Source organism: Xenopus laevis, chromosome 2S, assembly GCF_017654675.1.
Source record: "Xenopus laevis strain J_2021 chromosome 2S, Xenopus_laevis_v10.1, whole genome shotgun sequence".
Lineage (NCBI taxonomy): Eukaryota > Metazoa > Chordata > Amphibia > Anura > Pipidae > Xenopus > Xenopus laevis.
The window spans coordinates 160,380,202-160,452,290 of NC_054374.1; the positions used below are offsets into that span (position 1 = coordinate 160,380,202).

General features: G+C 41.9%; 3 protein-coding genes across 7 annotated transcripts in view; all 3 read right to left on the minus strand.

The window, feature by feature from the left end:
• Positions 1–368: 368 nt before the first annotated feature.
• kctd14.S (potassium channel tetramerization domain containing 14 S homeolog) lies at positions 369–13,298 on the minus strand. 5 transcript variants are annotated; one of them, XM_041583064.1, is made up of 4 exons: positions 11,556–11,843; positions 11,350–11,471; positions 7,059–7,361; positions 369–1,266 (listed from the first exon to the last, which is right to left on the minus strand). In XM_041583064.1, the coding sequence occupies exons 3-4, from the start codon at positions 7,098–7,100 to the stop codon at positions 595–597; spliced, it is 714 nt and encodes a 237-aa protein (XP_041438998.1). In that variant the 5' UTR covers positions 7,101–7,361; positions 11,350–11,471; positions 11,556–11,843; the 3' UTR covers positions 369–594.
• Positions 13,299–15,951: 2,653 nt separating this feature from the next.
• Positions 15,952–30,251, minus strand: alg8.S (ALG8, alpha-1,3-glucosyltransferase S homeolog). Its single transcript, NM_001091339.1, is given in 13 exon segments — positions 15,952–16,305; positions 16,939–17,011; positions 17,979–18,076; positions 18,469–18,608; positions 20,188–20,327; positions 21,458–21,578; positions 21,697–21,800; positions 21,889–22,015; positions 23,103–23,170; positions 23,294–23,403; positions 25,124–25,317; positions 27,449–27,527; positions 30,099–30,251. Coding segments are annotated over 13 exon segments (1,638 nt in total). The 5' UTR covers positions 30,248–30,251; the 3' UTR covers positions 15,952–16,070.
• Positions 30,252–40,845: 10,594 nt separating this feature from the next.
• The window catches only part of gab2.S (GRB2 associated binding protein 2 S homeolog), a 93,828-nt gene continuing 62,584 nt past the window's right edge, over positions 40,846–72,089 (minus strand). Inside the window, exons 3-10 of the mRNA XM_018250375.2 lie at positions 59,978–60,221; positions 58,362–58,930; positions 52,490–52,584; positions 51,770–52,046; positions 48,837–48,927; positions 47,446–47,548; positions 46,213–46,338; positions 40,846–42,429 (exon numbers count right to left, since the gene is read on the minus strand). Coding sequence (XP_018105864.1) covers positions 42,286–42,429; positions 46,213–46,338; positions 47,446–47,548; positions 48,837–48,927; positions 51,770–52,046; positions 52,490–52,584; positions 58,362–58,930; positions 59,978–60,221 — 1,649 coding nt within the window. The 3' untranslated portion in view covers positions 40,846–42,285. The remainder of the gene's footprint in view (positions 42,430–46,212; positions 46,339–47,445; positions 47,549–48,836; positions 48,928–51,769; positions 52,047–52,489; positions 52,585–58,361; positions 58,931–59,977; positions 60,222–72,089) is intronic.

Genomic DNA, 72,089 nt, shown 5'->3' on the forward strand with positions numbered 1-72,089 from the left:
TATTATATATATTATACTTGTTATGGCTGTAATGCTGGGCTTTTTGTGAAATGGCAAAAATTGTCACCACTCAACTTTTCTTTGACTAAACATTAGCGTCTATGGGTGTTTTTTTCTTGGTGAAACTTAGCGAAAAAGAGAAAGATAATGCTAATAGTTCACCGCACATTCTGGTTCTGATTGTGGCCTGAAGCATGTTGGGGGCCTTTAAGCAAACCCTAAAAACACATTATTTGGGATCACTAAATTCTGAATAGAAAGGCAACTAAGTATAAACATAAAAGTATTACAATTAACCTTATATTTTGAGGTATTTCCTACACAAATAACAGCATTAGCAAATTTCAGAAATATAAGAGAGACACAAGGACAGATCTTTGACATTTATTACGATTAACTTTGTGACACCTTCAATTATTCCCCCCCCATGATTTTCTTTTCTTCATTTCTTTCATTGCCTTTGCTTCATGATTTATATATATAAATGGATATCTTCATTTGAATTAAAATGGAGCACAAAGTTTGAATTAAGTTAGTTTTTTGCTCTAAAAGAACTCAGTCTGAGCCAGATCTGTAGATTTGCCCGTATGGTTGTTACCACCATGTGAAAACAAATTTGTAGAAATAGTCATAGGATTTGCTAAGGAATCCTTTGTCTGCTACGTAAGTCATGTATGTGACATTGTATCCCTTCTGCTCAATGTCTGCTTTGATACAGTCCAACAGATCAGAGATCCCCGGTGAGGCTTTCCAGGGCCCAAATTTTACTACGGATTCCTTGTCCATATGCAATGAGTTGAAAGCATCATGGCACTTGCCTACATCATCCTCCGTCCTTGCAACACAAACTATGACATTGGAGTACCGAGATGCCACCACTTCAGCCCTGGCAATACGGATTATCACCTCAATGTTCTCGCTGTAGTTGGGCACACGGGCCAAGAACTGCTTCTTTCCAACAATCTCTCCAAATATCACTGGAGATTCTTCCAATATTTTCACCAGTGGCTCAATGTCATAAAACAGAGCCTCTTTGTACACCTCCTTGACAAACTCAGTGGGAACTTGGTTGGTCCTTAGGTATTCCAGGATGTATCTGAAGTATTTCCCATCTCTGTCAATGAAAAACCTGCCCTCAGAGTCAGTGCGAAGTTTTGGCTGCCCATTGAACAAGTCAAAGAGCTTGGATCCTGAACATCTCTTCAAAGTGCTTAGTGTTGTTGTGTAGATCTCTCCACCAATATTCAACTGCACAATTGGAGACAGCTACAAGGAAAAGAATGTGCATCAGAACAAACCTGTCCATTTAATTACTGTAAAGGCCAACAGATATTCTATTTTTTTTTACTAGGTAAATGAGAAATATATTATCTAGGACATATGAAGGGCAGCAGTTCTGGTTAGAATGGAAATAATATACTGTGCTATGAATGTATCTTTTGCCTGTGCCTGTCAGATAGGGACTGGGGCCTATAGTATCAGCAAGAATAATAGGTATAGTAGGGAGAGATGGTGCTTATAGTAACAGTGGGATAATAGTCTCTGGGAAGGGAGTGTGACTGTGGGATAGCAGGTATAGTAGGGAGAGATGTTGCCTATAGTAACAGTGGATAATAGTCGCTGGGAAGGGAGTGTGACTGGGATAGCAGGTATAGTAGGGAGAGATGGGGTCTATAGTAACAGTGGGATAATAGTCTCTGGGAAGGGAGTGTGACTGTGGGATAGCAGGTATAGTAGGGAGAGATGGTGCCTATAGTAACAGTGGGATAATAGTCTCTGGGAAGGGAGTGTGACTGTGGGATAGCAGGTATAGTAGGGAGAGATGGTGTCTATAGTAACAGTGTGATAATAGTCTCTGGGAAGGGAGTGTGACTGTGGGATAGCAGGTATAGTAGGGAGAGATGGTGTCTATAGTAACAGTGGATAATAGTCTCTGGGAAGGGAGTGTGACTGTGGGATAGCAGGTATAGTAGGGAGAGATGGTGCCTATAGTAACAGTGGAAAATAGTCTCTGGGAAGGGAGTGTGACTGTGGGATAGCAGGTATAGTAGGGAGAGATGGTGCCTATAGTAACAGTGGGATAATAGTCTCTGGGAAGGGAGTGTGACTGTGGGATAGCAGGTATAGTAGGGAGAGATGGTGCCTATAGTAACAGTGGATAATATTCTCTGGGAAGGGAGTGTGACTGTGGGATAGCAGGTATAGTAGGGAGAGATGGTGCCTATAGTAACAGTGGATAATAGTCTCTGGGAAGGGAGTGTGACTGTGGGATAGCAGGTATAGTAGGGAGAGATGGTGCCTATAGTAACAGTGGATAATAGTCTCTGGGAAGGGAGTGTGACTGTGAGATAGCAGGTATAGTAGGGAGAGATGGAGATGTGATAGTAGGTATAGTAGGGTGTAGCAACTGGGTCCAGAGACACCTGGCTCTTTTAAAACTGGTTGAATTTATATCCTGACTGGATAGTTGCTTATGCATGGGGCAGACTGAATGACTATGTGTATGGCCAGATAGTATGAGGCTTATTTTAATTAGCCATCAAGCATACAAATGATCTAGGTGTCTGACTTACATGTGGGTGTATGTAATTCCTCAGGCTGATAATAACTAACAGAAAGGCTGGGAGGATCCATTTGCCTTCCAAGTATTTGCACTAGTGTGTGGGCAGGTGTATCCTGGATCAACCCAGCACAGATCCCTTGGCTCCGTATTTGCTGATAATATTTGCTCTGAGAGAATAAGTGGAGGGGCCTGTGCTGCCGGCACCTATGAGTTCCATCTGCCCAGCGCTGTTACAAAGGCCCTAAACCAAGCGTATCCCTGCAGGCCAGATGGACCCGGCTGTAATGAGAGTCACATCCTGCAGCGACTGCTTTTCCTACCCCTCCTGAGAGCATGCGGCTGCTCAGCAAATAACCTTTCTTGTTTTTAAAATTATGCATAATTGTTTGTTTCTGACGTAGGCGAAAATTCTCTCCAGTGGGAATATTTACCCTTTGCACAGCCAACTGAGTTTGAATAGCTAAGCGCCTCGTTTAAAATGGCATTAAACTTACTCAGTGTGGCAGAGAGATGCAGCAACTGCCAGTTCCATACTAATTGCACCCCACCCTGCCCTTTCACATGGAATGCTCCAGTGCATTTAATGTTATCTTTATGGCTCCAGGACAGAAGCAAAGAATATCAGAGACGATAAGAGAGGCACCTGGCCTACCTGCTCAGAGACATGCTCATGGCACACCTGATTTACAACATTTAGTTGCCCCAATGTTTTATCTCTTTGTGGGCACAAGTGTCAAAGGGCCCTTCTGTTTCCAGCCATTTATTTGAACCCAACTATTTGGCCTTTTAAGCCTTTACCATGGACATTTCTGTACGAGAACAAAGAGTAGGAACAGAGAGACGGATAGATCATTGTATGTAAAGAGAGTAAGAAAAAGAGTAGCGGAATAGAGAAGGGAAGAGTAGAAAAATAATTGGGAAAGTGGGTCTGTGGTCTAAGGTTTTCAGGGGGCCCCTGGCACCCCAGTCGGACACTGGTTTCTTCAGAGTATCCCTATAGTTACAGCCATTGCTGCTAAAGCCGAAAAATGAATATGGCCAAAAATGCCACATTTTATATAGTGAACTTATTGCACAAGGCTAAAGTTTCAGCTTGTCAATAGCAGCAATGATCCAGGACTTCAAACTTGTCACAGGGGGTCACCATCTTGGAAAGTGTCTGTGACACTCACATGCTCAGTGGGCTCTGATTGGCTGTTGAGAAGCTAAGCTTAGGGCTCGTCACTAATTATCCAGCAGAAAATGAGCTTCCCTGGCTGTAATATAAGCTGATGCTACAGGTTTGCTGATTATTAAATTCTGATGCTAATTGCACTGGTTTCTGTGCTGCCATGTAGTAATTATGTGTATTAATTACTAATCAGCCTTATATTGTGACATTTCTATTCTATGTGTACTGTATATTGTGAGTGGGTCCCTAAGCTCAGTAAGTGACAGCAGCACAGAGCATGTGCAGTGAATCAGCAGAAAAGAAGATGGGGAGCTACTGGGGCATCTTTACTGCTAAAGGGCTGTGGTTGCCTTGGGCTGGTACAGAAGCACAAAACAAAATGTACAACATTTCTAGCTCCTTCTTTAGTTAAGCTTTAGTTCTCCTTTAAAGGGGTGGTTTTAGTATGTTATAGAATGGCCAATTATTAGCAACTTTTCAATTGGTTCTTCATTATTTATTTTTAAAAGTTCTTCAAATTATTTGCCTTTTTTCCAGCTTTCAAATAGGGGGTCACTGAGCCCATCTAAAAAACAAATGCTCTGTAAGGCTACAAAAATATTGTTATTAGTAGAAATGTAAAACAGAAGCCATAAATACAGCACTCTGCAGGTTACCTTTGAAAGCTATTTTTTTATTCATAAGGAGCATTTGAATCATAATGTTATGCTTCAATTGATTTTGAGCCTTAGCACCACCCAGATTCGGTTATCCAGGCTATAGATTAATTGGCAGTGCATTTAGCCGCCCTTATTTATTTGATTCTAATACAAATCCTAAAAAATATGGTTATTGCTGCTTTGTATTACATACAGTATTTTTCTATTTAGGCCTCTCCTATTCATATTCCAGTCTTTTTTTTAAATCAGTGCATGGTTGCTAGGGGAATTAGGGCCCTAGCAACCAGGCTGCTGAAATTGCAAACTGGAGAGCTGCTGAATAAAAAGCTAAACAACTCAAATAATAAAAAATGAAAACCAATTGCAAATTGTCTCAGAATATCACTCTCTACAACATACTAAAAGTTAACTCAAACAACCCATTCAGTGTTACCTAAGGCCTATGCATGGAGCATAATCTCCGCTGTTTGTGCACAATTGGGCACTTCTCCACCAGCTGACAGAGTATACTTTTTTAAATGATATGCCTTCCACCAGCTTGCAAATGGGGGGCACTGACCTCGGCAGCCAAAAAAAAAATAATTTTAAAGGCTACAGTTTTATTATTACAGTTACTTTTTATTACTTCTCTTTCTATTCATCTCCTAGTCAAACTACTATCTGTTGCTAGGGTAAATTGGATCCTAGCAATTAGACAGCTGCTAAAAATCCAAGCTGGAGAGCTGCTGAAGAAAATGCAAAATAATTCAAAACATGAAGACCAACTGCAAATGGCTTTAGAATATATTTAATGTTCATTTAACAGTGAACTATACCCTTTAAAAATTATTTTAGAACCGATTTGCAGCCGCAGAGGAAAGCAGCGTGGGCTGGAATGGAAAGAGTGTGGCCTCCCCAGGCAATAAGGAAGAAAAAAATAACAAAGCCTTCCCCATTCAGTCACATCTCCAGTTGCCTTGAAGCACCTGTAATGATGGAGTGGAATTTAAAACCTGGCACTGTCAGAAAGTCTCAATGGACTGGGTATAGCTGCTGATTTATTCTCTGTATCTCATAAATCACAAGCTGAGCAACACATTTAGGGCTGTTACACATGGCCGGTTTTTTTCCTGCGCTCCAGTGCGTTTCGCTTCTTCCGTTCAGCCGTAGGGGTGCGCAGGAGTAGACACACTCAATTATTGTGAATGAGGCTGTACTCATACAGACGTACGCAGGTGAAATGCAACATGCTGCGTCCCGAGCTGCGTTTGGCGCTTACATGCGTCTGTGTGAGAACAGCTCCCTTCACAATAATTGCGTGCGTCTACTCCTGCAGGGGCTCCCCTGTGGCTGAACGGAAGAAAGCGCAACGCACGGAAGCGCAGATAAAAACGGCCGTGTGTAAGAGCCCTAAAGGGGTTAATCACCTTCAAGTAAACTTTTAGGTCAGAGACACACGCTCAGATTTGGGGAGATTTAGTAGCCCGGCGATAAATTGCCTTTTCTTTGGGATGACTAATCTCTCCGAACTGCCTCCCGCCGGCTAGAATGTAAATTGCCGGCGGGATGGCACTCGGAGCGCTTCATTTTCCCAAGTCACCCAAGTTTCCTCGTGAGGTAACTTCAGGCGACTTCGGAAAGCGAATCGCACCAATTGCAATCCCGGCGGTGGGAGGCAGTTTGGGGAGATTAGTCGCCTCGAAGAAGAGGAGATTTGTCGCTGGGCGACTGATCTCCCCGAATCTGAGCGTGTGTCTCTGCCCTTAGTATGATGTAGAGAGGGATATTCTGAGACAATCTGCAATTGGTTTTGATTTTTTATTATTTGTGTTTTTTGAGTTATTCAGCAGCTCTCCAGTTTGCAATGTCAGCCATCTGATTGCCAGGGCCCAATTTACCCTAGCAACCATACACTGATTTGTATAAGAGACTGGAATATGACTCGGAGAGGCCTGAACAAAAAGTATTAAAAAGTAGTAATAATGATACTTTTGCAGCCATACAAAGCCTTTGTTTTTAGATGGGGTCCGTGACTCCCATGTCAAAGCTGGAAAGAGTCAGAAAAAGGAGGAAAATAATTAAAAATATATATAAAAATTTTTGACAGGGTCTGGGCCCCTTGGCTAGAAGTCAGCCCTGAAATACAACTTCCTAGTAGTGACAAACATAGGACTCTAACACACACACACTCCTTTCAGCACTACCTACTGACCTGTGCGTAACAAATGAATATATGTAAACTTAATAGGGCATGTATTACCGCAGCACTAATGACTATAACATGTGATGGTTTATTCTTCTTCTTTCTTCTCTTCTTGCTATCTACTGTTGTTATAATAAAAGCATAAATAAAAACTTTAAAAAAAATAAAAATAAATAAATATTTTAAAAAAGGACCAGTGGAAAAGTTGCTTAGAATTGGCCATTCTATACTATTAGTTAAATTAAAGGTGAATCACCCTTTTAATAAAATGCAACTGCCTGGCTGCACAGAAATCTTTGCAGTCTGCTTGTAAATGATGTGTCAGTTAACCCAGCACATTATATCCGGTTTTACAGAGGTGAATTAGAAACAGTAACAGGCAGATCAGTTAATAACTACCCACCCCAGGCTGTGTGTGTTCCAGTGATCTGATAGGCCCAGGCACAGCAATATATAAGACTACAGAGCGAGACTGATACTTACACCCTGAGGACTGTTGCTCAGCTGTTTCCCAGACACACTCATGTTGGCAGATTCCCCTTTCCGCCGGGCACTGCCGGTAATTACTGCTCTTGGTACAGAAATAAATCCTTCCTTTCAGCTCCAGCAGGATTTTCTATTGAGTATCCCCCTCCCTCCTGATCCTCCCAGTCTAACAGGTGTAGTAAGGGGAGTGTCTGACTCCCAGCGGAAGTGCTCAGCCTTCTTCTTATTTTGCTGCTGTTGTTGTTGTGAGCTTTACACACTTACCCAGGTGATGTGTTCTTGGCCAGGGCACACACACTTCTGTAAACAAAAGAAATCTGATTTTTTTGCAATTTTTTGATAAAAATCAAATCTAAATCTTTCTTAGAATTGAAAAGGAATAAACTGTCATGGAGAGAAAGTAGAATCACATCCACGGGGGATGCTGGGAGCTGTAGTCTGACATCAGCAGAGGTTACAGGCGTATGTTCTAGAAGTGGATGCGAGTACAGCAGAAGAAACAGTAACATCAAAAAATCTAAGTTTTAAAAAGTAAGTAATAAAAATATAAGCTGCTGTGTAGCCATGGGGGCATCCATTCAAGCACAGGATACACAGTAGATAACAGATAAGTACTACTATAGTTTATATAAACAAGCTTCTGTGTAGCCATGGGAGCAGCCATTCAAGCACAGGGTACACAGTAGATAACAGATAAGTACTACTATAGTTTATATAAACAAGCTGCTGTGTAGCCATGGGGGCAGTCATTCAAGCACAGGATACACAGTAGATAACAGATAAGTACTACTATAGTTTATACAAACAAGCTGCTGTGTAGCCATGGGGGCAGCCATTCAAGCACAGGATACACAGTAGATAACACATAAGTACTACTATATTTTATATAAACAAGCTGCTGTGTAACAATGGGGCAGCCATTCAAGCACAAGGATACACAGTAGATAACAGATAAGTACTACTATAGTTTATATAAACAAGCTGCTGTGTAGCCATGGGGGCAGCCATTCAAGCACAGGATACACAGTAGATAACAGATAAGTACTACTATAGTTTATATAAACAAGCTGCTGTGTAGCCATGGGGGCAGCCATTCAAGCACAGGATACACAGTAGATAACAGATAAGTACTACTATAGTTTATATAAACAAGCTGCTGTGTAGCCATGGGGGCAGCCATTCAAGCACAGGATACACAGTAGATAACAGATAAGTACTACTATAGTTTATATAAACAAGCTGCTGTGTAGCCATGGGGGCAGCCATTCAAGCACAGGATACACAGTAGATAACAGATAAGTACTACTATAGTTTATATAAACAAGCTGCTGTGTAGCAAGGGGGGCAGACATTCAAGCACAGGATACACAGTAGATAACAGATAAGTACTACTATAGTTTATATAAACAAGCTGCTGTGTAGCCATGGGGGCAGGCATTCAAGCACAGGATACACAGTAGATAACAGATAAGTACTACTATAGTTTATATAAACAAGCTGCTGTGTAGCAAGGGGGGCAGCCATTCAAAGGAGAAAAGGCTCAGGTTACACAGCCATATAGCCTTTTTTCAGTTTCCACCATTGCTACACAACAGCTTGTTTATATGAGCAATAGTAGTGTTTCTGAAGCAAACAGCTCAGTTTTACCAGTTCAGAGCAACAGTACATGATATTTTAAAACACTTTCATTTTTTTGGTGTTACTGTTCCTTTAACGGATCGTTATATGCTACATGGGGTTAAAATCCCAGTTATATGGAGGAGCAGTTGACTTTCTGCAGGGAATGGTTTAGCTTCCAGCCCCACTGGAGATTTTGATCTAATTAAGGGCTCTTACACACCGGCGGTTTTACCCGTGCTGCGCTTTCTTCCGTTCAGCCGCAGACGAGCGCAGGAGTAGATGCACTCAATTATTTTGAAGAGGGCTGTACTCACACAGACGCATGTAAGCGGTAAATGCAGGTGAAATGCAACATGCTGCGTCCCAACCTGCGTTTGGCGCTTACATGCGCCTGTGTGAGTACAGTCCCATTGACAATAATTGAGTGCGTCTACTCCTGCGCTCCCCTGAGGCTGAACGGAAGAAAGCACAACGCAGGGGAGCGCACAAACGCCCGCGTGTAATCTCACAAATTTGGTGAACAGATAATCATGTTATTCAATTATTCTTATTACAGATAATGCAGCAAAATATATCACGTCCAATCTACTCAATAACTAGTTATCTAAAAAACTATACATTTTTATTAGCACCCAGCCATCACTACAGAGGTGAGTACAGGTTCCCAGCATTGATTATATATATATAGTATATCTTGGGGATGTGCCTATATAGAAAGAGACCTGTCCCTGCCCACCGTGGCTACATTTGGCAGCAGAGCGAGCGGAGATTGGAGCCGGCCCAGGAGGAACTTGCCTTTTCCTTGTTTTCAGAAAAGACAGCAGAGGAATGTGTGTAGGAGGGTCTTGTGCACCCCCTTTCCATTGCACCCCAGGCTTGTGTCTCTGTCGCTTACACATAGTTGTGGCTCAGCAGCTATGACATCACTGGCCGAAACCTGCGTGTCTGACAGATGTACAGGGAATCCCGGTTGGGTGGGAATGAGATAAGACTCTCACGACAATGGAAGGTGCAGTGTTTATTTTCTGGGCCCAGGCACATACCAACCTGAGCTCCTGAGCAGTCACGAGGCAATTACTGATATTGGAACCCACAGACATCTTCCCCTGACCTGAATCCACAAGTAAATACACAAAGTCCCTTAGCAACAGCCAACCATCTTATACACCCACTACCCATTAAATATATAGTGAATAAAGTACCCCCTCTTGTAAAATATATAGTGAATAAAGTACCCTCTCTTGTAAAATATAAGGATATTATAAGTTACCGAGGAGTTTCATGACCATATAAAAACACGAGGCCGAAGGCGGAGTGTTTTTATACAGGTCATGGAACTCCGAGGTAACTTCTAATATCCTCATATTTTGCAACTGGGGGTACTTTATTTATTATAATACACAAGTTTCAGTAAGTCATGTGACAGAAAAGACATCAGAACTCGCCGTTTATAACTGATGACATCAGAACTCACCGTTTATAAGGATATAATTTACAAGATATTCATGGCTTTTGTGTATTATATAGTGAATAAAGTACCCCCTCTTGTAAAATATAAGGATATTATAAGTTACCGAGGAGTTTCATGACCATATAAAAGTACGAGGCCGAAGGCCGAGTGTTTTTATACAGGTCATGGAACTCCGAGGTAACATAATATCCTCATATTTTACAACTGGGGGTACTTTATTTATTATAATACACAAATTTCAATGAGTCATGTGACTGAAATGACATCAGAACTCACCGTTTATAACTGATGACATCAGAACTCACCGTTTATAAGGATATAATTTACAGGATATTCATGGCTTTTGTGTATTATAAGGATATAATACACAAAAGCCATGAATATCTTGTAAATTATATCCTTATAAACGGTGAGTAGTGATGTCATCAGTTATAAACGGTGAGTAGTGATGTAATTTCTGTCACATGACTAACTAAAATTTGTGTATTATAATTAATAAAGTACCCCCAGTTGTAAAATATGAGGACATTATAAGTTACCTCGGAGTTCCATGACCTGTATAAAAACACTCGGCCTTCGGCCTCGTGTTTTTATATGGTCATGAAACTCCTCGGTAACTTATAATATCCTTATATTTTACAAGAGGGGGTACTTTATTCACTATATAATACACAAAAGCCATGAATTTCTTGTCAATTATATCCTTATAAACGGTGAGTTCTGATGTCATCAGTTATAAACGGTGAGTTCTGATGTCATTTCTGTCATATGACTCACTGAAATGTGTGTATTATAATAAAGTACCCCCAGTTGTAAAATATGAGGATATTATAAGTTACTGAGGAGTTCCATGACCTGTATGTTTTTATATGGTCATGAAACGCCTCGGTAACTTATAATATCCTCATATTTTACAACTGGGGGTACTTTATTATAATACACACATTTCAGTGAGTCATATGACAGAAATGACATCAGAACTCACCGTTTATAAGGATATCATTTACAAGATATTCATGGCTTTTGTGTATTATATATTTATATATATATATATTACACAAAAGCCATGAATAGCCTGTAAATTCTATCCTTATAAATGGCTGTTAGTGATGTCATCAGTTAATCATTAGTTATTACAACCTACTAAATGTTCAATAAACACATCTATACAGGAACCAACAAAGTGCTTTTCCTCACAACAGATCGATTTCTTTTTTGGAAAACAGTTCCGTAAAGATCTTTAAATACAGGCAGATGGAAGACAGGTACGTGGTGATTAATTCTCCTGTTTGACACACAGTATCCCCTTCGTGCTCCACCTCAAATAAAAAATAGAGAAAGACAGAGGCCAATGTGCGCTTCCATATACTAAAACACCGGGTCCCTGTTAGATTTATACTTACAGGATCGCCGGTGTTAAGCTTGCATGTAGTTAGAATGGCTTTAAAGTAGATAACGGTCCCGTCCCTCCAACGTTTACAGCGAAACTTGTCTTTAGTCTTGTCAGATTCCTCGTGTTCCCCTCACCCACACGCTCCTGTTATCGCGTCCTCACACTGAGGGCTGCAGCCGAACGTATGGAGACTGGCGCTGCTGGCTTGATCTTATCAGCGTCCTGGTGTTCCACTCACACGTTCCTATTATCACCTCCTCACACTGCAGACTGCAGTTGATCGAATGGAGACTCTCCATTCTCCAGTCTCCATTCGATCAACTGCAGTCTGCAGTGTGAGGAGGTGATAATAGGAACGTGTGAGTGGAACACCAGGACGCTGATAAGATCAAGCCAGCAGCGCCAGTCTCCATACGTTCGGCTGCAGCCCTCAGTGTGAGGACGCGATAACAGGAGCGTGTGGGTGAGGGGAACACGAGGACTCTGACAAGACTAAAGACAAGTTTCGCTGTAAACGTTGGAGGGACGGGACCGTTATCTACTTTAAAGCCATTCTAACTACATGCAAGCTTAACACCGGCGATCCTGTAAGTATAAATCTAACAGGGACCCGGTGTTTTAGTATATGGAAGCGCACATTGGCCTCTGTCTTTCTCTATTTTTTATTTGAGGTGGAGCACGAAGGGGATACTGTGTGTCAAACAGGAGAATTAATCACCACGTACCTGTCTTCCATCTGCCTGTATTTAAAGATCTTTACGGAACTGTTTTCCAAAAAAGAAATCGATCTGTTGTGAGGAAAAGCACTTTGTTGGTGGGAGTTTATTTAATATAGGAAGCGCATACTGTTTTTATTTTTAATTTACCTTTTGGGGCAGAATCCCCATTTTTGTTTTGCGAATCCACTGGTTGCATCTGCGCAAAGTTAAATTTAATTTTTATTGCATCTATACAGGAAACTTCCTTCAAAGTTTTATTGAGATGGTATATGGTGCCTGTCAAGCTCGCTAAATGGTTCCCAGGTCAATCACCAAATTGCTTTAGAGCATGTAATCAACTGGGTACGATGGGTCATATTTGGTGGGGGTGTCCCATAGTAAAACGCTTGTAGTCCCGAATCTATGCCTTGATAGATAATGTTTTTCATATCCCCCTGAGAAAGAATCCATATTAAGCGCTGTTCAATAAGCCAATAGATAACTTCACTAACTCACAAATGAAGCTTATAACGACGATATTTAGTGCCACTAAACAAGTTATAGCTCGGTCATGGCGCACCTCTTCTTTAGATTTTAATATGGTAAAACATAAAGTAGACAATGTTATGGTAATGGAGAAGTTATCCTATATGATTAAGGATAAACAAACATTGTTTCTGAATATTTGGTCACCCTGGCTGAGCTATAGAGATATCAGGGTCAACCTATGATATACACTGAAACATTGAGTCGTTGTGGTGAGGCAAGACCCAGTACAACAACTCTCTGTATATTCATGTATGTGTGAAAGTGCAATTTCTAGACATGAGAAATTAATAACAATTGACTTATGATGGGTCACTATGTCTTTTTCTTTTAAATGGATCCCTCTCTTCACCGAAGTTTGTGTTACAGTAATTTTATATTCTTTTTGTTTCATTTTATTTTTCTGTAATGTGCATATATATTTGCTGACATGTATATTCTGAAGTACTGTATGTGTATGAACATATGTTTGCATGTCAACTTGTAATAGTTGAAATTTCAATAAAGACTATTGGAAAAAAAATGGAGCTTAGTGATGTCATTTTGTGTATTCAAATACAATAAGTTCCCCTTGTTGGAAAATATGAGGATATTAGAAGTCACCTCAGAGTTCCATGACCTGTATAAAAGCACGAGGCTGAAGGGACATGGAACTCCTCGTTGACTTGTAATAGCTTTATATTTTACAATAGGGGGTGATTTAATCAATATATTTTTATATATTAATAAAACATAGATAATATTATAATAGAATATACAAGTCCTACAGTGTTGCCACAGTCCATTTTCCCTAACAGTAGTGGGACCTAATTAAAGGTACGTAAACGTTTAAAATAAGTGAATGTAAGATCGATGAGAGTGCTTTCTAAGACCTTTTGCGATTTATATTCATTATTTATTTTCTTTTTATTCCAAGATATTAAGGGAAACATGTACTGCTAATATTAAAGAATTTTGTTCCAACAGCGCCACCTGCTGGTCAGTTTCCCACCAGTCTGACCACCAAGTAGTCAAGGAAGTTGTCAGGAGAAAGAAAGAGGCTGCTCTGATGTTCTTCTGCTTAGGAAACAAATTAGAAACCTCTCTCAAATCTTTCCTAAGCAGAAGAACATCAGAGCAGCCTCTTTCTTTCTCCTGACAACTTCCTTGACTACTTGGTGGTCAGACTGGTGGGAAACTGACCAGCAGGTGGCGCTGTTGGAACAAAATTCATTCATTCATATTAACAGTACATGTATCCCTTAATATCTTGGAATAAAAAGTAAAATAAAAAATGAATGCCAATTACAAAAGAGCTTACAATAGCCCCCTCGTCAATTTTACAATCACTTATGTTAAAGGTTTACTTATCCTTTAAAGGAAGGTGAGTTGTAGTTGAACATCTTGCATGGCTTGGCTGCCCCTGCAGGAGCGAGTTCCGTTGCTCAGCCGCACTTGCTCATATGTACAGTAACTGGATTAAACATGAGCCGGATCATCTTGGCACCAGCACAGTTTCTATTGATCTGGTTTCTCCCCCGAGAGAGGAATGTGGGCGAGATCACCCAGCGATGAAATGTTTCTGCCCCGCCCATTTAACTGCCCCGCCCCAGGAAGATACCTGCTGCTGCACACCTGGGGCATTACACACTAATATTACAAAGCAGACATGTTGGGCCTGGGGGCAGGCTCTCTATTGTCAGATTGACATTACACAATTAACATGCACTGCATATGGGCACTATAGGGGTTATAGTATCAATTAGCCCCGTTACAGATACTCATAGCAACCAGTCCTAACGAACAGCCTAGACTTTCACATCAGTGTTTCTTAAAGGGGTTGTTCACCTTTGAGTTACCTTTTAGTATGATGTACAGAGGGATATTCTGAGACAATTTGCAATCGATTTTCATTTATTATTATTTGTGTTTTTTGAGTTACTTAGCTTTTTATTCAGCAGTTCTCCAGTTTGTAATTTCAGCCATCTAGTTGCTAGGGTCCAAATAACTCTAGCAACCCTGCAGTGATTTGAATAAGAGACTGGACTATGAATAGGAGAGGCTTGAATAGAAAGAGGAGTAAAAAAAAAAAGTAGCAACCCCTATTTGAAAGCTAGAACGAGTCAGAAGACGAGTCAGAAGACAAATAACTAAAAAAACATAAAAAAAATAAAAAGAGACTATTGAAAAGTTGCTTAGAACTGCCCATTCTACTAAAAGTTGACTTAAAGGAGAACTAAACCCTAAATGAATGTAGCTAAAAATGGCATATTTTATATAGTGAACTTATTGCACGAGGCTAAAGTTTGAGCTTGTCAATAGCAGCAATGATCCAAGACTTCAAACTTGTCACAGGGGGTCACCATCTTGGAAAGTGTCTGTGACACTCACATGCTCAGTGGGCTCTGATTGGCTGTTGAGAAGCTAAGCTTAGGGCTCGTCACTAATTATCCAGCAGAAAATGAGCTTCCCTGGCTGTAATATAAGCTGATGCTACAGGTTTGCTGATTATTCAATTCTGATGCTAATTGCACTGGTTTCTGTGCTGCCATGTAGTAATTATGTGTATTAATTACTAATCAGCCTTATATTGTGACATTTGTATTCTATGTGTACTGTATATTGTGAGTGGGTCCCTAAGCTCAGTAAGTGACAGCAGCACAGAGCATGTGCAGTGAATCAGCAGAAAAGAAGATGGGGAGCTACTGGGGCATCTTTGGAGACACAGATCTTTACTGCTAAAGGGCTGTGGTTGCCTTGGGCTGGTACAGAAGCACAAAACATCATGTACAACATTTCTAGCTACTTTACTTTAGTTAAGCTGTAGTTCTCCTTTAAAGGTTAAAAAACCCCTGTTAACCTTAAGCCAGATGAGATGGAGTAGTCAGTTTTGCAAACCATGAATTATAATAGTTTGTTATGCATCATTTACAGTATAGTGGTGCAGATCATAGCACTGCCGCCTTCCAGCACTGGGGTCCTGAGTTCAATACCAGCCAGGGAACCATGTGCAAAGCGTGTGTATTGTCTCCCCTAATCCATTAACTGTAGTAAAAAAGGAGGCTTAAAAATTATTATTTTTTTTTTTTTACAACAAAAATATTTTATTTAGGAAAAAATATGGAATGTAATATTGTCTCCCCTAATCCATTAACTGTAGTAAAAAAGGAGGCTTAAAAATTATTTTTTTTTTTTACAACAAAAATATTTTATTTAGGAAAAAATATGGAATGTAACAATTCTGAGCGGATATAAAAGGTGCGTATCCCGAGCGGCCCAGCATTCTGAGAATTCAAGTCTTTTTATTGGGTTTTCTTTTGCTTAGCAGGTTGCAAGTCGGCAAGTGCTGAAATGGAAAGTCTGACCCAAGAGTAGGAGACCCCGAGGGAGCAGTACACAGAGGTGAGGAGCAGGGGCACAAACGGGAGGTGCTGGTGCCAGGGGGTCAGAGGATAAACAACTTCACAGAAGGCACCGAGGGGCACCAGCCCCCATAGATATAGTGTCTCAAGCCAGCTCAGCAGCGCCCGCTCTCTCCTGAAACAACAAGTGAGTAGATCAGTCATGTGAAAAGCAAGGGATCAGTGGCAAGTGGTGGCAGTATTGTCTACTCATTATACCACCCACCAATCATTTCCTTCTATTGACATGTTGTAAAAACAAAATTACGGCTTTTTTTTAATTTACATGTGCCCTATTTATTTATTTTTTAAAATTAACTTTTATTACGATGTAGAGAGTGATTCTAAAACACTTAAACTTATTACTTGTGGTTTTTGAGTTATTTTACTTTTTATTCAGCAGCTCTCCCGTTTGCATTCGAAGCAATCTGGTAACTAGGGTCCAAATTACCCTAGCAACCATGCATTGTTATGAATATGAATAGGAGAGACGTGAATAGAAAGAGAAGTAATAAAAAGTAGCAATAACGATACATTTGTAGCCTTACAGAGCATTTGTTTTTTAGATGGGTCAGTGAGGGTGATTTGAAAGCCTGAAAGAGTCAGAAGAAGGCCAATAACTATAAAGATAAAAATGAAGGCCAATTGAAAAGTTGCCACTTTAATACTAATAGTTAACTAAAAGGCGAATCACCCCTTTAAAAGTTTAAATGTCTAATTTGTTTTAATTCAGATACACAGACAAGGGTATTCTGCTCATTGATCTTACCGAAACATGGCTCTCAGGGACGAGATGCTAAATACAGTGTAAATCAACATCAGCAGCACCTTAATTGGCAGTTCTGAGGAAAAAGAAAAAAAGAAAAAAAAGACCACAACAGTCAAGTCATTTCTGTCTTTATCACCCCCTTCCCCCAATTATTGTAGCTGTACTCTCTGTATACAGATTCACCTTACTGGCTGAACAAAGGCACCCCTTAGCTCATAACACGTTTACAGATATATAGTTCTAGGGGTACCCAGGAAACAAATAGGCACTCACCCCAAATCTCCCCCTAACTGGCCTTCAGGCCGGGCCCCCTTAGCTCATAACAAGGTTACATATATATAGAAACATTGGGGTAACAGTCACCCTGCTATAGTTCCAGGGGTACCCAGGGCACAAATAAACACTCACCCCAAATCTCCCCCTAACTGACCTTCAGGCTGGGCCCCCTTAGCTCATAACAAGGTTACAGATATATAGAAACATTGGGGTGTCACCCTGCTATAGTTCCAGGGGTACCCAGGGTACAAATAAGCACTCACCCCAAATCTCCCCCTAACTGACCTTCAGACTGGGCCCCCTTAGCTCATAACAAGGTTACAGATATATAGAAACATTGGGGTAACAGTCACCCTGCTATAGTTCCAGGGGTACCCAGGGCACAAATAAGCACTCACCCAAAATCTCCCCCTAACTGGCCTTCAGACTGGGCCCCCTTAGCTCATAACAAGGTTACAGATATATAGAAACATTGGGGTAACAGTCACCCTGTTATAGTTCCAGGGGTACCCAGGGTACAAATAAACACTCACCCCAAATCTCCCCCTAACTGACCTTCAGACTGGGCCCCCTTAGCTCATAACAAGGTTACAGATATATAGAAACATTGGGGTGTCACCCTGCTACAGTTCCAGGGGTACAAATAAGCACTCACCCTAAATCTCCCCCTAACTGACCTTCAGACTGGGCCCCGTTAGCTCATAACAAGGTTACAGATATATAGAAACATTGGGGTAACATCACCCATTAGGTAAGGGCAATACCTGGAGATGTGAAGAGCAGAGGGAAGAGAGAGAAGTGGCCGGTCGTGGAGAGGACCAAGAATATCCCAGCATCCTTTGCACTGGTCACAGACAAGATGCTGCCAAGTTAAACAAGTATATATTTATATTTATCAGTATTAGCCAAGATCTTCTTTTGAACCATAAATTATTCATAATGGGAAATGGATCATGCGGAAAGCTATGGAAATACACAATTAAAGAGAATTAAATCTGTGCCAGTCAGAATATAGTTAAAGCTGCCGTTCTATTGATTCTCACAATGCCATTTTGGCTTTCGGTACAGTATGAGAGCACAGCTAGAAGCAGATAATTCTCTGTATATTGTACAGTCGGATATTAGAGACAGTGGGAGCTGCCATACTGACACATAGAGAAGTTACATTTTTAAACAGTTTCTGTAGCATTTCGTCCAATCCCTCCCTCAATAACAGAATGAATTTTTACCGACATCAGTGCTGCAATCCCTTACCTTAATGGGAGAATGGCCAGCAGGATGGCTTTCTCATGAACGTGCCAACCGAACATGAAGGAGCCCAGAGCACACAGAATTAGGCAACGAAGGAAACCACTGGGGCCTTGAGGTTTGCGCCATAATTGGAACACAGAGGGCTGGGGGGAAACACAGAACAGAAAACAACTATATTTTGGGAGAGTAAAACTACACTAAGGTCATATAAGAACGAGATGATGGCAGTGCCCAGGAGTGAACATCCAGCTGCTCAATGCAATGTTTCCTATTTTGTAATTCTCATTTGAATGTAACACTTCACCTTAAAGGAACAGTTCAGTGTACAAATAAAACTGGGTAAATAAATAGGCTGTGCCAAATAAAAAATGTATCTAATATAATTAGCCAAAAATGTAATGTATAAAGGCTGGAGTGACTGGATGTGTAACATAATAACCAGAACACTACTTCCTGCTTTTCAGCTCTCTAACTCTGAGTTAGTCAGTGACTATAAGGGGGGCCACATGGTACATTTCTGTTCAGTGAGTTTGTAATTGATCCTCAGCATTCAGCTCAGATTCAAAAGCAACAGATATGACTCATGTCACCTTAAGTCACTGATTGGTTACAAGAGAGCTGAAAAGCAGGAAGTAGTGTTCTGGCTATTATGTTACACATCCAGTCACTCCAGCCTTTATACATTACATTTTTGCCTAACTAACTATATTAGAATCAGTTTTTATTTAGTACAGCCTATTTACCCAGTTTTTATTTATACATTGAACAATTTAAACTTTACAGATGCTTGGAACCTTGCTGCCTCAGGTGAAGGTGGCCATACACAGGCAGATTAAAGCTGGTCCTTTATATAGATTAAGCATTTTATCTGCCAGTGTATTGGGGCTTCCAACGGGTCTCCCCAAACGATATCAGGCCGAAAATCGTCTAGATGATATCGATTGAGCAGGCTTGACATTTCTGGTGATCGAGAACCACTTTGGCTAGTTGATGTGGTCCTACAACCCATCAGCACCCCTTCTCTTCCGCTTATTTGGCGACCTCATCAAATGAGCAAATCTTATCGTGTATGGCCACCTTTACTCTTGGATTATAAAGTTGTGTTGCCTGTTGGTCTCCATTTATGCAGTTGGAAGAGCTATAGATCTAGCAGCAAGTCAACCCCACCTGCCACTGATCCAAGGGGCCCCAGAAGTCCAGCCCCAGTGTGGGAACCATCGTATCATAGTGACCTGCATAAAGCCGGAGTCTGGAACCATCATCCAGTCTAATTGTCTCCTTGCCCTACAGCAGTGATCCCCAACCAGTAGCTCCTGAGCAACATGTTGCCCTCTAACCCCTTTGTTGTTGCTCTCTGTGTTCTCAAAGTGGGTGCTTATTTTTTAATTCCAAGCTTGGAGGCAAGTTTTAATTGCATAAAAACTAAGTATAGTACCAAGTAGAGCCTCCTGTAGGCTGCCAGACAACATAGAGGCTACCAAATAGCCAATCATTTGGCAACTCAAGGGAATTTTTTATGCTTGTGTTGCTCCCCAACTCTTTTTACATTTGAATGTGGCTCATGGGTAAAAAAAGGTTGGGGACCCCTGCCCTACAGGATATTCCCAGATCTGTTCATAATTCAAAGGTGCTCCTACAAAGGCCAACAGGCAGCAATGTCTGTAAAATAACAATACAAGCACATGCCCTATTATCACAGAAGTGCCCCATTCAGTCCATTACCAGTATGGAGATCAGGGTACAGACTAGCGTTGCCATTGGTGTAACTGAAGGAAGGACACTGTGCTCAAACTCCTGGACCAGTCCCCTGGTCATTGTCCCAGTACCGATACTGGCCGGATCCAGCAGCTGCAGCTTCACACCTGTAATGCACAGACGCATGGGATCACACGCACAGCAACTTTACCTGCAGCACCACTTCTATCACACCATGCAAAAATACTCTGCTCATAATGTTCCTCCTGGATGGTACAAAAGTCTCCATTAAAGGGGTGAGTGGTTCCCCTTTATGTTTACATTCACTATGGCCTATTCTAATCAATACTTTTCAACTGTTTCTTTTTCTTTTTCTAGTTTTTGAATGATTTGCCTTCTTCTTCTGACTATTTCCAGCTTTCAAATGGGGGTCACTGACCCAATTTAGAAAACAAATGCTCTGTAAGGCTACAAATGTACTGTAACTTTTTATTACTCATCTATCTATTCAGGTCTCTCCTATTCATATTCCAGTCTCTAATTCAAATCAATGCACGGTTGCTAGGGTAATTGGGACGCTAGCAACCAGATTGCTGAAACTGCAAACTGGAGAGCTGCTGAATAAAAAACCACAAATAATAAAAAATGAAAACCAATTACAAATTGCCTGAGCAGATCACCCGCTACATCATACTAAAAGTTAATTTAGGGTCAGCGCACACATGCAGATTCGGGGAGATTAGAATCTCCTCTTCTTCGGGCAACTAATCTCCCCAAACTGCCTCCTCTGCCTTCCCACTGGCTAAAACGTAAATCGTCGGCGGGATTCGCCGGAGCGATTCGTTTCCGAAGCCACCCGAAGTTGCCTGACAAGGAAACGAAATGCCGGTGATTTACATTTTAGCCAGCGTGAAGGCAGTTCGGGGAGATTCAAGCACATTAGTTGCCCCGAAGAAGAGGAAATTTGTCACCGGGCGACTAATCTCCCTGAATTTGTGCCCTGACCCTTAAAAGAGAATAACCCCAATAGGTACGGTAACTCATGTACTTTCTTCCACAATGTAACTCTGGGTCAGGAGGTCCCCAGTGCAGATGTACAAAACTGTCAGTTATTAAACATTATGATATGTTACTAGTTAAGGGCAGAGACTAGAGCATATTATGCTGCCAATGTATCACCTTTTCTCATTCTCATGGAAGGACCTACTGGGAATGGGATATGCCGGATATATAGCTGGTTTAATGCCATTGGTTCTTTAAAATATTAATGTAGCATGTTATGTTGATAAATTAGTACCAATAATGGACAGTGCTTTATCCGCCGCATTGTACAGTGCCCAGAAATTCGGTGCCCAGTATGCGTGGCAGAGGCCTCTTTTGAAAGGGAAAAGCCGAGACAGCACTTGAGGCAGTTGGCCCTAAAGAACAAAAAAACAATATTTCATTTTAAAGAACAAACAATACAATTGTGTTACATCAGCTGAAATGTTCAACATGTAAAAAGCAAAAGGGATGACAGAAATCTGGGGCAAGTACCAAGTACACAAAGGGTCCAAAGGAGAGCGCAAACACCGAGCAAACTGTCAGCCCCAGAGAGACCAGTCGCAGGCAGCTGAAACTTCTCCAGCGCACGGATCCGTCTGCGGCAAAACACACAAGCAAACAGTTTTATTGCTGCAATGTGAGTTGTGTGTTACGAGACAAAAACCAGCCAACGTTTCCATTTACCTGGATTATTCCCTGTGAAGCAGTAGGAGCGGAGCATATAGATCCCGTATGCCGGAGCAACATAGAGGAAGATGTGCTTGAAATTGAGAAGGACGGCAAAAAGGAAGGCGCTTTCTACGAATCTCTTCTGCAAGAAATAATTGTCATTCGTAAAACAAGAAATCAACCACAGTTATTCCCAACATACTAGTATTATCCAAGCCGGTGCTGAAGTACTCGTGCGTCTGTCTGTCTGCAGGGTGTCCCAAGAATTGGATCCCTAAGAAGTAGGTGTTCTGGTTCAGTGCAATTCAATTGCTTGGGACATAATTAGGGATGTACCGAATCGACTATTTTGGATTACCCTCAAATCCCTTGTGAAAGATTTGGCCGAATACCGAAGCCTAATTTGCATATGCAAATCAGCACGAGGCTAAAAATGTTTTTACTTCCTTGTTTCGTAACAAAAAGTCACATGAATTAAAGGATTTGGATTCGGGTCGGCCAGGCACAAGGATTCGGCTGAATCCTGCTGAAAATGGCCGAATCCTCTAGACATAATAAACCTTAGGGTATCATTGCTCCAGCATGGTCTAGAACCAATTTGTAAGACCTGGACCCGACCCGCAACTGCCTTATCCGCAACCTGACCCGCAACTGCCTTATCCGCAACCCGACGACCACCATCAAAAAGGATGTGATGGTGCTGCAAAACCGTGACATCATCAAAAGAAACAAGTTTTGTAAAACTTTAAAAGGAGTAAAATGTATACAATATTACATAAGATAAGAAATTTAGACGAGACCGGCAACCCGACCCGCATCTATACCTGCACCTGAAAATCCTCCCCTCATTCCGCAGGGTGCCTGCTTTTTTTTTTTGTGGGTAACCCGTGGGTGCCCGACCCGCTGCAGGACTATAGCATGGTCTTCTGTGGTGGCCTTGGGCTAGTGCAGAACCCTGAATTATATGATGTAACCATTCTAGAATAATTATGTGTTACGCTTTAGTTCTTCTTTAATGTGCATGAACTGTGCAGTGTTTCTTCTGGAGTTCAATCACAGCTGCAAGGTGATAGATATATAAATTATACACATTTTACCTTTGTGTATGTAAAAAAACAAATCATCTCCTAGAAATGTCCACACTAAATATGGAGTGGCTTTGTAACTCCAAAACTGGCAGTATATCTCTGAAGCCACTGGCCCCGCATCTATGATTCCCTAACCGTTACCTGATATAAGCGCGCAATGGAGAGCAGCAGCATACCCGAGAGGAACCCATTGTACTGGAAGTGAATATCTGAGGGTCCATCAGGAAAAAAAAAGCCCCTGGTTTGGTACATGTATTAGTCACTGTGACTGAATTCAGCCTCTGGGTACATTTACCCCATGAAAAAGGACTATTTGTCCAAGGAAAGGATACGATCCACAATCAGCAGGCCGAAGTTCCAGAGCAGCAGCACAGCCAGGACAAAGGGCGGCTTCTGTAGGAGATCCCTCCGATCCTTCCTCCCATTCACACACTTACAGCATCTGCCAGAAGATAAGCAGCAAAACTGTCATACAGTGGCCACTCAGGGAAATAGAAACCTCTGCTCATTATAATAATATTTATCTCTATATATCTAGCTATCTATACTCATTTCCCGTATAAAACTCCCATGCACAGGGCAGACACTCAACAGAGGTTGTTCACCTTCACATTAACTATTAGTATGACGCAGAGAGGGATATTCTGCAATTGGTTTTCATTTTTTATTATTTGTGTTTTTTTGCGTTAATTAGCTTTTTATTCAGCAGCTCTCCAGTTTGCAGTGTCAGCAATCTGGTTGCTAGGGTCCATATTACCCAAGCAACCATGCACTGATTTGAATGAGAATATGGAATATTAATAGGAGAGGGTTGGAACAGAAAAAGAGTAATAACAAGTAGCAATAACAATAAATTTGTAGCTTTAAAGAGCATTTGTTTTTAGACAGGGTCAGTGACCCCCTTTTGAAAGCTAGAAAGAGTCAGGAGAAGAAGGCAAATAATTTATAAACTATAAAAAATAAATAATGGAGACCAATTGAAAAGTTGTTTAGAATTGGCCATTCTATAACATACTAAAAGTGAACTTAAAGGTGAACCACCCCTTTAAGCCTGACTTTTGTCAACCTGACTGTCCCTTCTTAACCTGTCAGTTAAGAGATCCGCTTGTTTGGCAATGTCACCAAACGAGCGAATCTCTCCCCGATATGCCCAAGGCAACCACAGCCCTTTAGCAGTAAAGATCTGTATCTCCAAAGATGCCCCAGTAGCTCCCCATCTTCTTTGCATAGAAATGTCACAATATAAGGCTGATTAGTAATTAATACAGATAATTACTAGATGGCAGCACAGAAACCAGTGCAATTCGCATCAGAATTTAATAATCAGCAAACCTGTAGCATCAGCTTATATTACAGCCAGGGAAGCTCATTTTCTGCTGGATAATTAGTGACGAGCCCTAAGCTTAGCTTCTCAACAGCCAATCAGAGCCCACTGAGCATGTGAGTGTCACAGACACTTTCCAAGATGGTGACCCCCTGTGACAAGTTTGAAGTCTTGGATCATTGCTGCTATTGACAAGCTCAAACTTTAGCCTCGTGCAATAAGTTCACTATAGAAAATATGCCATTTTTAGCCATATTTATTTTTAGGGTTTAGTTTTCCTTTAACCCTGCCCAATTGAAATCTGGCTGACTTTCGGCAAGTTATAGATTGGGGAAGCCCGTCGGAGGGCCCCACACATGGGCCAATAAGCTGCCGACTGTCTGTCGGCAGCTTTTAGCGGCCTGTGTACGGGGGCCTTTAGAGTTTCTAATGCTAACAGACTGCTAAAGCTTAAATATGGCTGCCCCCTCATAGAAGAACATGGGGGATCAGGTGGGTAATGTAAAATAATCTGCAAATACTTTTATGGCAAAATTATAGATAACATGCAAAGCCAATATTATAATAAAAAATGGTTTAATTTCTGGTGTCAGTATCTCTTTAATGTCCATGTTTATTAAAGTAGCAAAAGTCCAGCCGGCTTCCGCTTCATTGTTTCACAGAACCAGCAGAGCAGAGACTATAAACGGACACTGAAAATGTGGAATGAGAGGATATTGGGAATCGGTTTTCAATTATAATTTCTTTCATGTTTCAAAACGCTGTCTCTAGGATGGAGCTCCCCCTTTACTGTTCCTATTGCTGATGAAATAAGAAACGAGGGAGGGAGGGCACTTACTGGCGGGCAGCAAAGATGAAGAGGAGATCAGTGATGATAACAGAAAACCTCTGGAAGAGGACGGTCTCCTGGCTGGCATAGTTTAAATTCTCCACTTTCAGCATCTCCGGGTCAACGTAGTGAGCCACTTTGGCAAGAACATGTTCAAACCATGCGAAGAACGGCGGGTAATCCAACGTCCACTCCGATGTTGTCTGCGGGCAGCAAAAATACCGTATTTGATGCATTAGAAGTCACCCGTTGATGTGACAGTACTGATTTAATGGGTTTGTTCACCTTAAAAAGGGAAGTAGAGTCTAAAATAGAATAAAGCTAGAAAGTCTATATTTTGTATACTAAATATAAACATGAACTTACTGCACCACAAGCCTAATCAAACAAATAATTTATACTTTCAAAGTTGGTCACAGGGGGCTGTCATTTTTGTTATACATATTTGCAAGACCAAGACTGTGCACATGCTCAGTGTGATCTGGGCTGCTTAGGGATCGTCATAAATTATCAAAACTGCACAAGTCAAAGAATATCTGCCAGAAGCCGATACAGCAAGACTGATTAATAATCAGAATATACAGACTGCACTGGGTCGTGTGTTGTCATGTAATCTAATGTGGATTTTATAGTTTTTGTATTGTTTAATACAAACTTTCTCCAAATCTGCAGAATCAGTTGCTGCAGCAAAATAATTCTCCAAATAGAATCCCGGTTTATCTGTTTAAATCTGGCTCCATGATCTTTGTCCCTGCAGCTGGAGTTGGAAACAGTAAAGGGGATGTAAAGGCAAAAATAAAATCCAAAACAAATCTCTACACCGTCGCCGACTGCTCTACAGGGAAACAAACAAAGCTGCTTGCGTTCTGCAGAGCTGGGAAGTAAGGCGGGGGCTCCCCCTGCTGTACATAAGTATGATTGTTTCCCTGCTCAGCAGTTAGGGACCGTCTGACAATTCCTATCCACAGCAGTAAATGAAGGGAGAATTCACTGTATACAGTCAGGTTTCTTATAAAAACGGTACACATTTTTTAATTAAAGTATATTGGAGATAGGTTTCTTTTTCATTAAAGAAAGTAAAAATGGGATTTTATTTTTTTGCCTTTACATGCCCTTTAAATTAACTTTTACTATGATGTAGAGAGTGATATTCTGAGTCAATTTGGAATTGGTATTCATTTTTTTATTATTTGTAGTTTTTGAGTTATTTAGCTTTTTATTCAGCAGCTCTCCAGTTTGCAGTTTCAGCCATCTGGTTGCCAACCAAAATTGAACCAAATTCCCCTAGCAACCATGCATTGATTTGAGTAGGAGACTGGAATATGAATAAGAGAGGCCTGAATAGAAAGATAAGTAATAACAATAAATGTATATCCTTCCAAAGCATGTTTTTTTGGATGGAATCAGAAACCCTCCCATTTGAAAGATGGAAAGAAGAAACGTAAAAATAAATAAATGAATAAATAGTGAAGGCCAATTGAAAAGCTGCTTAGAATTAGCCATTGTATAACATATAAAAGTTTACTTAAAAATTAATCTGAACAAAATTGTTATTCATGTAGTTTACTGTTTTTATTAGGCATTCTGCCTTTTTCAGCCTGGCCTGAACAGAATCCTAATTTGCATCCGGTGACTTTTCATCACAAAACAAGAAAGTTTCTTTGGTTCAGTATTCGGCCAAATCGTTCACGAAGGATTCAGCCGAATCTGAAATGGTGGGTTCAGTGCATCCCTAGTTTTTATACTATACAAATAAACGTATTAAATTGCAGAAGGAATGTCTGGGTTCCCTCTCTGGAAGAACAATATATAAGGGATATGCAGAGACTGCAGTGCTGGGGTGTCGGAGCCTCTGCCCTATCATACGTACCCCTCGCAATGCTCAAGTCCCAGGTTCAATCCTAGTCAGGGAACTAACTGCAAGGAATGTGTATGTTCCAGGTCTGGACTGAGAATGAAAATAGGCCCTGGCATTTCAGGTACACAGGGGCCCAATCAGCCCCAACCAGCCCACTAAATACTGACTTTCTATGGCACCTTATAGCAGCCCCTCTGGCATTTGCCAGAACCCACAGATTGTCAGTCCGGGCCTGGTATGTTCTGCCCAGTGTGGGTTCCTCCATGTATTCGGCTTTCCTCCCACCCTCCAAATACATACAGGCAGGTTAATGGAGCCCTGATAAAACTGACCCTAGTGTATGTGACTGTTATAGGGACCTTAGATTGTAAGCTCCACTTGGGCAGGGACTGATGGCAATGTATAGAATATTTGTCTCTGTACAGCACTAGGGAATAGGTTGGCACTTTATAAAGTAGTGTTAATCATGGACTCACCTCATAGTACCACTTGGATACAGGCAGGCTGTGGGTGATGGCCAACCAGTTTCTGTGCACCTCGAAATCTGTAGAATGGCTGTAAGAAAGGAAGGACACTGTCACTTTAACTAACACATATTTTAGCTGAAGGAGCCTTTATGCAGCCTGCTTCCCACCAAAACAGATTTCTCTACAATCCAGAGAGATCTTGTTTGGGCAGGCCATGCATTTGACCTTATACACAGGCCAATAAGCTTCCAGCACGCTCTGGATTGGCCACCTCAGCCATCTTTTAAAGGAGAACTAAAGCCTAACTAAAGAAGCAGCTAGAAATTATGTACATGATGTTTTGTGCTTCTGTACCAGCCCAAGGCAACCACAGCCCTTTAGCAGTAAAGATCTGTGTCTCCAAAGATGCCCCAGTAGCTCCCCATCTTCTTTTCTGCTGATTCACTGCACATGCTCTGTGCTGCTGTCACTTACTGAGCTTAGGGACCCACTCACAATATACAGTACACATAGAATAGAAATGTCACAATATAAGGCTGATTAGTAATTAATACACATAATTACTACATGGCAGCACAGAAACCAGTGCAATTAGCATCAGAATTTAATAATCAGCAAACCTGTAGCATTAGCTTATATTACAGCCAGGGAAGCTCATTTTCTGCTGGATAATTAGTGACGAGCCCTAAGCTTAGCTTCTCAACAGCCAATCAGAGCCCACTGAGCATGTGAGTGTCACAGACACTTTCCAAGATGGTGACCCCCTGTGACAAGTTTGAAGTCCTGGATCATTGCTGCTATTGACAAGCTCAAACTTTAGCCTCGTGCAATAAGTTCACTATATAAAATATGACATTTTTAGCCATATCCATTTTTAATTAGTTTAGTTCTCCTTTAAAAATATATACAATCAATCATCCAACAGCCTTAATGTTTAACACTGTTTAACCGAGAAATGAAATGTCGGAAAGATCTGAGAAAGCTCATGAGAAGCAGAACAACCAAAACCACTGTGAATAAGCCATAGTAATAATATTGCCAATAATCAGATCATGATAATATGACTGCATGCCATGTATCTGATGGGAAAGATACTGAACATAGTGGGAGGTGTTTAACCTTTGATGCCATAGGGCTCACAGATGTGGGCACATCCCAGAGAGACACTGGGGCTCATTTATCAACACTGGGCAAATTTGCCCATGGGCAGTTACCTATAGCAACCTATGAATGAATGCAATACTTTGATTGGTTGCCATGGGTTACTGCCCATGGTCAAATTTGCCCAGTGTTGATAAATGAGCCCCACTGACTTATAGCACAATCAGTCACGATTTGTGAGCTATATATTATCAGGGTCAGGAGTAGCTGTAGCCAGAACCAGCAGTTGCTGCATACGAATGCTGTGATACAACTCCAACCTTTCAGCTGCTGTCAAACTACAACTCCCAGAATCCCTCCGACATGAAAAGTCTGGGATGTGAGGACAGGGCCACCTTCAAACAGGGGGACTGCTGCCAGGGACAGGGATTTGGCAATAACAGGACATGACTAGGGTTGGCTCAGGGGAGGAGTTTCTTGGGCACAAGCAAATTATTTTTCCATTTGAGCCTCTTTCAACCTGGTGGCCTATAGGTTAATAATTGCCCCTCCCCCTCCTGTAATATGGGCCATTTAAATGCTAGTGACAGCCCTATGTGAGAGGAGTTGCTGGAGGTCTGAAAGTTGGAGAATATAAACCAACAGTTTCCTCTCAATGTGGCCCCTCCAGTATGATCCCTCGCTGCTGCCAGATAATGTTGGCAGTTCTAACTGAACACACAGGAATAGGAAACTGTTTCCGCACTGAACATTAAAGGGGTTGTTCACCTTTGAGTTAACCGTTAGTAGGATGTAGAGAGAGATATTCTGAGACAATTTTCAATTGGTTTTCATTTTTTATCACTTGTGGTTTTTGAGTTATTTAGCTTTTTATTCAGCAGCTTTCTCTTTTTTTCATAGTTTTTTATAGTTTTTGATTTGCCTTTTTATTTGCCTTTTTCTTCTGGCTCTTTCCAGCTTTCAAAAGGGGGTCACTGACCCCCATCTAAAAAACAAATGCTCTGTAAGGCTACAAATGTATTGTTATTGTTACTTTTTATTCCTCATCTTTCTATTCAGCCTCTCCTATTCATATTCCAGTCTCTTATTCAAATCAATGAATGGTTGCTAGGGAGATTTGGACCCTAGTTACCAGATTGCTTAAGATGCAAATTTAAGAGTTGCTGAATAGAAATCTAAATAACTCAAAAACCACAAATAATAAAAAATGAAAACTAATTACAAATTATCTCAGAATATCCCTCTCTACATCATACTGACTTTTAACTCAAAGGTGAACAACCCCTTTAGGTTCTGTCCTTAGGAATCACTGAGAGAGGCACCTGCTCATTGGGCCAATACATTATACTGGTCAGATATGCTGAACTCCATTTCCCAGCATGCTCTCTCGATCTAGCAAAGCTGAGACGAGTCAACAGGACGCCGGGAGTAATAGAGCAGGTTTGCTTGCGGATCCCAATCCCACGCACATCTACACAGGGCGGGACGTGAGTGTATTTGGCAGGGAGGGAGGCTATGGAAATACAGGTTCATGTCGGGGTGCGAGGCCGGTGCTTACTAGGTCGGTATGAGCAGACATTTCAGCAGGGACACGGCGATCGCCAGGGTTACAAACCAGCTCCCATCCCCGCTCTCTTTGCTCTTGGAGACAGAGTTGCCGCCGCTGCTATTGCCGGTGCCCACGTTCCCACCTTTGGAAGGCGACATCTTGCTCCTCCCGGAAGTCGGCGCTGCCTGCAGGAGCTGCCCTAGCCAGGAAAGGTGCACGGGGCGGGGCTTTAAAGATAATCAGGAAGTGTTGGCTGCAGACTATCTATGTGCTGCACTCACTCACTATATTTAGTGTTAGCTTTTGCTGTTAAAGGACTGGTTCACGTTTAAAGTTTTAAACTCATTGTATGATGTAGCCATCGATATGCTAAGACAATTTGCAGCTGCTCTTCCCATGGCTTTTCAGTTCTTTAGCTTTTTTGCTCAGCTGCTCTCCAGCTTGATATTTCAGCAGCTAGCTGGTTGCTAGGGTTTTATTTACCCTAGCAACCAGGCAGTGATTTCAGCCATAGACTGGAATATGAATAGGAGAGGCCTGAACAGAAAGAAGAGTAATACAAAGTAGCCTTAAAGAGCATTTGTTTTTTAGTTGATTCATTGACCCACATTTTAAAGCTGGAAAGAGTCAGAAGAAGAAGAAGGCACATCGAACTATAAAAATAAATGAAGACCAATTGCAAAGTTAATAGGAAAAGACCATTCTGTGATCTAAAAGTTAATTTAAAAGTAAACCACCTCTTTAAGACACAGTGAGTAAGTGAGTAGCACCAGTAAAAAAGTCAGGGAATAATGGGGCACATGACACTGTATGGGGCCTGCCTTGTATCCCCACTCCCTGCTGCACTAGACCTCCCAACATTTTGGAAACAGAAAGAGGGACAAAAAGAATTGCCATGCGGAGCGTGGGGAAATTTTTTTTTGCCCACGCACATTTTTTGTGGCCACATCCCATAATTACCATGTCCAAATTTGGTAGGTTAGTTTCAACACATTTCTATGGTTTTTATGTGTTATTACAGTTTTGCTAATGAAGGTGAATTGCCCTTTAAAGGAGAACTAAACTCTAAAAATGAATGTGGCTAAAAATGCCATATTTTATATAGTGAACTTATTGCACGAGGCTAAAGTTTCAGCTTGTCAATAGCAGCAATGATCCAGGACTTCAAACTTGTCACAGGGGCAGGGCCGGACTGGGAGAAAAAAGCAGCCCTGGCAAAATAAATCAAAGCAGCCCACCTCGGGTTTGGGATTGGTTATCTGGAAACCCATTATCCAGAAAGCACCAAATTATGGAAATGCCATCTCCCATAGACTCTTATAATCAAACAATCCAAATATTTAAAATTGATTTCATTTTCTCTGTAATAATAAAACAGAACCTTATACTTGAGCCAAACAAAGATATAATTAGTCTTTATTGGGGCAAAATCAGATTATGGGGTTTATTTAATGTTTACATGATTTTCTAGAAACTATGATGATCCAAATTTTGGAAAGATCCGTTTTCCATAAAACCCCAGGTCTCGAGAATTCTGAATAACAGGCACCAAACGAGCAAATTTAGGGGCTGTTCCTGCTGAATTGTGCTTAGTACAGAGGAATACCTATGCTGCCATAGTTTTATGGGATCTCTCTGTACAGACTATGAGCAAATTTAGAGGACTGTTCCTGCTGAATTGTGCTTAGTACAGGGAATACCTATGCTGCCATAGTTTTATGGGATCTCTCTTTACAGACTATGAGCAAACTTAGGGGACTGTTCCTGCTGAATTGTGCTTAGTACAGAGGAATACCTATGCTGCCATAGTTTTATGGGATATCTCTGTACAGACTATGAGCAAAGTTAGGGGCTGTTCCTGCTGAAATGTGAGGTGACCATCTGACCATGCCCATTATGGGAGGAATATTGAATATAGACAGCTAAACATTTCTTTTTAAAAAAAGACACTGATGCAATTTAACTTATTAAAACCCAAAAGACACAGTTGCAATTCCATGCATAATACCCCAGAACTAAAAGCAGGATGAACACAGTGAGAATTCCATGAATTCCCCCAGAAATGGCACAAGGAAAGGGTTAAAAATCACAAGGCAGTGTAATAAAAATGATTTGTATCCTTACTTGGCCAGCATTCTTTCTGCACTGATAGTAGGGGGTGAAGAGGATGAATCTGCAGCACCAGCGTCTGCCATCCATCCTGCCTGTTCAGTACTGGACAAAGCAATCGTATACAGGTGCCTTTTTCCCTGCCTGCAATTGCCTGTCATTTGTCCCATAGCTGAGGGCACACAGGGGACGTAAGTTACGTTAGTTCTCCCACTCGCTCCTCCCCACTGCACACTTAAACCCCACCCCCTGCTAAAGATGAGCAGTCCAGACAGAAAAAAGAAAACAAGCACGGCCCTTGGGACGGCTCTTCAGACAGAAGAAAGTGATCTTCCTCGATCACTGTTACTACGCGCACAGGGGATCGTTTGGTGAGGGAGAAGATTTTGGTATGGTGCAGCCCATTTACTTTGCGCAGGCAGCGGCCCAACGGGCAATTGCCCGAATTAACTGATGGCCAGTCCGGGCCTGCACAGGGGGTCACCATCTTGGAAAGTGTCTGTGACACTAACATGCTCAGTGGGCTCTGATTGGCTGTTGAGAAGCTAAGCTTAGGGCTCGTCACTAATTATCCAGCAGAAAATGAGCTTCCCTGGCTGTAATATAAGCTGATGCTACAGGTTTGCTGATTATTAAATTCTGATGCTAATTGCACTGGTTTCTGTGCTGCCATGTAATAATTATCTGTATTAATTACTAATCAGCCTTATATTGTGACATTTCTATTCTATGTGTACAGTATATTGTGAGTGGGTCCCTAAGCTCAGTAAGTGACAGCAGCACAGAGCATGTGCAGTGAATCAGCAGAAAAGAAGATGGGGAGCTACTGGGGCATCTTTGGAGACACAGATCTTTATGTTAAAGGGTTATAGTTGTCTTGGGCTGGTACAGAAGCCCAAAACATAATGTACAACATTTCTACCTACTCTTTAGTGAGGTTTTACTTCTTCTTTAAGCTGTGAGTCTTCGTTCTTATCTTATCTAAAAACGGTTACAAAAGTATCTTAAGTATGTGTTCTGGGCGCTCTGCCAGGAGCCACTTAAGTTAGAAAAGTATTATCTTTTTTGGGCTGTTTAGTGCAGCAGATAAAATTGAAACTTGGGAAATATCAGTACAAATCCAGGACTGCGGCTATCAAAAGTGCTCAAAACGGGACAGTGGGAGGTATGCACTAGATGGGGGTGTCAGAAGAGCAAGACCACCAGCAGTGATCATGGGGCCTCATACTATCCCAGTTATTAGCCCACTGGCCACCTACATCCCATGAATGGTGCACCCTGCCAATAAGTACAATGATGCCCAGCAAATCACAAACATATGTTCCTCCCCAAACCCCGCCTACTCCCTCTACAAGCCCTGCCCCTTTCACAACCCACAAATTGCTCTTTTCCATCTTAGCCCCCCTCCATTGCCTTGGGGCCCCTGACTGCAGTTTCCCATGTACCTCCCTAATGGTGGCATTTTTTTAAAAATACAAGTGTAACCCGCCATAAATGGTCCAACACAAGGCCAGCATGTAGGGGTTTAACATTCAATTGAGATCTCTATTTCCAGTTGGCAATTTCAGCAATCTTGTTTCTAGGGTCCAAATTCCCCTAGCAACCATGCATTGATTTGAATAAGAGACTGGAATATGAATAGGAGAGGCCTGAATAGAAAGATGAGCAATAAACAACAACAATAACAATACTTGTGGACACTTAAAGAGCATTTGTTTTTAGATGGGGTCAGTGACCCTCATTTGATAACGGGAAAGAGTCAGAAGAAGAAGGCAAATAATTCAAAAGCTATCAAAAAAAAAAGTAATGAAGGTCAATTGAAAAGTTGCTTAGAACTGGCCGTTCTATAACATACTAAAAGTTACCATGATGGTGAACCATCCTTTTAATTAAAAATCTGTATTTTGCTGATACACATGTATTTGCCCCAGGAAATTTGAAGGCAGAAGAAGACGGAAGAGGATCGCTCTGTGGTGCTCACTGGTATAACCCCGGGCTGGTGCAGTTTTCTGCTAATAGGAGCACCGGCCCAGGGTTTCAGGTAAGTCAATACAATCATTTGGGGGTGCCTAACATTTGGCACCCCAAGTGCAAAAAGACTTTCCTTCTCCTTTAATCTCACTCTCTACTAAATCAAAGGCCACTACTTTCTCTTAACTTTTGTCTTTCTTGCTCCATGTTCTCTCCTCACTGGGTTTTCAAGAAACTTCTCTATCTTGGACCGCCTCTTGTTTTCTAATCAATCCTTCAGTGTCCCCCATACAGCCTCCACCTCCTTTCCGCACCCTCAGTTGGAGGTACCTCACTTGTCTTGGTAAGTTAATCAAATTATTGTTTCAATATCATTTATATGCAGATGTTACTTATATCTACCTATCTGCTCCAGACCAGACTGTCTCACAGCAAGTTCTTCTTTATCACATGAACAATTCATCCTTCCACCTTCCAATTTGGTTTCTCTTTCTGACATCACAGTCAGTGTGGAAAATAACAATATAACCCGTTACAGCAAGTCAGTTGCCTAGTAGTCACATTTGGCTCTGATCTCTCATTCATTGTCTCATTGACCCTTCAGCACACAACACACCATCAGAATTCTCATCCATGCCCTTGTCATGTCTCATTTAGACTGTTGTAACTCTCTCTGTTCTGTGGCCTCACCTGTCTAATCTGACCCCAACCCATCATGAACGCTGCCGACCAACTAATACACCTCTCCTCCTGGTCCACAAGCAGGGCCGCCATCAGAAATCGCAGGGCCCCATACGAAAAAATTTCATGGGCCCCCTGGGCTGCGCCCACCACAAGCCCCACCTACAGGTCCACCTCTCACCACACACTAAAAACAAAAAAAACATTGGTGGCTATGGTTCCCATATGTTAATAAAAAAATATTGGTGGTCAGGGCCCCCCCCATTGAAAAAAACATTTGTGGACAGGGCCCCCCCATGTTATAAGAAAATTGGTGGCTTGGGCCCCCCTTAAACGTCCATGTAAAAAAAACTTGCCCCCCCCAGAAGTTTAAAAAAAAAAATTAGTGCCTAGGGCCCCACCACACAACAGGGACCACAAAGAGTTACCTTTGGGGGGCCCTGCCATGTTACACTTACTTCATTAGTGTGGCCCACCCAGGGCCGGATTTACATAGTGGGTGCCCCTTGGCCCACTGCCATTTGTCGACCCTCTTCCCTCCCCTTTATTGTGCAAATTTTGATCATCAATGGGGATTGGCGCATGGGAAATTTAAAAAATGATTGTATCTCCAGCACATCCCCAGTGTTTTTGAACCAATGTGGGTGTGGTTGGGCATCATGCCGCCCCCCTAAAATCCTGCCGCCCTAGGCCCGGGCCTAGGTGGCCTTTCCACAAATCCGGGCCTGGGCCCACCTGCTGTCAGTGAGTTGCCAACGACATAAAGGAGGAGGGGAGCACAGGTGGCTGCATCTTCTTCCAGTGACAGCATTTTCGTCTCTTATTGTTCACAGAATTTAAAGTCCTGGTAAAGCTACATGGTGATTGGATGAGCTGGAGGAGAAGTTCAAACCTCAGCTATCCAATCCCTGAGCAGCTCAACCAGGACTTAAACTCAGTGACCAATAAGGGGAAGTAATGGACAGAAGATACCTTCCCTTGTGCTCCCGGCGTGGTTTCCCGAAGTCAGCAGCTCTCAGAAAACAGGGGGGCACGGCTAATCAAGAAAGTGTGGTGTGGCCATTCCCCCCATACCCTCGGGCCCCCTACAACTCTCCCCCCTGACGGCTGCCCTGTCCACAAGTGCCACCCCTCTCTGCACTGGCTGACTGTCATGTACAGGATTCAATTCAAGATTTTCAAACTCACCAAAGAATACTCCCCAATGCTGCACCACTATATATAACCACCCTTAAAACCTAGTGCATCCCCAATGTATATGGACTCTGCATCCAAGACACTTCTGCACCATCACTGTACCAGGGATGCACCGAATCCACTATTTTGGCTTCGGCCGAACCCCCGAATCCTTTGTGAAAGACTCGGCTGAATACCGAACCAAATCATAATTTGCATATGCAAATTAGGTGTGGAAAGGGGAAAACATTTTTACTTCCTTGTTTTATGACAAAGTCATGCAATTTCCCTCCCCACCCCTAAATAGCATATGCAAATTAGGATTCGGATTCCGTTCGGCCGTGCAGAAGGATTAGGCCGAATCTGAATCCTGCTGAAAAGGGCCGAATCCCGAATTTGGTGCATCCCTACACTGTACTAACCAACAGGATCTCTACAGGCAACCTGGCTATCCTCACCGTATTTCTCACTTCCTCTCCCTCTTAGAATGTGAGCTCTTTTAAACAGGTCCCTCCCCCTACAGTCCCCTGACAAGATCCAATTGTTACGGTCAATCATTTTTGGAGAAATGTTTGTAAATGTTAATCGTTTGGTTAATATTTGTACAAATACACCAAGATTTGTATCCCTTTCCTCTATAAAGCCCAGTGTGAAATGATTGCCCTATAAATAATAATAATAAATAATAATAGACCATAAGCATTATGGGAAGTCAGTAACTTAACACAGGGCCCACACATGCAGAAGAAGAGGAGGCAGAAGACAAGAAAGATGAATGTACCATATTTATTGATGGCAGAAAAAATATGACTTATGCCTAACTCGTCTCTTCTACAGGTTTTTATTTTATTTGAAAAATGAGGCCCTACTTACAGCATAAATAATAACCGACAAGAGACCAGGACTCTGATTAATAATACAGGAATAAATTAATAACTTATGTGGTTCCACACGTGACGTGTGAATTAGAGACACGCAGCTGTTAATATTACAAGATATACATTCCAGTCTTTAACATTGTAGGGGGGGCAGGAAGAAAAAGACATGAGATTAAAATCCAAAGGGCGAGTGTGAGCAGCTCTTTCACCACTAGGAGGCGCTGCAAGCAAAGGGTCGCTCGTTAGCTACATCATTAGTGCAGTCACTAGCATACTGGAGAGCAGGAGTTCTTCCCAAAAAAAAATCTCAAAATATTTACAGAGCAACGAGTCACACAAAGAAAATAAACAAGGAGCAATGAAAGTGGAATCTGCAGGTTGCTGCCCTTTAGTCAGTGCCGCTATAAAATGATAAAACATTATATACATATTTGGCTAATGTAAACCGCAGTGCTGAGTGTGTGACCAGAACCAATCAAAACGTTACAATCGTAAGTGAACAGGGCAGCAGTACAATTAAGGCTCATACCCATGTGCAATAGAGGGGTCACCCACCCACCCAGTGAGACCTCAGCAGTTATATATCTGTGCCCAATCCAGCCACCCATAAAGTCAACATAGGGGATAGTATATAAATACCGACTGCCTCGGTATTTGCAATGATGTTGTTTGGGCTGAACCAACGTCCTGCAATGGCCCAAATGCGCCCCCAACCCGCACATCACTATATTATATATATTTATATGGTATAGAAACACCAATTGAGTAATTAAAGGGCTACTGGCAATTTAGTAATTTCTGCAGGACCCAGCTTGCCATATCTGTGGGTCTTTAGCTCCCAAAAAACTAAGGAATCTGGGAGTCAATTTGCTGCACCATAAATCCCTGGGAGCCGACCTTACTGTTTGAAGTAGCCATTAGAGTATTGAACTTGTTGGACAGTTGGCTTGGGGGTAGGGTTGCCACCTGTCCAGATTTCACCCAGACAGCCCTTCCAAAAACCACTCTGTCCGGTTGAAAAGTGCCTGTCCGGATTTCCAAATTAGGAAATCCAGAGAGCACATTGAAGTTAATGACATCAGCCAATCGGCACATCATCAGTTTTGCCCTTGAGCTCATTGGCCCCTCCCCCAATGGCAACAGTCCATCCCTTGACACTAGTGGCCCACCCCTGAGGTCACGGGACCGCCCCCCAACATCCACCCCGTCCCCCAGCCCGGTTTCTGCAAAAAGAAAAGGTGGAAACCCTACTAGGGGGCCCCCCATAGTTCACAGCAAGGGTACAGACGTATAAATATTTGGATTGCTACACATCTAGTTTTTAAATCAGACAGAGCAGTTTCGGTTATAATCGGGTAGAGATCCACCTGATTGCATCTGAGTGACCCAATAACCAGGCCCCCCTAAATCACTACTTAGCCCAGAAATGCCATTGTAACCACCCCTGACATCATAGACACGCCCCAACCCCCCCACCCCCAGGTCATCGACCCTCCCTCTTTGCCTAGTTTTAACTAGGAATGCACCGAATCCACTATTTTGGGATTCAGCCAAATCCCCGAATCCTTTGTGAAATACTGAACTAAATCCTAATTTGCATATGCAAATTATTGGCAGGAAAGGAAAATTAATGTTTTACTTCCTTGTTTTAAGATGAAAATCCACTTGATTTCCTTTTCCACACCTAATTAACATATGAAAATTCAGGATTCAGATTCAAGTCAGCCACACACAAGGAATCAGCCGAATCCTGCTGGAAAAGGCCGAATCCTGAACCAAATCCTGGATTCAGTGCTTCCCTAGTTTTAACCACCAGTAAAGGTGGCAACTCTATAATTAGGGTTGCCACCTTTATGTCTGGCTGAGACCGGGCAGGGGGCGGGTCTGTGACATCAGTGGGCGTGTCTGTGATGTCAGTGGGCGGACCCGTGATGTCAGTGGGCAGGACTATGATGTGTCAATCAAGGGAATCCCGCCTGCTTTTCCAAATAAGGATTTGGAAGAAGTATAGACCTGGGCAGCCCCTCAAAATACCGGGCCAAAACCGGACAGGTGGCAACCCTACCTATAATACAATGAGAAAACAAATAGTCACCCCCAAACTTCTCACTGTTTTTTGGCCACCCCATGTAACTTCTAGTCTGCTGCCGCCTGTGGAGAGTTTTTCAACTCCCCTCACGGCAGCATCACCCCTTGAGGAGTATCTAAGGGCAATCTACCCACGACTCTCCTAACTGGCCTTTAGTCTGGCCTGACTTTGCCAAGGCTCTGGGACCCGCAAGGGGTGGACATTTCAGTCAGCAACAGTGACATTAAGGACACACAGTAACCCAAGACCCTTTTATTCCCCACACCACAAAAATGGAACCAATGCCAAACAACACACAGGAAGTGACAAAATAGGAAGTGACAAAACATTACCGAAACAAAAGCAAAGAATAGAGGTCAGGCCTAAAATATCTGTGACACCCCTTAATGAATAAAATAGAATATTAAAATGAAAGGCAAGTTCGGAGTATATAGTGAGTATCAGATCAGTAGCCATTGGCAGATGTATACACAGGAAGAAACAAACACACAGTATGGATAAGAGTCGACTCCATCTCCATGTCTGCCCCCTGGACTTCACAATGAGTCCCTGCAGAGCCAAGGATGATCCCCTTATTCAGAGTAACCCCAATCTGTTTGTGTCTTTTCATCACATGAAAATCTGTCAATGAGGAAGGTCAATGTCATTGACTGAAACACTGGACCCATTTAAATACAATACACACTTTTTTAAGGCCCTGTGAGTGCAGCACTTTGTTCAGCATATGCTAATATTCTCTACTGGTACCCAGGCATTTGACTTTGGCAGGAGTACTCCATATATATTATTATATATAAATATAAGCCCAACAACAAGGGTCTGTAGGTTTGGGTGGTCCTCTGAATGAGATAATACAGCCAGGGCCAGGCCAAGCCAACTGGGTGCCCAAGGCCAACGCTCATCAGTTGTGCAAGCATGTGCACCCGCCTGCAAACCCGGAGAGTGACAGAGGGGGGGGAGTGACACAGGGGAGGGGGGAGAGTGACAGAGGGAGGGAGGAGGGAGAGTGACAGAGGGGAGTGACAGGGGGCAGTGACAGAGGGGAGGGCGAGTGGCAGAGGGGAGAGTGACAGAGGAGGGACGGAAGAGAGACAGAGGTGAGGGGGGAGAGTGACAGAGGGGAGGAGAGAGTGACAGAGGGGAGAGTGGCAGAGGACAGGGGAGGGACAGAGGGGAGAATGACAGAGGGGAGGGCGAGTGGCAGATGGGAGAGTGACAGAGGACAGGGGAGGGACGGAAGAGTGACAGAGGTGAGGGGGGAGAGTGACAGAGGGGAGGAGAGAGTGACAGAGGGGAGGGCGAGTGGCAGAGGGGAGAGTGACAGAGGACAGGGGAGGGACAGAGGGGAGGGGAGAATGACAGAGGGGAGAGTGACAGAGGACAGGGGAGGGACGGAAGAGTGACAGAGGTGAGGGGGAGAGTGACAGAGGGGAGGAGAGAGTGACAGAGGGGAGGGCGAGTGGCAGAGGGGAGAGTTACAGAGGACAGGGGAGGGACGGAAGAGTGACAGAGGTGAGAGAGTGACAGAGGGGAGGAGAGAGTGACAGAGGGGAGGGCTAAGTGACAGAGGGGAGGTGAGAGTGACAGAGGGGAGGGCGAGTGGCAGAAGAGAGAGTGACAGAGGACAGGGAAGGGACGGAAGAGTGACAGAAGTGAGGGGGGGAGAGTGACAGAGGGGAGGAGAGCGTGACAGACGGGAGGGAGGGCTGAGTGACAGAGGTGAGGGGGGGAGTGACAGAGGGGAGGAGAGCGTGACAGACGGGAGGGAGGGCTGAGTGACAGAGGGGTGGGAGGGGAGAGTGACAAAGGGGAGGGTGAGTGGTGGCTTACCAATTTTGTGATCATAACTTTGTAATTAAAAACCCCTGATTTTATACACACACATGCACTTGCATATATATACTAAATTACTTGGACCTAGATCCCCCAACGAGTTCTGAGAAACAAGGTTACTGTCTTTTTAATACCCTAATTGCCACAGGCAGCAACGAGGCCCCATTGTTCAGAAAAGTGACAGCTGACAATTAAAGCAAAGGAAAAGCATCTCATGTTGTTTGTTTATCATCAGGTCCAACCCACATACATGGAAACACTTGGTACCTGCCAGACCAGCTCTCCCAGCTCCAGTAGCTGCCTCCCATTAAACTGCCGCTTATTTCACTGCCTGTAACTATAAAATTGTGCGGGGGAGGAGCTGACACCACTTTACTAACTATGGCTTAACAACAGGTGTTTCACCCATGGTGGCAAACTGTCATCCGATAAAAAATATATCTTAAAAATTGCATTTATTGCTGCCCACTTACTTTCAAGGGAATGTAAACCCCCAAATTTTTTCCCAGTTTAAATTAAAACTTGAGTAAAGAGACTAAGACAAACTCACTTTTCATGCGATTATAAAGGGTTACAGGGCAAATGTTTTATTCTGTCAAACGCAACTGCCTGTATAACGGACATGACTTTCTTGAATGTGGAAACCATACAATGTGCTTAGAACCACATCTCATGATGCCCATGTTACTCACTTATAATACTAGTTTCCTGCCCTTGGAATGGGAGCCTTAAAAACTGACCTTAAATACTGTATAGGACTAAAACGGGGACGGTAGAATTCGCTGCATCTAAAACAGCAACGGCAAATGTATGACACGTGATTAAACTTGGCATAGATGAGATCTGATGCACCAGCTTTGGTCTAGCTACAACTCCCAGCATGCCCTCCCAACAGAGGTGATAGTGGGGGACAGGAATGGTGGTTGTAGCCCAACAATCTTTAATCCAAGGGAATCCTTTGGCTACTTTGTGCCAATGTACAACATTATCATTGAACAGGCAACAAGACCAGAACACGGATGCACTTTATAAGGGGTAGATCCATTAGGAGCCAGTTGGATAGATATAGGCATTCACCAAATCACAGCTGAGCTCCCCTTGGAAAACACAACATGATCGAATGTCAAACCATCTAATTTACCTGTTACCATAAGACTTTTTTTTCTAGTTCTATCAATATATTTATGTGCCACTAGGTTACAGAGGAATCTAATTCTATTTTTTGGCCTCCAACTGGAGGCTCAGGTCCCGTACGCCATTCTACAGCAACCACGCTCCCTACATATTCAGTGCCAAAAGCTCACAGTTGCAATCAGCAACGTAAGGCAGAGCCCTAAAATGCACTCTAATGTTGTCCAACAGTCATGCAAGAAAGAGTCAGAGCAGCATTCCATTGAACGATTGGTAAGAGAGGAGGCCATCGCTTGGTATGGTCCAGATGGTTGGCGTGTATGGTCCACTACTGCTTTGTGCTCTTGGCTGGTTCTGAAGACTGGCGCACATCAGTCCACTCCTGCATGGTGTTCTGTAAGGCTTGAGTCTTCTCCTTGTCCACTTGGACGTAGTCCACCTTTTCATCAGATGCTGCAGATGAAGTAGAAGGCTGAAGAAGAAAAGTTAAAGCCTTAGAAGAGGTTATAACAATGTTAATAAGGTCTTCTTAACTCCTCACGTTTCACATTACATCAGTTGAAGCAGGCAGGGTGACTGTTCACCAGCAAATACTCTACACTTCTGATTCAACCATATTGTACAGAAAGGAAGTAAGGAGTTGTCATGTTGGTAGTCTTGCAGATAAAAAGAACACAGAGGAACCATATTCCAGGAAGTGGATCACCTCCAATATTTGACCCCCGAGAACATGCCTAGAGCTATAACTAAAAGACATTGAGCCTCACGGCAAAATTATTTTACTTCTCCGAAAAGACATTTTCCATAAACTGACTAGACAGTGCTCTACTGGTCCCCATATAAATCCTAGGACTACTATGCATCCAGGCCCCCCAGAAGTTGCTGGATCGGATTCCTCTACAGTCATACCCCTAAAAGGATAAGTAAACCTTAAAAATAAGTCAGTGGAAAATTGATGGGGGGTGTTATTCTAAGCACTTTTGTAATTAACATTCATTATTTATTTTTCTTTAATTCCAAGATATTAAGGGATACATGTACTGTTAATATGAATGAATTTTGTTACAACAGCGCCACCTGCTGGTCAGTTTCCCACCAGTCTGACCACCAAGTAGTCAAGGAAGTTGTCGGGAGAAAGAAAGAAGCTGCTTTGATGTTCTTCTGCTTAGGAAAAAAAATAGAAACCTTTCTCACATCTTTCCTAAGCAGAAGAACATCAGAGCAGCCTCTTTCTTTCTCTTGACAACTTCCTTGACTACTTGGTGGTCAGACTGGTGGGAAACTGACCAGGAGGTGGAGCTGTTGTAACAAAATTCCTTCATATTAACAGTACATGTATCCCATAATATCTTGGAATGAAAAAATAATAAATAATGAATGTTCATTGCAAAAGTGCTTAGAATAGCACACTCATTAATTTTACATTCACTTATTTTAAAGGTTTACTTATCCTTTTTAATGTGTCCTCAGACAGACTTAAAGGCAAACTGCTTTTGGTATCCCCCATCACATAACCTTAAAAAACATTCATAAACAACTTGCTGGAGCTTTTAGCTTGACTCTGATTAAAGCGCTTTCACCCATGGGTGAGCTCCAGGATCGTATAAGGTGGAACTTTACCCAGAGCCTCACCCTTGTGGCGATGTAATTATAATGCCCCCATTCTCTCTAGATGCTAATCCCGCCCATCCATGACATCATCAGAGGGAAGTTGGGCTGGGTGTGGTTCAAATGGAAGAGGAATTTTAATTGGAAAGTGTGTTGTTTATACAAATGGCCTGTAGATGTCACTGTGCTCAAGACTTATATTGTGCATACTTTCTATACAGCTTGTGGTGTTAGAGTTGCTTACTTTTGTGTAATGGCTGCATGAACCTGCTAATAAAGCACTGTTATACTCTACTCATCCTCGGCTACCAAAACATAACATAAAGCAGAAGTTTACAATTAGACCCAGGATGAAAAATCTCCAAAATGCTCATCATTAATTCTCTCTCTTTGAATGTCAGTCTGGGGTACCTGGGGCCTGGACCTCTACTGCCACCAGCTGACGCCTCCCATCAGATCCCTGCAGGTATCAGGCCATCAGCAGGAGGGCAGGGGTATCCCAGTGGGTCCAACCTAGTTCTCTTTGCAAGGATATACAAGAGTGGGTGCCGCCATATTACTTGCTTTGGCTGCAGCTGTAATTCTACACCAGCACCATCAATTTACAGGTATGGGATCTGTTATCTAGAAACCCGTTATCCAGAAAGCTCAGAATTATGGAAAGGCTGTCTCCCATAGACTCCATTTTATCCAAATAATCCACATTTTTAAAAATGATTTCCTATTTCTGTGTAATAATAAAATAGTAGATTGTACTTGATCCCAACTAAGATATAATTAATCCTTATAAACCAGCCTATTGGGTTTATTTAATGTTTACATGATTTTCTAGTAGACTTGAAGGTATCAAGATCTGAATTACGGAAAGATCCGTTATCCGGAAAACCCCAGGTCCCGAGCATTCTAGATAACGGGTCCCATACCTGTATAATGATTGGTATTGCGGTAGAAAGGTGGCTAAAGCTAGGATAGAAATGTAAATGTAGGCAGAGTCTTCCAACGATATAAATGAGCATTGGCCGCTGCATGTGTGACAGCAGTGCAGCTCGTATATATTACAGGCATGAGCTGCGCTTAAGCCTCCCCCAGACGCATTTACAGTAAGAGTCTGCAGTTCCTTTCAGTTAGATGAATTGCTGCTGGTTATCAAGGCGACCTTGATGAAGGTCACTCAACCCAGCAGCATCAATTCTATTTACAGCCAAACATATGGGACTCTGTCCTGAAATGATTCTGCTCTCCCAATCAATAAAGGCTGCTAATGTTCTTGGATGAAGCCCCCCCCCCCTACATGAACTGAACGATCCCAGGACCCCTGGTGCTCAGAGTCACACACTTCCTGGAAAAAGAATTCAATTAAAGGATAAGTAAACCTTTAAAATATATCAGTGTAAAATTGATGAGGGGGCTATTCTAAGCACTTTTGCAATGAACATTCATTATTTATTTTTTTCATTCCAAGATATTAAAGGGCACCTATCACAGCCAAAATCAAACACATTTTAACAATCTGTCTAGCACAAGCTAAACACGTTTAATCAAACTACATATATAGTTTTTTGAAAAAACTGCAGGTTATAAAAAAATCCCTTACTTTGTTAAATGGGTTCTTTCACTGAGGGAGGCCATACTGTGACTATAATAGAGACTCTAATATGCAAATTTCAGGAGCATGCTCAGATTGTAACACTGCTTTGAGTATTCTACCCAGAATGCCTTGTTTTAGTAAACTCCTCCACTAGAAGTATCAGGAGATTTCCCTATCTTGTCCCCTGCTGGTAAAGTCATTATGCAAATGAAGGACACACAGTAACTTCCAGCAGGTGGCAGCACTACTGAACAGCAGCTAACACACAGGTTTGGCTGATTTGAAAATAGCTTAGAAGGGTTGATAAGCAACAAGGAATTTCAACTGAGCATGTGCGAGATTTCAGAGCTGCAGTTGGCTGGGAAGATATAGGTAGGAGGAGCCAGTGAAATCCAAGATGGCTGCCTCAGCTAGACCTGCAGGGGAGATAGGGGAGATCTTGCAGAAGGAATAGTGAGCTGATCATTTACATTATACAAACAATTCTAACTGTTTTAAAAATCGGATTTCTTGAACTTTCACATAGTGTATTTACTTAGTAAATTATTTTGGTCATTGGTGCCCTTTAAGGGAAATCTGTACCGTTAATAGGAATGCATTTTGTTCCAACAGCGCCACCTGCTGGTCAGTTTCCCACTAGTCTGACCATCAAGTAGTCAAGGAAGTTGTCAGGAGAAAGAAAGAGCCTGCTCTGATGTTCTTCTGCTTAGGAAACAAATTAGAAGCCTTTCTCAAATCTTTCCTAAGCAGAAGAACATCAGAGCAGCCTCTTTCTTTCTCCTGACAACTTCCTTGAAGTGGCTCACAGGTAAAAAAGGTTGGGGACCCCTGAAGTAGAATATATGTGAAATCTATGTGTAGTAGAATATAAGTGAAGTTACACTGATAAACCACCCAACCAAGACCCATTATGCCAAAACTCCATCTAAGATCACCCAAACCACATTCATTCCCAGCACAATCCATCCATTTAACAACCCAGAAGGCACATTGTTGCATCTTTCAGGATCCTCAAATAGTGTACCCCCCCAGCAGCCATTGCAAAGATTGCTTAGTTACCTTCCTGTGGGGACTGGGAGAAGCAGGGTGGAAATCGAGGGCCAGGTAATCCACACTTCCCGTGCTCTTCTTCTGAGCTGGACTGTTGGATCCGCTGGTTCCAGGAGATGCAGATACTGGGTTTTGCTGAAACAACAAAAATAAGGTTGAAGAATTAAAAATGTGATTTTGTTTGCAAAGGAAAGTTAGATAAAAATGAAAAACAAAAATACAAATTCTATATCTCTCTGTCTGGGCAAGCCTGTATTGTAACTGCACATTCAGTCATGTAATACAATGACATCACTAAGCAACTGATGACATCAAAACACATTGAATAGGGGATAATATACCACTTACTGTTGTTTATATTGACATATGCCATTTCTTTATGATGACACACATAGAAAGGCCCATTCTGATTGGTCAGACTGCTCACACAACATACAGCCAAATCCCTAGGGGTGGGGTAGAGGGGTGCGCAGGATTCATTCTCAAGGCTGGTTTCTTGTGCACCCCAGATATTTTCAGTATATACTGCAGGAGGGCTGCGGATTTGGCCCAATATGGGGACCAACATGAGGACGTGGGAAGGGAAAATGACTCTCATGGGACGATTGCATGTGAATCCCATTTATTTAGAAGAAATGATCAGCCTTGCATGACCCTACCCCAGCTATGTAATAGTAATGATCTGGGAGAGCAACATGAGCTGGGGGGATATAAAGACAAGGATTTAAACAATTGGGTTCAGCTACAAAAGGGAAAGTTCAGGGGCACAAGAAACTAGTCAACTATTCTAAAGATTCCAATAATGTGATTGGCTACAGGCTGGTCTCTTTATGGGACAATTCTAATGTACCGATTGGCCCTGACAACATTCTCATGTGAAAATTAAAATGGGCTGAGAGGCAATGAGCCAAGGTTGGCTACCTACAGACAAACAAAGCTAAAGAAGCCAAACCATTAGGTTCTCATACCTATAGCATGACTGTAAGATGTTTCCATTATAAAACAATATTACATTATAAAACACAATGAATATAAAAAGTCTGTTGAAGCTATAAAACAAGGAGTCTCAGCATTGTTCATTTATGAGGCATCGCTAAGGCTATATATGGTCCCAGCTGTCAATCATAATCACCTGTCTGTACACAGGGCTTTATGGGCAACTGTATTTATAGCCCATGCATATTTATATGTACCTTTAAAATGCCCCCTCCCCCATGTCCATAAAAGTAAAGGGTAACTCACCATGGCTACGTAATTCTCCTCGCTGTCTCCTGAGCTGGTGCTTGTAATACTCTGAGCGGACACTGGGCGGCAGTACTGGGACGAGCTGGACTTCATAGAATGCCTAAAAAAACGTACGTCTTGCATTATATCTGCTAAACAAAGGTTTGATAACAATAATATATATATATATGTGTGTGATTTTCTGGTTGACAATTTTTTTTTTATTTTTAGGAGTGGGGGGCTAGAGAAGGTGGTGAAAGTTTACAAACCTAATTGTAGGTCATTTTTATATATATATATATATATATATATAAAATAATATATATAAATAATATATATATATATATATATACACATAATATATATATATATATAGATATATATAAAAATAATATATATATATATATATATATAAATAATATATATATATATAAATAATATATATATATAAAAATAATATATATATAAAAAATAATATATATATATAAAATAATATATATAAATATATATATATATAAAATATATATATAAATATATATATAAATATATATATATATATATAAAATATATATATATAAATATATATATATAAAATATATATATATAAAATATATATATATATATATAAAATATATATATAAAATATATATATAAAATATATATATATATATAAAATAATATATATAAAAATAATATATATATATATTAAAAAAAATATATATATATATATTAAAAAAAAAAAATGCACAAGTTGAAATAAAAACCTTTTTTTCACGAAACATTGGAGTGCGGGTCCTTATCCAATGATTGTATGCTAAAGCTTTGACCCAGCACCCACAGTATCTCCAAGACTGGATCAGAGTGCGAGTGTTTGTGTATATATATATATATATACATACAATATCAAAACAGGAGGGATGTGGGAGCACTCTAAAGGCTTTAAAGTATATATATAAGCATAATAAATGCTCCCAAAACAGGGAATGCAATAGCATTTATTATACTTATATATATACTTTAAAGCCTTTAGAGTGCTCCCACAACCCCCTGTTTTGATATTGTATATATATATATATATATATATATATATATATATATATATAATGACCTACAATTAGGATTGTAAACTTTCACCAGCTTCCCTAGCCCCGCCACCCCCGAAATTAAAAAAAAATTGCCAACCAGAAAATCACACACAGTCACACAAACCCCCCCCCCCCCAGTTCTTTCCAGAATTATAGTCGGAAAACCCCACAGTTGCACCCTCACAAACTCTCGTGGCACCAGCAGGAAAGAGTGGACAGGGGAGTTAGTGGTGCAATGTAATACTGCCCCTACTGGCAGCAAAGAGAAATGCACACGGGCAGTCCCATCAATCCTTGTGAAGTTAATGAGCAAAAGGAACTCACGGCTGTCGGCTCCAGGACCGGGTGACTGGGGACTTGAAAGGAAGCTCATCGATTATTGTGGAACCCCTCAGGTCCAGTGGCGTGGGCTTGGCTGCAAATGAGAGGAACAGAATATTCAGTTCAGTAGTCAGTATTCATGTTGCGCTGGAAATCATACAGAACAAGGCTTCATCAAGAAAAGAGAGGGGTGTGATGGGGGTATAGTACAGTATAAAAAAGCACCTCTACTATGTGCTCTGCCCCCCTACAATAAAGAATTTTGGAGGACTCGGTACAAACTTGCACTCTGCCCATCTTTGTACCACCAGCATGGCAGTTGCACCCCCTACCACCTCAATAGTTCTGCCACTATTCATAACGGAGATAATTAAGAGTATATAATATTGTACGGATCCATAGGGTTAATGTGCCCCTATGGCTTTAAATCCCTACATTTCCTGATCTCCCTAGCTGCTGTACTAGCTTGCATATACAAATTAGGATTTGGTTTGGCTGAATCCTGGCTGAATCCTGGATTCAGTGCATCCTTAGTTTTCCGGAAGCCTGGGTACAACAAGGCCCAGTAAATCCATGTGCCCTAGAGGTACCTGAACCTCTAGTGTGGAGGTCGGGGAACAGGGACTGCATGAATGAGGCTAGTGAGTGGCAGGAATATAATTGTTATAGACTCTCTAGGAGAGTAAAGGTGGCCATACACGGGCAGATAAAAGCTGCCAACAGGCCGAATCGGCAGCTTAATGGCCTGTGTATGGGGCCCTCTAACGGCTTCCGCGATCGATATCTGGCCGAAAGTCGGCCAGATGTCAATTGGACAGGACTAAAAATCCTGTCGGATCGCGGCCACATCTGTTTGTTGATGTGGTCCCATGATCCAACCGCCCGTTACCCATTGTTAGGATTTGATCATTGGGCCCTAGAGCCCACGATCGGATCAGCCCTATATTGCCCACCTCAAGTTGGGCATATCGGGGAGAGATTCGCTTGTTTGGCGACATCGCCAAATGAGTGGATCTCTCCTTGTATGGCCACCTTAAGACAGTGAGGGAAGATAGAAAGAGCAACTTTGTGCTCCATCAAGGAGGTGTAGCAGAGAGTAGCTTCCCAGGCTGTAAGATTTGCCTACAGTGAAGGGACACAGTGGATCGGGTGAGATCCAGACCACGTGTGAGGTATTTCTGCCTGGAGGTGCTGTACTGCCTTGACTACATCCTCAGGGAATGCACCTACATCTGCCTCTGATATACTGTCTGAGCCGTGTGCCTATATATTCTGCAAATGCCTCTTTACTGATGTAAGTAACCTGTGGATCATTTGTCTGTTTGTTCTGTTTGACTGCAAGAACCTCCTGGCGCCCATTTCTTTATTGGTTAAAGCACAGAAGCCTGTGGGAGTTGTAGTAATACTACACTGCACCTTCATTTCTTCCATTTTGCAAAGGCCCTGCCTTAAATGTAACCCATGCTCTAGTATACTAGCCGGTGATTAACCCCATTGGCCTCGATAGTCCAAAAACGTGTTCCAATATGTTGCTGCATATTTATGAATTCCAGGTATTTAATCATACATTTATAATAGTGAATTTCAATTGTCTTCAGGCCTTCAAGTGACTTCCCCACTACAGATGTCAGACTTACAGGCCTTTAATTGCCAGGCTGTGATTGGTAAACCTTTTGAAATATTGGAAATACATTAGCTCTGCTCTTATTGGTACTATATCTGCCAAAAATTAGTCTGAGAAAATCAGCAATAAGGGCCCAGTTAAACTGGACTAAGCTTTGCAAATACAGTACTAGTGCTAGTGGGTGTACTCCAACCATCCTGGATTCTAGGAACATTAACTTAAACACTTGAATATTGCCAAGTCCTTTGTAAGCCACTGGCAATTTGTTTAAAGTAAAGCTTCTCTACAGAAGAGTGAGTCACATTGTTAATGAGCCGATAACCTAAAGATTAACTTTTAGTACATTGTAAACAATAGTTACAAGGAGATAGTAGGGCTTATTTATCAACAGTGGGCAGTAACCCGTCACAACCAGTAAGTGATTGGCTTTTTTTCAGATAAAACAATGCAACAATAGCACAGAAAAGTAGGATGAGCAGGTAGACATGTTTTTGACACCTGTCTAAACAAAGCTTATTGATCACATCAGTGACTTCTAATATCCTTATCATTTACAGTAGGGGTACATTATCCCTTATAATACATGAGTGATACTCAGAGTTCCCTGTATAACTTAGCCTGCAGCTTGTGCCTTTATATGGACACAGAACCCCTCAGTGACTTCTAATATCCTTATCATTTATAGTAGGGGGTACATTATCCCTTATAATACACAAGTGATACTCAGAGTTCCCTGTATAACTCAGCCTGCAGCCTTGTGCCTTTATATGGTCACAGAACCCCTCAGTGACTTCTAATATCCTTATCATTTACAGTAGGGGGTACATTATCCCTTATAATACATGAGTGATACTCAGAGTTCCCTGTATAACTCAGCCTGCAGCCTTGTGCCTTTATATGGTCACAGAACAACCCCTCAGTGACTTCTAATATCCTTATCATTTACAGTAGGGGGTACATTATCCCTTATAATACATGAGTGATACTCAGAGTTCCCTGTATAACTCAGCCTGCAGCCTTGTGCCTTTATATGGTCACAGAACAACCCCCCAGTGACTTCTAATATCCTTATCATTTACAGTAGGGGGTACATTATCCCTTATAATACATGAGTGATACTCAGAGTTCCATGTATAACTCAGTCTGCAGCCTTGTGCCTTTATATGGTCACAGAACAACCCCTCAGTGACTTCTAATATCCTTATCATTTACAGTAGGGGGTTCATTATCCCTTATAATACACAGCCTGCAGCCTTGTGCCTTTATATGGTCAGTGAGTATATACCAGGCCTGTAATTATTCTAGGACTTACATTTTCTATCTGGCTTCAGGTTCCGGTTCACAGGCGGGGGTTGGATATCGCTCACTCGGGTTGGCCTGGGACACAATGAGGTGGTACTTCCTTTGCGGGCAGGAAGTGAGTTAGAGGAAAAAGCCAGGTGGGGGCCGGGGCTCATAGGGAGGTAGGCGCTCTGAGCATTGTCATTCAGTTTCTCCACATTAAACTGAGACGAGGAGCCGGGGTTCATGGGAACATAGTTATCCTCAGAATCAGCACTGTCTGACCGCACAAGCGAGGATTTAGTTTGCTGAAAAGATGAGTTTTTCTCATTAATAATGTAGAGCAAATAATATTTCAAGCAAAAAGTCAAGTAGATAACGGCTAATTTACCCCCCCCCCATTGATTAAATACAGTAGAAGCCTCACCTTAATTGTGCAAAATCCAGGAAAATGTAAAAACAGGGAAATACATTAGGCTTTATATATTGGTGGGACAAAAAAATGTTGTAAAATGCGGGAAAACATAAATATCAGTGGCTGTAAAACGGAGGTTTCACTGTATAAAGAAACTGGAGGGGATCCACGGCCGGGGGTTGGTAATGTGTCAGAGTAAATCCAGTTGCCTTATACTATGTAGAGAGGGGGTTCATAATCCTTTATAAATAATAGGAGTATAATAAGGGAGAGAGAATAAAGAACTAGGATTGTTATGGAGCTTCTCTTTGGGACCTTGTTGCCCAACTGACTCACCAGATACGAGTTGAAACCATCGTGTACCGACTCCACAGACTGCTCCGCGCTGAGGTCCCCAAGCTGAGGGAAGTCGTAGGCTTCACAGGAAGAAGCTGCCGTACAAACAAGGGAATTCGATTAAATTGCGACACAATTAGGGATACACAGAATTCAGGATTTAATTCAGGAGTCTGCCTTTTTTCAGCAGGTTTTGGATTTGGCCGAACCCAAGTGCCTGGCCGGATCCAAACCCAAAAAAAATCATGTGACTTTTCGTCACAAAACAAATTTTTTATATTTTCTTTCCTCTTTTCCCTTCATTTCCCTAATTTACGCAAATTAGGGTTTGGATTGGAACTTACCAAATCTACTAAAAATAAAGGATTTGGTGCAACACTAAACAGAATACAATGTGTGTGTGTGTGTGTGTGCTGAGGGGGGCAAAAAATCAAAGATATCATTTGCCCATGATATATGTTAATGTCTCCACTTTATAATGGCTCATTGTAGAATGTGGGTGGCCACTTGCACTGATGAGACACATACACCAATGAGAGACACATACACACCGATGAGACACATACACACCAATGAGACACACACACAACAATGAGACACACACACACACACAACGATGAGACACATACACACCAATGAGACACACACACCAATGAGACACACACACACACCGATAAGACACACACAATGAGACACACATACCAATGAGATACACACATATGAGACAGACACACACACCAATGAGACACACACACACCAATGAGACACACACACACAATGATGAGACACACACAGATGAGACACACACATACACCCCACACACTAATGAGACACACACACACCAATGAGACACACACACAATGATGAGACACACACAGATGAGACACACACATACACCCCACACACTGATGAGACACACACACACCAATGAGACACACATAATCATGAGACACACACACAACGAGACACACACATCGATAAGACACACACAACGATGAAACACACGCACACCGGTGAGACACACAAACATGAGACACACACATAAGACACACACACCAATGAGACACACACACACGAGACACACACACACCAATGAGACACACACACACGAGACACACACACACCAATGAGACACACACACCAGTGAGACACACACACATAACAAAACTCACACACACACCAATGAGACACACACACATAAGACACACACAGATGAGACACACACACAAATGACACACACCCCACACACTGATGAGACACAAAACTCAAACACACACACTGGGGCTGATTTGAGGTGCTAAACTTTATTGATGCCTTTACCGACGGGCACTGCTGGGCCAAATTATATTGGTGCTGAAGGCCTTGTGTCTGGCCATCCAACCTCCTCGCTTTCTGGCACCTCCCTGTCTCTGCCCATTGCTTGGTTAACTCTGCAAGTGCCTTGCTCTCTTACCCAACCCCACCAGTCGCTAAATTGCGGTCCCCTCCCCACCAGGATGCGCCACTCTGTTGCCTGACACTGGCTCTAGCCCTGCCAGCAGCCAATCATATATCTTTGCTCTCAGTATCCCAAAAAGTGTTATTGATGTTGACACGAAAGTAACAGCAGTGCAGTCAAATCACTGTAATTTCTGGGTTCTACTGGATCCTGTGCAGGAAAATCTGCCACTGTAAATGCCACCTCCCTGCCCAACTCATGGACCATCTGAATCCCCCGACTGAGGGAAGTGCACAGAAACTTCCATGCCATTATACAGTCTAGTAATAAAAATATGTTTTCTATATTCAGTTATAGGACCGGTTATCCAGAATACTCGGGACCTGGGGGGGGGACCGGAGAAGGGACGGGATCTTTCCGTAATTTGGATCTTCATACCTTAAGTCTATTAGAAAATCATATAAACATTAAATAAACCCAATAGGCTGGTTTTGCCTCCAATAAGGATTAATTATATCTTATTTGGGATCAAGTACAAGTTACTGTTTTATTATTACAGAAAAAAAGGAAATCATTTTTTAAAATTTGAATTATTTGATTATAATGGAGTCTATGGGAGGCAGCCTTTCCATAATTTGAAGCTTTGTGGATAGGAGGTTTCCGGAAAATGGATCCCCATGCCTGTTGAAGAGATTCTGACATCTTTTCACTCCCTTGCAGTAAGTCAGGAACTGTATCAGCGCATACATGTCGTTTTTGTTAACAACGGGCCACAATGATGCCAATAGACTGTGCATCTGTCTGGGTGAGGCTGTTTCTCGTGTCTCTCTTATTGCAATTACTTAGTCAGCGGGGCCACATTTAGTGCAATTTATGAGCCACATGGGCACAGCTCTTATGACGGCGTCTTTATTACTATTCTATAAAGCCTTTTTGTCCCCAAGGGGTTGTTTATGTCTTTCCCTTCCTTCTTGTGTCAATTTCATCTCACAATTTATCTTGGACTAAGGACCCCAGCCCTGTTTCTTCCATCTAATCATCGCAGCACTTATTTCACTGCTTGAATTAAAGGAGAACTAAAGCCTAACTAAAGAAGTAGCTAAAAATTGTTATCCATTATGTTTTGTGCTTCTGTACCAGCTAGGGTTGCCACCTGGCCGTTATTTTACCGGCCTGGCCAGTAAAAATGTTGCTTGATGCCAATGTTATTTATAGGAAAAAAAACACAAAAATATAGAAAGGCCACTATTTTTTTCCAGAAAAGGTGGCAACCCTAGTACCAGCCCAAGGCAACCACAGCCCTTTAGCAGTAAAGATCTGTGTCTCCAAAGATGCCCCAGTAGCTCCCCATCTTCTTTTCTGCTGATTCACTGCACATGCTCTGTGCTGCTGTCACTTACTGAGCTTAGGGACCCACTCACAATATACAGAACACATAGAATAGAAATGTCACAATATAAGGCTGATTAGTAATTAATACACATAATTACTACATGGCAGCACAGAAACCAGTGCAATTAGCATCAGAATTTAATAATCAGCAAACCTGTAGCATCAGCTTATATTACAGGGGAAGCTCATTTTCTGCTGGATAATTAGTGACGAGCCCTAAGCTTAGCTTCTCAACAGCCAATCAGAGCCCACTGAGCATGTGAGTGTCACAGACACTTTCCAAGATGGTGACCCCCTGTGACAAGTTTGAAGTCCTGGATCATTGCTGCTATTGACAAGCTGAAACTTTAGCCTCGTGCAATAAGTTCACTATATAAAATATGCCATTTTTAGCCACATTCATTTTTAGGGTTTAGTTCTCCTTTAAAGACCTCGTGGCCTGGTAACCTACTAGGCTGTAGGTAGACTCCAACCAAGCCAAATGCTCCCCCAAATCCCTGCTCCATGTAAGCTTCCATTAGTAATAATATTCTAGCCCCACCCACATTGTTTGAATAAAGGGTCACTCTACCATCATTTCATTTTGCCTTTGGGTGCATCTTATGGAAATAACTGACCCAATTGTATCTTTCCCTAAACTGCCATTGCCTCTCAGTCTAGCTGCCCACAACCTTCCTTATCACTTTCCATAACTTTCCCATATTTGGGGACCAGGAATCTTTGTTTAAAAAAAAAGGACATTTCTAGAAGTCTATTTTTGACTCATTAATATAAATGAATGAATCAACATTCTTGTTACTCTTGTGGTTATCCATTGCCTGTTGAAGTCTCAGAATAAAACACGACCAAAGCCACATGGCTGCAATGTAGGGACAATTTCATATTTTTACAGAATAAAAAGCATTTTTTTCTCAAGAGAAAGGGAACATCCACGTATGTAAAGCAGATGTATCTAATTAATCCTGTTTTTAAGCTCTCTCTAAGCGGGGGCATTAAAAACGGCAAGAATTTTCTCACTAAGCAAAATTTACAGGAGGGGCATCTGGGCAAGAGCTGGAGTCAAGCAACTGCAACATGTAACACAGACGGGCAATTTTAAAACTTTTTTAAAACAAATTCCGGAATTGTCAGATCTGTCGGTGTATAGATACCTGCAACTGCAACATTTATACCACACGCAATTTCACATCACCCCACCCAAAATACAACAAATAACTGTAGAAACTATAATAAGCCCACCAGGGAAACAGAAACTAGTATCCAAAACATAAACACACATTGCATCTCAAAAATATGACCCCAGACCCAGGGTCAAACTTAAAGGGATACTGTCATGGGAAAAAAACAACATTTTCTCAAAGGAGCAAACAGATTTTTTTATATTCAATTTTGAAATCTGGCATGGTTCTAGACATTTTGTCAATTTCCCAGCTGCCCCAAGTCATGTGACTTGTGCTCTTATAAACTTCAATCACTCTTTACTGCTCTACTGCAAGTTGGAGTGATATCACCCCCCTCCCTTTCCCCCCCAGCAGCCAAACAAAAGAACAATGGGAAGGTAACCAGATAGCAGCTCCCTAACACAAGATAACAGCTGCCTGGTAGATCTAAGAACAACACTCAATAGTAAAAACCCATGTCTCACTGAGACACATTCAGTTACATTGAGAAGGAAAAACAACAGTCTGCCAAAAAGCATTTCTCTCCTAAAGTGCAGGCACAAGTCACATGACCAGGGGCAGCTGGGAAATTGACAATATGTCTAGCCCCATGTCAGATTTCAAAATTGAATATAAAAAAATCTGTTTGCTCTTTTGAGAAATGGATTTCAGTGCAGAATTCTGCTGGAGCAGCACTATTAACTGATTCATTTTGAAAAATTTTTTTTTTTCCCATGAGAGTATCCCTTTAAGTGGGAAAGTAGTGGAGTTTACTTAGATCCCGATGATTGGGAAGAATTAGAAGACAGCCTCTATCTTCCTCTTATCAGTACAAGAGACAGGCTCATTCAATTTAAAATTATACATCAAACATACTTGACACCAAAAAAACTACAACTTATGGGTCGCCTAGAGCATTCCAGATGTCCCCGGTGCAATTCACCGGATGCAGATTTCATACACCTCATATGGTATTGTCCAGTTATACAGAAATTTTAGAAAAACGTAATGCAGTTTTTAGCCGACGAATTTACTCTACCACAAGTATTGAACCCAGCGACCTGCCTACTGGGCGCAACGGATGCTCTGGTACCAAGAATCCACTTGAGATTATTGATGAGAGCTCTTTTGTTCTATGCCAGGAAAACAGCAGCCCTACACTGGATGGGACCAACACCTCCTACACTTAAAAAATTGATTAATCTTATTAATTCCCAGCTGGAACTTTATAAGTTAACGTATATTGCCAGAGGTTGTCCACAGAAATTCGATAAAATATGGTCTCCTTGGTTGGATTCACCCGCAACAACGACTAAATAAGTCTACTGAGAAATGTCCTTTATATCCTTTCATGTCTACCTTCTTCTTCCTTCCTTCCTTCCTCCTTGTTGTTAATGAAACCTCAATAAAAAGTTACTATAAAAAAAAAAAAACAGCAAGAATTTAACGAGCATCAGTCACTGTAAATTCTGCCTCTATCTGTTACTGAATTATTACTCCCAGGCCACTAACCCAGGCCCAGAGCAGTAATGGTCTTGGTGAAGGAGAAGCCAGTTCAGAAAAGGTAAGATTTGAAGAGAATATACTTTCCCTCTCCTAGATACACCTGGAAACCCAGCTTTTTAGGATTTGGAGCGGTCCTAGATATTCTTCAAACCATCGCCAAAATGTTTCTATGTCTAGAACTGATTTGCGCTGGACCTCAAAGGGTCCTTCTGCCAATAAGTCCTAAAACCACTAGTCTACAGAGAATGAATATTAAGAGTTATCAGTTATGGATACCACTGACTAAAATGATTTATGATGTGTATTTGCCAGTTTGGGATGGAGCAATTGCGTTGCATGGATAAGTATTATCAAAGATTGCAAAACCCAGTCGTACCTCGATGACGCTTATTCTCCATGGCTGGTAAAGTGTTCCTCCTAGGAAGATTGACCACTGACATATTATCACCATTATGATGATGCTGTGGGCTGCCCCATAGTGTCTCTGCCTGTCCTGGCTTAGGGGGACGGGGAGGAGGTGTGGAATGGAAATCATTGGAGGCAAGACCCAGAGCATTGTGGTTCTTGTCTAGAGTGAATGTTCTTGGGATCTGATACACCGAGAAAGGAGTCCCAGGGAGATCAATGGAATCCGTTGACAGTTCCCTAAACTCTTTACACAGAGCATTGCTGGGAGTTTTGTAGCAGTAAACATCCTCGTTTTCCGATTCCAGTCCTGTAAGGCTTGACTTAGTGGCGGTGTCTGAGCCAAAGCTTCTTGGCAGGTCGTAGGCACTGTCCCTAAACTCAGAACTAAGCCTGCTCGGCTTGGGTAAACTATAAAAGCCATGCACTTGTCCGCTGATCCCATTCAAGCAATGTCCGTAGCCCTGGACCAACTTCTGGACAGCTGAGTCGCTTCTCATAAAAAAGGAGGACCTCGTGGCTTGAGAAAAACTGGCGCTTCTAGAAAAACAAACAAACTTTAATGTCAAGGCTGCCCAAGATGGGGTTGCTTACAACAGAGGAGCTCGGGGGAAGGGGGAATAAAATAATTAGGTATAAGGGAATCATAGTATAATCTGCTTTATTTAGCTGTAGGACCTTCTACTGGACAGAAGAAGGAGATTAGGAGCAAACTTTTTAATTTTATTTTACAGTGAGAGCTGTCAAGTTCTCTCCCTAAAGTGGTTGGGCTAGCAAACACATTTGAAAGCTTCAAGATACGGTCGGATCAGTATAAAGTTAATCCATGGTCTGGTCTGATTGTCTTTTTAAAGCCTTTTTTGAGGTAAGGCAGGTGCACATGGGCAAAAACCTCAACTACTATGTAGTATAATGTGATGAACACTTGTCTTCATACATTGCTCATTTATGGATCTCAAATCCATGGTTCTCAACAGCAATTCCATAATCACAGAAGAAATATTTTGTTTACCGCACATTCTCAGTATTGACCTAGATATTTTATACTATGGTTTATGGTCAGTTCTTCCTTCATTGCTCCCTGCGCATCCATTTGTGCTCTGTGCCTATATAGTCTTTATGGTTGCTTATCTCCCTTATCTGTATATTGTCTCTGATCTTTATCTGTGCTCTAATTTATATAGTGTTTTACTGTCTCCTACCAAGATTTTTATGGTTCTCTCACTTCCTCTCTTATCATCAGATGTCTCTGATCAGTATCTCCACATTTGTGTCTTCTCTAAGGGCAATATCACACTGGCTTCTGCCACTCTAAAGTTCCCCTGTTAATTTGTAAACCTTTGCAACATTTTTTTTACTTTAAATATATATTTATTTATTTGGCAGTAGAAGAACACTTCCTTGTCAACAAGCTGTAAACTGGAGAACAAGACAGGGAGTGACCAACAGTTTTCCAGAACAATGTTGTCCTTCGTTTTCACTGAAGGAGGCCACATGCAGAAGATCACTGGTCAAGACAATGGTTAAATGGTCTATAGACCACCCACTTCCAGATAATGGCCTCTCAGTTACTGTGGTGCTTCTTACCGCATGGTCTCGGATTTTTGGCTCATGCATTGGTGCAGGAACAGGTAGTCCTGAGGTGCACTGGTGGATAATGCTGTTTGGTGAGCATGGTTGGAAGGAGACTCGAATGTAAACAGTGTTGGCTGACTGGAATGGGAAGGTGCCGAAGACTTTCTCTCCCTGAGAAGGTGGTGAGTGGAGTTGTTGAACTCTGCCGGAGAAGACCTGGAGCTGTGTCTCAGAGACTGGATATTCCTTAACGAATCTGCAATGGAATCAAGTAAAGAGCAGTAAATTTACCGAATATTGTACATCATAAATAAGCAACCTAACCATAAACAAACTATGCTGTGTGTGCCGACACATAGTCTGCTCCTTTTAGAAATCCTTCAGCCTTGTTTATGAACATCCACCATTGATCCCCATATCATGTGACGCTTGGCATCTGCCAAGTTTAGGACTTAAAATTTGTGGTTAACAGAAAGGGTCTCAAAAGTCACAAATATCCTTCTATCTGAAACTTACTGAAGGCAAGATTAGTAATACATAGGCCTCATTTATGGGAGAAAGTGCAATTGGGGTTGTGATAGTATTGCTGCAGTCGTTGCATGAATTGACGCCATTCTTAATGGTACATGGGTCCAAAACGACACCTTGCACATCAGTATTTGGTTGCCCGGTGCCAATGAGGCCTGTTAATCTTTACACTGCCAATGTTGGAAGTCTCAGTGCAGTAAACATGCACATAAAGAATCAGGCACACGCGTCATTTGGACTTTATAGTGTGTTTTTGAAGGATAGAATTCAATTGCACCAAAGCAACTGCCATGTTGGTCCCAATACAGCTGGAATTATGGGAGAAAAGGCTGCAGTGAGTAAAAAAATTTGGTCAACTAAACTGAAGTTTGCACACCGCACTTGCAGTGTAAATTAGGCCATCAAATCTGAAACTACTCTTGGCATACTCTGTTGGCTAAAATGGGGCTAAACCCTCTTCCCTTTTCATTTGCCCTTATAAATGAGAACTAAAGCCTATCTAAAGAAGTAGGTAGAAATGTTGTACATGATGTTTTGTGCTTCTGTACCAGCCCAAGGCAACCACAGCCCTTTAGCAATAAAGATCTGTGTCTCCAAAGATGCCCCAGTAGCTCCCCATCTTCTTTTCTGCTGATTCACTGCACATGCTCTGTGCTCCTGTCACTTACTGAGCTTAGGGACCCACTCACAATATACAGTACACATAGAATAGAAATGTAACAATATAAGGCTGATTAGTTATTAATACAGATAATTACTACATGGCAGCACAGAAACCAGTGCAATTAGCATCAGAATTTAATAATCAGCAAACCTGTAGCATCAGCTTATATTACAGCCAGGGAAGCTCATTTTCTGCTGGATAATTAGTGACGAGCCCTAAGCTTAGCTTCTCAACAGCCAATCAGAGCCCACTGAGCATGTGAGTGTCACAGACACTTTCCAAGATGGTGACCCCCTGTGACAAGTTTGAAGTCCTGGATCATTGCTGCTATTGACAAGCTGAAACTTTAGCCTCGTGCAAATAAGTTCACTATATAAAATATGCCATTTTTATCCACATTTACTTTTAGGGTTTAGTTCTCCTTTAAGAGGCAATTACAGTGAACAGTTTGTATTGCATTTTACAAAAAACAGTTACACAATTAGACACTTTTATTCAATGCACCCCAGGTTCCTACTATGGGCACCGCTGCTTCTAGTCGGGATTTTACTGGAATAAAGCAGAAGAGTGGGAAAGACAAGAGCAGAAACAAAGCCCAGATGCAACGGCTCTTTAAACAAATCTGAATCACTTTAACGAAAAGAAAACAGCTTTGGCTTTATACCACGACAGTGTCCCTACTGCACAAATAAACCAATCTTCCACAACAAAAGAGAGCTCCCCGAGAAGCAAGGCGTTTACTGCCGACGTATTCATTAAAATGACTCACAGTCATCTTGCGCGTATATGTAGGTTCTATTGAAGCTTTACTGGCATTCAGATAGAAATAATCTTGTTTTATTTAATATATACAGCTGCTGTGCAACGAAGGGAAAGTAGGATAAAATATACATGAAGCCATAAAACAGGAACAGGTATGGGACCTGTAATCCAGAATGCTCTGGACCTGGGGTTTTCTGGATAAGGGTTTTTTCCCATAAATTGGATCTATATGCCTTAAGTTTATTAAATAATTATTTGAAAATGAAATAAACCCAATAAACTGCTTTTGCTTCCAATAAGGATTAATTATATCTTAGTTGGGATCAAGTACAAGCTCCTGTTTTATTATTACACAGAAAAAGGAAATCGTTTTTAAAAAATTTGAATTATTCGATAAAAATGGAGTCTATGGGATATGGCCTTTCCGTAATTCGGTGCTTTCTGAATAACGGGTTTCTGGATAACGGATCCCATACCTGTACCCCTACGGAACGGATCTACTCCATGGCCTGCAAGCTGGATACACTATAATGCACAAACTATATTTTGGATGATTTATACATCAGTGTGGATGTGAATCAGCCTCCGGATGTAATTTGGAATTGAATGAACAATTCTCTCTCTATAGTAGAATATTTTCTCCATGGTGTCTGAAGACGGAATTGCAAGTGGCTGTCTGTTGAGCAGAAATAATGCACGTGACGTCTCCTTTATACGGGCAGAAGCTGATACACCATATATGCTAGGGAGGGTGCAGTACAGCCCCCAGTTTTTAAAACATTTATTAATTAGTCTGAAACCAAATATGAAATTGTGCATGAAGAAAGCAAATGATTGTAAGCAACTGTCCAGTACAGGTTATCCAGAAAACCTCAGAAAGGCTGTCGTCCACAGACTCCATTTAATACAAATAATCCAAATTTTTAAAACCAATTTACTTTCTCTCTGTAATAATAAAACAGTAGCTTGTACTTGATCCCAACTAAGATATAATTAATCCTTATTGGAGACAAAACCAGCCTATTGGATGTATTTACTGTTTACATGATTTTCTAGTAGACTTAGGGTAGGACTACATGGGCAACAAATCCCATGCGGCGGAAATAAGGTAAGTGAATGCATTGTCGGATGGTGTTGCAGCGTTGATCCAATGCGACACGACTGTTGGTGTCGTGTTGCGTCGGATCAACGCTGCGACTTCATCCAACATTTCCATTACTTACCTTATTTCCGTTGCATGCAATACGATGCCTGCCTTTTATGTTGCAGCGTGTCGGATCCCTGAAAAGGTCCATATAGTCCTACGCTTAGGGTATGAAGAATCTAATTAAGGAAAGATCCATTACTTGGACAAATCCAGGTCCCGAACATTCTGGATAACAGGTACCATACCTTCATGCGTTCAGCCGCAGGGGAGCGCAGGAGTAGACGGACTGTATTCTTTTCAATGAGGCTGTACTCGAGGAAAGATCCATTATCCAGACAAATCCAGGTCCAGAACATTCTGGATAACAGGTCCCATACCTTTAGGGCTCTTACAGACAAGCTTTTTTACCTGTGCTCCCCTGCGTTCCGGTTTTATGCGTTCAGCTGCAGGGGAGCGCAGTAGTAGACGTACTGAATACTGAGTACAGCCCCATTGAAAAGAATTCAGTGCGTCTACTACTGCGCTCCCCTGCGCAGTAGCAAAAACACTTGTCTGTAAGAGCCCTTATATGTTTAACATTTTCAATGGCTACTGAACGCATGCCCTTTGCTATTGTGTGCACTGCTGCTTCTGACTATATGCACCAGTGAAACATGTAGCAGTTGCCGGTGCTCCTCCAGCCAACACTCCCACAACATGTTCTGCATTTAAGAGACCTGTAGTTAAGCACTAAGCTTTAGTGAAAATTGCATTTTGTTGACTCCTGCTACAATGGTACATGCAGTCAGAAGCAGGTACAGGATCCGTTTTCTGGAAAACAGTTTTCCAGAAACTTCCAGAAAGGCCATCTCCCTTAGACGCCATTTTATCCAAATTTTTGAAAATGATTTCCTTTTTCTGTAAAATAATAAAACAGTAGTTTGTACTTGATCCCAACTAAGATATAATTAATCCTTATTGGAAGCAAAACCAGCCTATTGGGTTTATTTAATGTTTACTTGATTTTCTAGTGACTTAAAGGATAAGTAAACCTTTAAAACACGTCAGTGTAAAATTGATGAGGGTGCCATTCTAAACCCTTTTGCAATGTACATTCATTATTTATTATTTTTTCATTCCAAGATATTAAAGGATACATGTATTGTTAATATGATTGAATTTTGTTACAACAGCACCACCTGCTGGTCAGTTTCCCACCAGTCTGACCACCAAGTAGTCAAGGAAGTTGTCCGGAGAAAGAAAGAGGCTGCTCTGATGTTCTTCTGCTTAGGAATAAAATTAGAAACTTTTCTCAAATCTTTCCTAATCAGAATAACATCAGAGCAGCCTCTCTCTTTCTTTCTCCTGACAACTTCCTTGACTACTTGGTGGTCAGACTGGTGGGAAACTGACCAGCAGGTGGCGCTGTTGTAACACAATTCATTCATATTAACAGCACATGTATCCCTTAATATATTGGAATGAAAAAAAGAATAAACAATGAATGTTAATTGCAAAAGGGCTTAGAATGGCACCCTCGTCAATTTTACATTAACTTAATTTAAAGCTTTACTAATCCTTTAAGGTATGAAGATCCAAATTACAGAAAGATCCATTATCTGGAAATCCCCAGGTCCCGAGCATTCTGTATAACAGGTCCCATACCTGTACTACTTTCAATAGCAATTATGTACACAAATAAAAAGGAAAAAGTCTCAAAGCCTACAGGAATTTAGAGGGAAAATTACTCTGCAGCCTCCTTTAAATTGGATTTTGGGACAGTTGATGGCGGTGGCCTTTATAGTAATCTCCCAGCACTTGGCGTATAGTAATGGGTTTGTTTGATTCACCCATAACCACTCCATAACTACTCCATAACTACTCCATAACTACTCCATAACTACTCCATAAATACTCACTTCTCCCTACACATATTTCTTATGTTGACATTGCTTCCAGAAACTCAGCACTGAGTGTTTCAATTAATAGTGTCCAGATTGTTTTGGCTGTAATAATTTAAGCTGTAAAGTGTATGTAGCTACATGTATAATATTAGCACCCAAACATGAGAAGGACCAGTGACACACCTAAATACACATCTCCTAGAGCTGCACAGTCAAATAATATTCCCTTTTACTGCAATGAAAATGGATTTTTATCCTTCCAGCAGGAACAGAATTCTCAGATCTCCAAGTGCAGCGTCTCATTCCGTAGGAAGAGAATAACAGGCTTCAGCTCAGAAGAACTTTAATACAAAACAATACTGAGGAGGAAGATGGGAAATTGAAGGGTCACAGAGGGGTGTGGTAGGAAAACACACAGAACAGGAATGGAGCCAAAAAGCAGTTCATTGTGATCTAAACGCATTAAGTGTCTTGGCTATTTTTAGCAAAATCAATGCTTTGAAGGGCAACGAAGTCAACGAGAATGTGCAAAATACTCCGCTCCTGTCCTGCACATACCTCTGCTTTCTGCCTTTATTCATTCCTAACTGCCTCCCCACTCATAAGTGCCCAAGCAGGACCAACTTTCCTGGGCCTTGTGGATACTGTGGTCTCATAGGGCAGTCGCTATAGATCACAAGAGTCTTGGGAAGGTTGGTGTAGTACCATTAATAATTTACATTTATACCAGGCATGTACAATATTGGCACCACAGTACTAGAGAATAATAATTGCTGGGAAGGGAGTGAGACTGTGGGATAGCAGGTATAGTAGGGAGAGTTGGTGCCTATAGTAACAGTGGATAATAGTCTCTGGGAAGGGAGTGTGACTGTGGGATAGCAGGTATAGTAGGGAGAGATGGTGTCTATAGTAACAGTGGATAATAGTCTCTGGGAAGGGAGTGTGACTGTGGGATAGCAGGTATAGTAGGGAGATATGGTGCCTATAGTAACAGTGGGATAATAGTCTCTGGGAAGGGAGTGTGACTGTGGGATAGCAGGTATAGTAAGGAGAGATGGTGCCTATAGTAACAGTGGATAATAATCTCTGGGAAGGGAGTGTGACTGTGGGATAGCAGGTATAGTAAGGAGAGATGGTGCCTATAGTAACAGTGGATAATAGTCTCTGGGAAGGGAGTGTGACTGTGGGATAGCAGGTATAGTAGGGAGAGATGGTGTCTATAGTAACAGTGGATAATAGTCTCTGGGAAGGGAGTGTGACTGTGGGATAGCAGGTATAGTAGGGAGAGATGGTGTCTATAGTAACAGTGGATAATAGTCTCTGGGAAGGGAGTGTGACTGTGGGATAGCAGGTATAGTAGGGAGAGATGGTGTCTATAGTAACAGTGGATAATAGACTCTGGGAAGGGAGTGTGACTGTGGGATAGCAGGTATAGTAGGGAGAGATGGTGCCTATAGTAACAGTGGATAATAGTCTCTGGGAAGGGAGTGTGACTATGGGATAGCAGGTATAGTAGGGAGAGATGGTGTCTATAGTAACAGTGGATAATAGTCTCTGGGAAGGGAGTGTGACTATGGGATAGCAGGTATAGTAGGGAGAGATGGTGTCTATAGTAACAGTGGGATAATAGTCTCTGGGAAGGGAGTGTGACTATGGGATAGCAGGTATAGTAGGGAGAGATGGTGTCTATAGTAACAGTGGATAATAGTCTCTGGGAAGGGAGTGTGACTGTGGGATAGCAGGTATAGTAGGGAGAGATGGTGCCTATAGTAACAGTGGATAATAGTCTCTGGGAAGGGAGTGTGACTGTGGGATAGCAGGTATAGTAGGGAGTGATGTAACAGTGGGAACATCACATGTGGATATGACAGAGACTATGTAATGGTAATAATGAGAATTACTGATATGAATATACTGGGATCCCTTAAAGGACAATGAAAGTCGAATATGTTTGGTTGTGCTAATTTGTAATACAAACCCCAGTTGCTCCCCTGTCTGTTGATACAGAAATGTTTGTCCCATAGTAAATATAAGCAGTTAACTACTAACCAAAAACAAGTGACTTTTACATTGCAGTGAAACATTACCCTGTATAAATAAAAGACTAATAAAAACAAGCAAATAACACAATTGGGTCGTCGATTCTCTCTGGGATCTTCCCTGGATTTCTGGACAAAAGAATTCCACCGCAATCTAAAAATATTCTTTGTCTGGTTATAATTATATTTCTCAACCAATGGTCATTTATAGGACAATGGCGATTCACAATTGTTTGTTTTTTGATGCATCTGACGCAATTGCTTCAAGTGCTTCTCCCCTCCTGGAGGACTCAGTAACACTGGAATTAGGGGAATGAGAAAAAAGGTGGGCAAAATGCTGGGTGATTTGGGCAGTAATTGCACCTTGCTCCTGCACTTGTTAATGTGAACCTGGAAGCTGCTGCTGTTCCCCTATTGTAAGGCTATTTCATCCCCAGTGTAGGATATTACTTGTGCTGGCAAAGCAATGGAGTACAGGAATGATACATTTCTTGCAAAGTTCTCATGTTATTAAAAAACCTACATTGGATACTTTCACAAATCTACCAGCTTCCCCCATTTATCCATCATTTTAAATGATTGATAAGACCGGGGAGTCGTTCTGCTCCACGCTCGCTGCTGAGCTCTCAAACACAGAGACTGCCCATTACCAGGGTTCATACAAAGGCCAAGTGCATTTCTGAGCTACGGGAAGGAATATAAATAAAATGAGGTTAGAGAGTGAATTTAAAGGATAAGTAAAACTTTAAAATAAGTGAGAGTAAAATTGATGAGGGTGCCATTATAAGCACTTTTGTAATTTACATTCATTATTTATTCTTTTTTCATTCCAAGATATTACGGGATACATGTACTGTTATTATGAATTAATTTAGTTACTACAGCGCCACCTGCTGGTCTGTTTCCCACCAGTCTGACCACCAAGTAGTCAAGGAAGTTGTCTGGAGAGAGAAAGAGGCTGCTCTGATGTTCTTCTGCTTAGGAATAAAATTAGAAACCTTTCTCAAATCTTTCCTAAGCAGAAGAACATCAGAGCAGCCTCTTTCTTTCTCCTGACAACTTCCTTGACTACTTGGTGGTCAGACTGGTGGGAAACTGACCAGCAGGTGGCGCTGTTGGAACAAAATTCATTCATATTAACTGTACATGTATCCCTTAATATCGTGGAATAAATAATGAATGTAAATTACCAAAGTGCTTATAATGGCACTTTCATCAATTTTACATTCACTTACTTTAAAGGTTTACTTATCCTGTAAACGGGAACCTCCAGCTATTTGAGTAATATAAATGCTGTGCTTACTCTGCCCCTCCTGACTCAGTCAGCAGCTTAGGGCCTGGTTGACGGCCTTACCGGCTGATATCTGATTGGAAGGCTGGAAATACCTCTTTTTGGCGAAGTCTGCTGCTGAGGAAAACCTCTCCAAAGAGTGGGCCAAAGGAGAAGATCAACCTGACCTGGAACTTGACTTTAATGGCCAAAACAGTCTACACCAGGGGTCCCCAACCTTTTTTACCCATGAGACAAAAATAAGCACCTGCTTTGAGGCCACTGGGAGCACCATCCAACGGGTTGGTGAGTAGCGTTACTCCTGAGCCACCGGTTGGGGATCTACTCATTTGGTCAACTCACCAGACAAGTGGCCAGCTTAAATCTGTGGCCTCTCAGAAGACCACTAGCAACTATTGGTAAACAATAGGTTATCCTTACTTTTTTCACCTTTTTTATCTAATGGAGAACCCTTTGATGCTGGGTCTTCCAAAACCTATGATGTACCAGCACAGGGACATGGGAATTTGGCATATGCAAGGCAAGTCCTGCCAATTCAGTCAAATCGGGACAGTTTGGCGTTTACCTACATGGTGCAAAGAATCCCATTCCTACATATGGCTCTCTTCTAATAATAGTTCTATGCCCAATTAACTGCTAATTAATATCTTCAGCTTCGTTCTTAAGTCAACAATGGAAAGAAAAGTCTGGTCTATTATTATTATTTTTATTTGGGTAATTAAAAGCCATTCGGCAACATAATGGGCTCCAGAGAATTACCCTGAACACATTCAGCATCTGGAACTGGTCTTCGAGGAATCAAACAAATATTTATGGAACCAAACCAAATATTTATACATTTTCACATGGTTAAGAACACAAGAATACAAATTCCTTAAAGGATAAGTAAATCTTTATAATAAGTCAGTGTAAAATTGATGAAGGTGCCATTCTAAGCACTTTTGCAATAAACATTCATCATTAATATGTACTGTTAATATGGATGAACCAGGCTCATCCAGGAAGAACCTCTGCAGGCCTGGACATCTGTCCAGTCGGAAAAAAAGCAGAGTGAAAACTGCACAGGAAAACGGAGAAGCCAAGGAGGAAGAAAACCACAGTTTCCCCTTAACACCAATCATCATTTATTTATACCAATGCTTGCTTGTTGTTTTAGATCACTGGCTACCAATGTTCTTCTTTACTTTTATGGGGGGGGGGGACCATGGCTGCCAATGTTTTTTTTTTTTTTACTTGTAGGGGCTGGCCACCACATTTTTAAAAAAAAACATTTATGGGGGGGGGACATCTGACCACCAATGTTTTTGTTTTTTTATGGGGGGCCTGACTACCAGTTTTGAAAAATGGGCAGTGGTGATTTTTTCCCAGGACTGCTTTTTAATCCCAATTCAGCCCTGAACCTCGCCTGCTCAACCAGAAGGAACCCCGTCTGCTCAACCAGAAGGAACCCCCGCCTGCTCAACCATAAGGAACCCCACATGCTCAACCTGAAGGAACCTCAGCCTGCTCAACCAGAAGGAACCTCAGCCTGCTCAACCAGAAGGAACCTCCGCCTGCTCAACCAGAAGGAACCTCCGTCTGCTCAACCAGAAGGAACCCCCATCTGCTCAACCAGAAGGAACCTCCGCCTGCTCAACCATAAGGAACCCCACCTGCTCAACCAGAAGGAACCTCAGCCTGCTCAACCAGAAGGAACCTCCGCCTGCTCAACCAGAAGGAACCCCCGCCTGCTCAACCAGAAGGAACCTCAGCCTGCTCAACCAGAAGGAACCCCGTCTGCTCAACCAGAAGGAACCCCCGCCTGCTCAACCATAAGGAACCCCACCTGCTCAACCTGAAGGAACCTCAGCCTGCTCAACCAGAAGGAACCTCAGCCTGCTCAACCAGAAGGAACCTCCGCCTGCTCAACCAGAAGGAACCTCCGTCTGCTCAACCAGAAGGAACCCCCATCTGCTCAACCAGAAGGAACCTCCGCCTGCTCAACCATAAGGAACCCCACCTGCTCAACCAGAAGTAACCTCAGCCTGCTCAACCAGAAGGAACCTCCGCCTGCTCAACCAGAAGGAACCCCCGCCTGCTCAACCAGAAGGAACCTCAGCCTGCTCAACCAGAAGGAACCCCCGCCTGCTCAACCAGAAGGAGCCTCCACCTGCTCAACAAGAAGGAGCCTCCGCCTGCTCAACCAGAAGGAATCTCACCCTGCTGGGTTAGCATTCATCTATTTAAAAGGTAATATATCAGTGCTGCAGAATGGTATGGCTTCTGTGCATTTATGAACTGACCATCAATATTAATGATGAGGCTTCCCAATACACCCAGACTATAGGCTTGATAATGCCTACAAGACCCAGTGAAGTAATCATAAATGACCCAAGCTTCCAGGAGGGTTTACATCTTTCACAGAAGAGAGTCCATTATTACCTTCCCAAAGAAAGGGGTTAGGCTAACAGTCATTCAATTCAGGCTATTGCACAGAGCTTGTTTTTCTTTATGATTTTTATGATGTATTATTTGTTTATAAATTACACTGTTTACACTGCAAATAATTCACTCTACAATATAACATTTGTGTATCTAGTTGTAATATTGGTGTGTAGGTGCATCTCAGGTTATTTTGCCTGGTCATGTGCTTTCAGAAAGAACCAGCACTTCAGGATGGAACAGCTTTCTGGCAGGCTGTTGTTTCTCCTACTCAATGTAACTGAATGTGTCTCAGTGGGACCTGGATTTTACGATTGAGTGCTGTTCTAAGATCTACCAGGCAGCTGATATCTTGTGTTAGGGAGTTGATATCTGGTTACCTTCCCATTGTTCTGTTGTTAGGCTGCTGGGGGGGTGATATCACTCCAACTTGCAGTACAGCACATGACTAGGGCAGCTGGGAAACTGACAATATGTCTAGCCCCATGTCATTTCAAAATGAAATATAAAAAAATCAGTTTGCTCTTTTGAGAAACAGATTTCAGTGCAGAATTCTACTGGAGCAGAACTATTAACTGATGCATTTTGATTTTTTTTCTTCCATGACAGTATCCCTTTAACAACTATCAAGGCCTCATATATAGAGCACAGATCATTGTTTTTCTCCCTCTCCGACTGTTCTACAATTATGGCCTTGTTTGTTATCTTCGTCTAACCTGATAAAGACAAATACAGAGTTGGTGCTTTGAGGCAGAAACCAGACTAAGTAATCCATGAAAACAAGAGAGAGAGAGAGTGCAGAGTAATCCATGAGAGAGTTCTGGGGTGAATGTACAAGTGTTTGGGATATATCTGGAAAACCACCACTTCAGATGTTAAGCCTAGCTGCCAGATTGATGTGTGTCTGCGTTCCACAGCAGAATCTGTTCTCTGTCTGCTCTACTCGGAACAGCAAATTTCCACTTATAAACTCCCGTTATCTGCCTGGGTAATTGGAGCCATAGTGTGTCCCAGTGAATGTCTGGGTCAGGCAAATCTGTCTGGGGCAACACAGCACTTGGGAGGTTCCCAGACCATAGACAGGTATTATCTTTACGAGAGATAATAATAAATCACATCTAAACACACAGCCAACAGCTGTACAAACATGTCTGACCCACCGACATAAAAAAGGGAACAGCTATGGGGATCATAATGGTGCTGGATATAAGGTCAGGAGAATTATATGGAACACGGATGTTACAGTGAATTGGGTCTGCTCAAGGGCTATTAGAGCAGAGTAAAGGTTGCAATACATGCACCGATATTAGTGTATGAAACAAATATTCGTACAATATGTGGTGCGTCTTTGGTGGCAGACTAGCCAACCAATATGGGCAGAAGACTTGG

Coding starts and splice junctions, on each gene's coding strand:
- kctd14.S (XM_041583066.1), bottom strand. CDS start 7,100: ATGAGTGTGTCTGGGAAACAGCTGAGCAACAGTCCTCAGGGT. Junction 1,267..7,058: donor TGAGCAACAGTCCTCAGGGT/GTAAGTATCAGT, acceptor TTTTCCTTGTAG/CTGTCTCCAATTGTGCAGTT.